General features: G+C 37.4%; 1 protein-coding gene across 1 annotated transcript; it reads right to left on the minus strand.

Moving 5' to 3' along the window:
- Positions 1 to 24,583: 24,583 nt before the first annotated feature.
- On the minus strand, positions 24,584 to 56,306 carry HDAC2 (histone deacetylase 2). Its single transcript, XM_008994937.5, is given in 15 exon segments — positions 24,584 to 24,958; positions 25,647 to 25,704; positions 27,278 to 27,433; positions 28,198 to 28,328; positions 29,275 to 29,383; positions 29,931 to 30,071; positions 33,455 to 33,563; positions 33,644 to 33,736; positions 37,634 to 37,775; positions 40,150 to 40,288; positions 40,735 to 40,809; positions 42,748 to 42,865; positions 44,475 to 44,587; positions 55,828 to 56,113; positions 56,116 to 56,306. Coding segments are annotated over 15 exon segments (1,758 nt in total). The 5' UTR covers positions 56,173 to 56,306; the 3' UTR covers positions 24,584 to 24,927.
- Positions 56,307 to 72,089: the final 15,783 nt, after the last annotated feature.

A 72,089-nucleotide genomic window follows, 5' to 3' on the forward strand; every position in this document is an offset into this window, starting at 1 on the left:
CTCTATCTTCATGAGATCCACTTTTTTACTTCCCTCATATGAGTGAGAACATGCAATATTTGTCTTTCTATGCTTGGCTTATTTTATTAACATAATAACCTCCAGTTCCATCCATGTTACTGCAAATGACAGGATTTCATTGTTTTTTATGGCTGAATAGTATTCCATATTGTATATATACCACATTTTCTTTATCCAATCATCTACTGATGGGCACTTAGGTTGATCATACTTTGGTTATTGTGAATAGTGCTGCAATGAACAGGGGAGTGCAGATATCTCTTTGAAAACTGACTTCTTTCCTTTTGGATGTATACCCAGTGATGGAATTGCTGGATCACATGGTAATTCTATTTTTAGTATTTTGAGGAACTTCCATACTGCTCTCCATAGTGGCTATACTAATTTGCATTCCCACCACCAGTGCACAAGGACTCCCCTTTCTTCACATCCTCCTAGATTCTATCATTGTCCTTTTGATACAAACCATTTTGACTGAGGTGAGATATCTTAGTATGATTTTGATTTCCATTTCTCTGATGATTAGTGATGTTGAGCATTTTAAATATACCTGTTAGCCATTTGTGTGTCTTCTTTTGAGAAATGTCTGTTGAGATCTTTTGCCCATGTTTAAATCCAATTTTTTGTTGCTATTAAGTTGTTTGAGCTCCATATATATTCTACTTATTATTCTTCTGACAGATGGATAGTTTGCAAATATTTTCCCCATTCTGTGGATAGTCTCTTCAAATTATTGAAGACTTTTCCTTTACTGTACAGAAGCTTTTTAGCTTGCTATAATCTCATTTGTCTATTTTTTCTTTTGTTGTTTGTGCTTTTGAGGTCTTACATAAAAAAGATTTACCCACACCAATGTTCTGGAGTGTTATCCTAGTGTTTTCTTTTAGTATTTTCATAATTTCAGGTCTTAGATTTAATTTTTTAATCTATTTTGATTTGATTTTTGTAAATGGTAAGAGACAGGAGTCCAGTTTCATTTTCTGCATATGGTTATCCAGTTTTCCCAGCACAATTTATTAAAGAGACTGTTCTTTCACCATAGTATGTTCTTAGTGCTTTTGTTGAAAATTATTTGACTATAAATGGTGGGTTTATATCTGGATTTTCTATTCTGTTCTATTGGTCTGTGTTTGTTTTCATGCCCAGTACCATGCTGATTTGATTACTTTAGTTTTGTAATATATTTTGACATCAGGTAGTGTGATGCTCCCAGCTTTGTTTTTTGGCTAAGGATTACTTTGGCTATTTGGGATCTTTTATGGTTCCATATACATTTCAGATTTTTTTTATTTCTGTGAAGAGTATCATTGGTATTTTACAAGAAATTGCACTAAATTTGTAAATTGCTTTGGGAAGTATTTTAAACTTCCTTCTTAGTGTTGCTTTTGCTGCATCCTATACATTTGGTTATGTCGTATTTCCATTTTCACTTGTTTCAAGAAATTTTTAAATTTTTTTCTTAATATCTTTATTTACCCTTTGGTTATTCTAGAGTATATAATTTAATTTCCATGTGTTTGTGTATTTTCCATGGTTTCTCTGGTTATTGATTTCTAATTTTAGTCCACCGTGGTCAGAAAAAATATTGAGATGATTTCTACTTTTTTTGAATTTGTTAAGACTTGTTGTATGGTCTAAGTTTATTCTGCAGAATTTTCCATGTGCTGATAAAACAAAATGTGTATTCTGCAGCAGTTGGGTGAAATGTTCTATAAAAGTCAGTGAGGTCTATTCATTTTGGTGTAGTTTAACTCCAGTGTTTCTTTGCTGATTTTCTGTCTGGATGATCTGTCCATTACTGAGAGTAGGATTTTAAAGTTCCCTACTATTATCGTATTGCAGTCTATCTCTCCCTTTAGATCTATTGCTCACTTATAAATACTTGGGAGTTCTGGTGTTGGGCACATAGATACTTAGAATTGTTATATCCTCTTTCTGAATTTATCCCTTTATTGTTATATAGCAAAATTTGTCTCTTTTTGTAGTCTTGCATTTGTAGTCTTTTTTATCTTACATACATGTAGCTACTCCTCTTCTTTCTTAGTTTCAAGTTGCATGGAATATCTTTTCCACCCATTTACTTGCAGTCGGTGCCTTTACAGGTAAGGTGGGTTTCTTGTAGTCAGCATATAGTTAGATCTTGTTTCTTTGTCCATTGAGCCACTCTGTGCCTTTTATTTGGAGAGCTGAGTCCATTTACACTTAACATTATTGTTAATAAGTAAGGATTACTACTGCCATTTAGTTACTTGTTTTCTAGTTGTTTTGTAACTCCTCTTTTCCTTTCTTTTTTTTCTTACTATTTTCCTTTGTGGTTAAGGGATTTTTCTCTGATAGTCTGTTCTAATTTTTTGTCTTCATTTTTAGTGATTACATTATATTGTGATTACATGATACTTATAAGAAACAACTTATAGATATACAAAGTTATTTTTTAAAGATGACAACTTATCATAGATCACAAATAAAATAAAAATAAAGAAAAATTTTTTTAACTCTAAATTTAAACTTCATCCCTGCTAGAAGGAAGGTTGTGGCATGACCTGCTTATCTGGTGCAGAAAGAAAGAGCTTATGGAACACCATGCTCCATGCTCAAGGGAAGAACACCTCTTTGAAGCACAAGAATGCAACCAGATTTGCTGGCTCCTATCTACCACCCCTTTAACTTAGTTAATGATTAAATCTAGAATAGAATTTGTTCTATATGCCTCAAAGGAAATGCCAAACCACCCTAGCATCACCTGCCTGATGACTATTCTCTTATCTCCCCCCAACACCCCTACCACATTCTTGCTTTGTGTTGTGCACCAATAAATGACATGGGTCTCCAGAGCTTGTGGCCTTTGCAGCCTCCATACTCATTTTGGCCCCCGATCCCCACTTCATGCACTCTTGTCTTCTCTCATTTCTTTGTCTCTGCTATCCCTTGCAACCCCCACAGTCCACATCAGGGCTGGTCCCTGACAATCTCCCACCAAATGTTGACTTTAAGTTGTCTCAATTTACATATTTTTATATTGCATATCTCTTAATAAGTTGCTGTAGTCATTTTTATTTGTGAAAGATTTGTCCTTTAGGCTTATACTAGAGTTATGAGTGGATTGCACACCATAAAGTATTAAAGTATTCTGGGTTTGTCAATATATTCCATCAGTGGGTTTTGTATCTTCAATTGTTTTATTTTTGAATGTTAGTTTTTTTTTGTTTATTTTTTTCCTTTCAGATTGAAGAACTTCCTTTAGTATTTCTTGTAAGATAAGTCTGGTGGTGATAAATTCTCTCAGTTTTGGTTTATCTAGGAAAGACTTTAGCTCTTCTTCATATTTCAAGGACAGCTTTGCTGGATACAGTATTCTTGGATGAGTTTTTTCTTTCAGTACTTTGAAAATGTCACCCTACTCCCTGTTAGCCTGTATGGTTGCTGGTGAGAAGCCTGTTGCCAGGTGAATTGGAGCTGTTAGTTATTTGTTTCTTTTCTCTTGCTCTTCCTCTTTTTGTCCTTGACCTTTGAGAGTTTGATTATTATATGCCTTGGGCAATCTTATTGTGCCAAATTTGTTTGTTCTCTGACCTTCCTGTACCTAGATATGTATCTCTTCCTCAGTGATGGTTAATACTGAGTGTCAATTTAATTGAAGAGTGCAAAGTATTGTTCCTGGTTGTGTCTGTGAAGATATTACCAAAGGAGATTAGCACTTGAGTCAGTGGACTGGGGAAGGCAGACCCACCCTTAATCTGGTGGGCACAATTTAATCAGCTGCCAGTGAATATAAACTAGGCAGAAAAAATGAAAATGCTCAACTGGCGGGCCGGGCGCGGTGGCTCACGCCTGTAATCCCAGCACTTTGGGAGGCCGAGGCGGGTGGATCACAAGTTCAGGAGATTGAGACCATCCTGGTCAACACGGTGAAACCCCGTCTCTACTAAAAATACAAAAAATTAGCTGGGCACAGTGGTGCGTGCCTGTAATCCCAGCTACTCAGGAGGCTGAGGCAGGAGAATTGCCTGAACCCAGGAGGCAGAGGTTGAGGTGAGCCAAGATTGCGCCATTGCACTCCAGCCTGGGTAACAAGAGGAAAACTCCGTCTCAAAAAAAAAAAAAAAAGAAAGAAAAGAAAAAGAAAAAGAAAATGCTCAACTGGCCTAGCCTTCCAGCCTACATCTTCCTCCCATGCTGGATGACTCCTGTCCTCAAACATCAGACTCTAAGTTCTTCAGTTTTGAGACTCAGACTGGCTGTTCTTTCTCCTCAAGCCTGCAGACAGCCTATTGTGGGATCTTGTGATCATGTAAGTTAGGTTTTGAAGTTTTCTGTTATTATTCCTTTGAATAAGATTTACACCTCTTGTTCTTGTTCAATTCACTCTTGAACACTAATACATCTTAGATTTGGTCTTTTGAGGTAATTTCCTATATCTTGAAGGTGGTCTTTTTTTCTTCTTTTCTTCTCTGACTGTGTATTTTCAAATTGCCTGTCTTTAAGCTCATTGATTCTTTCCTCTGCTTGATCCGGTCTGCTCTTGAGACTCTATAATAAATTTTTCAGTTCAGCAAATACATTTTTCAGTTCCAAGATTTCTGGTTGTTTAAAATTATTTTAATCTCTGTTAAATTTCTCTCATAAATTTCTCAAATGCTTGTCTGTGTTATCTTGGAGATCACTGAGTTTCCTCAAAACCACTACTTTAAATTGTTGGTTAGAGAGCTCACGTATCACCATCTCCTTAGGGTCAATCACTGGTTACTTGCTTTTTCTTTGTGGGAATGTCATAGTTCCCTTTTTGCCGTTGTTTCTTGTGGGTGTACATCTATGTCTTTGCATTGAAGGGTTAATTATTTATTTCAGTCTCCATCATCTGGCTCGTTTTGTTCTTTACTGGATATGTTTACTTAGAGATTCTTTCTAATTTACCTGTTGATTTTCTTTCTTCCTTTCCTTTCCTTTCATTTCTTTTCTATATTAGTCCATTCTCATGCTGCTATGAAGAAATACACAAAACTGGGCAACTTATAAAGAAAAGAGAACTCAGTTCTGCATGGCTGGAGAGGCCTCAGAAAACTTAGTCATAGCAGAAGGCACCTCTTCATGGGGCAGCAGGAGAGAGAATGAGTGCCAGAAGGGGAAATGTCAGACACTTACAGACCTCAAGAGACTCACTCATTATCATGAGAACAGCACAGAGGAAACCACCCCCATAATCAAATTACTTTCACCTGGTCCCAACCTTGACACATGGGGATTATTACAATTCAAGGTGAAATTTGGGTGGGGACACAGAGCTAAACCATATCTCTTTCTTCATTTCTTTCTCTCTTCCTTTCGCTTTCTCTCTCATTTCTTTTTCTTTCTTTCCTTTCTTCTCTCTCTCTCTCTCTCTCTCTCTCTCTCTCTCTCTCTCTCTCTCTCTCTCATTTTCTAGGTTGCTGCCTCCTTTTAGGGACTAGATAGGACTTAAGCTCAAGTTTGCCTTGGTTTTAGTAAACAGAGTGCCACCTGTCCCAAACTGAAGCAGTCCCAAAGGGGATGTCCTAACAGTGTGGAAAGGCTAGCTAGGGATTTGTGCCTAAGGGACCTGTGGAATGAACCTCCTGCAGTGTGGTGCTGCTGAGCCACCCTGATTTGGCATTTCCTTTGGCTGAGGTACACAGCAGAGTTTCCAGGGCTGGTGATGGAAGTTCTGTCTCTCCTTTTTGTTTCTGCTGTCCTCTGGCATATTTCTCTTTCCTAGCACGGTGCTTTCTATGGGTTGAGGCAGGGACAGGTCTCCTGCCAAGAAAACCACAGTGGGGTGGAGGGAAGCTGGTTATCTACCTGAGTCTTACTTTTTCAAGTATAGAAATTCTGAGATTTAGGGAAATTTTCCCTGTGCTTGGTGACAGGCAAAATGAGAAGAGAGGCATTGTAGGTATGGAAGTCTAATTCTGTTACCATGTGCTCAGAATTTTTCACTTCTCAGTGACCTCAAGAACTAGTTTATCCTCAGAGTACTGGGATATTGCTGGTGATAATCAAAGCGCTGTATATTTGTCTTTGTTTTTCTGTAGGTCATGGGGAGTGAAGCCAGGTTGCTAATACCCCACCATTCTGGTTAAAGAAATTTTTGAGAGTAAATATCTAGAATGTTATTGTAAACAACAATAAAATAAACACCTTAAAATTAGTTTTTTGTGTGTGTCAACAATTTTTAAAGTTAGACTTAGGCTTAAATAGGCTTATAAAATGTACAGTTCTATACATCCTCCACATTTACAAACACCGTTACTTTTCTCTGAGGAAGCATGGAGAAGAGAGAAGCAATAGTCCATCTTCACACGTGTGATCAGAGGGAAAAGAGACAGGTCTTTTTCCTTTATTTAAGCTCTGTTTTCCATGTATATTTACGTTATCCTAAAGCCAGTATCCTTGGGGGAAATGATAATTACTAAAATGTTGTCATCAAAACTTTTCAGTTGCTTTCAAAATAATGCCCATATTCTCATTCACTAAATAATTAAAGTTAACTTCTGAGTAATGACTCAGGTTGAAATCATTCATTACCTGACTGGGTGCACTAAGAACACAGCATCATTCCTTGATATTTTTGCCCAAAACATGCAGCCTACATCTAACCATGAAGAAATACCAGACACATCCAAACTGAGTGATATTCTACAAGGCCAGGGGGTTAAGTGACTTTCCAAATACCACAGGAATTGTTAATGGCAGAACTAGAATAGAATTCAGTTATTCTGACTCCTGGACCTGAGATCTGATCCTATCCCATCCCATCTTATCCTATCCCTTTCTATCCTCTTCAATCCCCTTCCACTCCCCTTCTCACTCTATTCTATTCTCATTCCATTTCACTCAAATTCCAATCCATTCCACAAATAATAATTGAGGCTTTATGTGTTAGGCACTGTTCTAGACACTGGAGATTAATCCCCAATGGAAAGTAAGACAAACACAACCCTTGCCCTTATAAAACTCTTAATCCAGTGGAGGTAAGCAGACATTCCACAAGTACAGAAATAAGCTAATTTTAAAACTTGAAAAATGCCACAAAGTAAACAAAAGCGAAGCATTGGCTAAGCCTTAGTAATATGATTTTATATTACTTACTATCAGTGGTGGTTTAAAAATATGCCTGAAAATGTTTTGACACTTTTTCCATGGAGGGGTGAAACCTATGTCCCCTCCCTTAAAACCTGGGTGGGCTTTTGAGGATCCTTCCCCAAATAGAATGTGATGGAATCTACATGCCTTTTGAAGCTAGGCTTCATGCAGTTTCCTCCTGGGTCTCTCTGTTGGGATGCTTGCTCTTGGAACCCAGACACCTATGTCTAAGCTATGAGGAAAGCCAGGCCATATAAAAAGGCCATATTTAGGTGTTCTGGCCAGCAACCCAGCTACAGGCATAGTCATCAGCCAGACACCATCTGCTTGTGAGTGAGGAAGCCTTCAGTGTGAATCCAGATCCAGCCACCCTCAGGCTAAAAAGACTTGAGACTCAGAATCAGACTACCTGACTGAATCCTGTCAACATGCAGAACCATAAAAAATAATAATAAAGTGATTACTGTCATTTTAAGCCATTAAGTTTTGGAGTGATTCATTATGTAGCAATAGACAACTAGGATACTATCATCTTCAATGGCAGAATGATCAGTTTGAATATAGAGGACAGAATTATTAGTAGGGTACAAACAGAAATGTAGAGGGAATTAAGGGGAGAGTAAAGCATAAAGAGTGACCCTATTCCATAATTTTCCCCTAAGCTTTGATTTTTACAATATTGCAGAAAAATTCTTTTCTCAGGGCCTTTGAACAACTGAATAAAAAGCATCATTTCCCTCCATCCCAGTCACTCTCTGCAGGACTAATGATTGTCCACACCTGTTCCATGTCTCCTTTCTAAGCTTGTCTTAGCAGGAGCTTGCAAAGTAAATTTAGCAAAAAGGCAAAACATAGAAATGCATGCTCTTTACCTTTTGATTTGCTATACATAATACATGTTTATTGTTAAAAGTTTGAAAAATATGTATAAATATACAGGGTAAAATGAAAAGTATTCATAATCTCATTGACATGAACATTTAGGTGTATTCTCTTCAAACCTTATATATACATATTTTTCCTACTACACACTTCATGTGTGAAGTTGTATCTCATTGTGGTTTTTGATTTGCATTTTCCTAAGGACTAATAATGTTGACCATCATTTCATGGTATTTGATGTTTTGGCTATTCAGGATTCCTTGCAATTTCCATATGAATTTGAGGGTTGGCTTTTCCATTTCTGCAAATACTATAGTATTCTTTATAATTTTTATTTCAGCAATGTTAGTAGTAATATCTCCACTTCCATTTCTGATATTGAAATTCTGACAGGGGTTGGAATGAATCTGTAGATTGCTTTGGGTAGTATTGCCATTTTAATTATAAGTCTTCTGATTTATGAGTCTGGTGTTATCTAGGTTTTATTTATTTTTTTAGGTCTTTTTTTCAGCAGTGCTTTGTAGTTTTCAGTGTATTAAGTCTTTCACCTCCTTGGTTAAATTTATTTCTAGATATCTTTTTCTTTTGGGTACTATTATACATGAAATTGTTTTCTTAATTTCCTTTCAAATTGCTTGACATATAGTAACCAATTGATTTTTGTGTGCTGATCTTGCACCCTGCAACACTGTGCTGAATTAATTAACTCTAGTAGTTTTCTTGTGGATTCCTTGAAGTTTTCTACATATAAGATCATGTAATCTGCAAATTAAGAACATTTCACTTGTTTTTTCCCAATTTGGATGGCTTTTTATTTCTTTTTCTTATCTAATTGCTCTGCTAGAATTCTAATACAATGTTGGATAGTGATGATAAAAGCTAACTTCCTTCTCTTTTCTTAATCTAAGGGAAATTGTGCAGTTTTTCATCATTGAGAATGTTAATTATGGGGTTTTCCTAAATGTTCCTTATTATGTTGAAGTTCCCTTTTTTAGTTTTCTAAGCATTTAAAAAAATATCATGAAAGGGTACTGGATTTTATGAAATGTCTTTTCTCTGTCACTTGAAATCGTCATGTATTTTTTTTCTTTGGTCTAATAATGCTATATATTACATTGATTGACTATCTTACATTTAACTTCTCCTGCATTCCTGAGATAAATCTTACTTGGTTGTGATTTATAATCCTTCTAACATGCTGTTGGGTTCAGTTTGCTAGTATTTTATTGGATGCTTACATCTATATTCATAACAGATATTGGTCTGTAGTTTCTTTTTTTCTCGTGGTGCTCTTGACTGGCTTTGGTATCAGGAAAGCTTCATAGAATGAGTTAGAAAATATTCCTTTCTGTTTTTCAGAAGTTTGAAAAAGACTGGTATTAATTCTTTAAATATTTGGTAGAAATCATCAGTGAAGCCATTTGGTCCCAGACTTTCCTTTGTTCAGAGGTTTGTGGTTACTGATTCAATCTCATTATTTGTTATAGGTCCATAAAGATTTTCCATTTTCTCTTGAGCCAGTTTTGGTAATTTCTGTGTTTCTAGGAATTTCTCCATTTCATCTAGGCTACCGAATTGTTGGTGTACAATTCTTCATAGTATTCTTTATAATCTTTATTTCAGTAATGTTGGTAGTAATATCTCCACTTCCATTTCTGATTTTAGTTATTTACATAGTCTTTTTCCTAGCCTAGTGGTTTGTCAGCTTTTTGGGATCTTTACCAAGAATTTCTGAAATCTGATGAAATACATGAATCTACAAATCTAAGAAGCAACACAATCCAAGGATAAACACAAAGAGATCCACATTGAGATTAAATGAGGTCTCACAATTCAACATAAAGACTGTATTTTTCTGTGTGTAGCCTCACTTCCTATGTCTCTGAGCCCAGAGCCAATCGGATTTAACTTCAGCAAAGGGCACACCTTTTCTATTAGGGTGAAGGAATGTGCCTGTTAGGCTTCTCAAGGTAGGGGAGGGTATCCAGGGGTCTAAATACTCCTCTTGAGGACATGAGTCAGTCTTCCTATTATCAACTCCAATCTGCACTGCAGTTTTCTATGATGCCTCACATTTCTAGACCTTTCTGGAGTTGTGGCCTGGGAATTGATTGCTCCCTGGCTCTTTCGCTTGCAGGTGGATTCAGTCACCACTTGCTTGTTAACTTTCCTAAATGATCATTTCCCCTTTCTGCTGTGGTTTCCTCTGCTATTTTCCTTCTGGATTTTTTACCTCCTTTTTAATATATTAGTGAGGCATTAGGAAGGACCAGAAATAAACTCATATCTCATTTAACTTGATAGCTATCTGAAGTTAATATTATCACCATTTTATAGATGAGGAATCTGAGGTATAGGAAACTTGTCCAAGATCACAAATGAGTGCTGGGGCCTAGTTTCAATGGCCTTTATATTACTGTATATTGCCTCCCTGAGCATAAGTACACAAAATTTGCTTTAATATCCTCTGGCTTCACTAACTGTTCAAAATCTTTTGTTTTAGAGTTCCCTCTGTTCTCGATGGTAAAAAGCAACACTTCACCTTCTTAGAATAGTGATGATAATGGCTGGGAGAGATGTTGATAATGGCTGGGAAAGATGTGCAGGAAGGGAGAATAGATTCACTTTTAGGGAATAGAGGGCAAAGCAAGAGGCTCAGGTCTAGCTAAGCTGAAACCAGAGATAATAGCCGATAATACTTCATTGCACACAAAAGCTAACATAAAAGAGTCCTTTGGAAAGGGGTATAGGTCAGTTAACACTTCATTGTCTCTCAACTTCAAGTATCTTCTTTATTGCTTGCACTGTAATATTGGAGTTGAACCCCTTAAATATTTCTATTTTGCCAGCTGGCATGATGTCAAGCTTTGCTAGTGGAGGAAGCTTCTTTGCAGTTTCAGGTGTGCTCTTCTCATCAGGTCCCTGAAACACACATGGCTTCTTTAGCTCCTTACTCCTACATCTCCAGCCAGTTCTCTAGGATCTGGCCTCTGCTGTGTTTGATGGTCAACAGCACACAGTAGCTTCCTCTGCACCAGCTCAGGGAGTGTCATGGTAGATTCCTCCTGTGAGACACCTTTCCATGAACAGCTTTCCCTAGCACTCTAGAGGGCAGATATCCAGCAAGAGGTGGAGAGTGAATTTTCAACAAGTTACACTCATGCAATGCCCTAAGGACTTCTCTGCCACCCAGTGACTGACTCATGAATGTGCCTTCTCTAGAGTTTCTATCTCAGTGCTGGACAGGGGAGGTAGGCTCTTCCTGGGGTACCCAACCTCAGTCTTGGGAATGGTGGCTGCTCCTTGTGTCTGTTACTCGTGTGTGTGTGTACACAGAGGGAGAGAGTTCTTTTTGTTTCTTTTATCCCTTATTCCAATCCTGTTATTATTAAGGATTATATTAAGTTTACATGTTCAAATTAGTATGGTTCCCATCTCGTGACTGGATGCTGATGCAGGGAAACTCTGGTCTCTGACTTTGGTATTTTTAAAAATAGCAATGCTTGGTATAATTAACTGATTTAAAACTTTTAAAAATAAATTTCTATTGGTAACTGTTTAAATATGAGGAAAAAGTTGACATTAAAAATTTTTTAATGTGTTTCCTATTCAATAACCAAGAAATAGATTTCATACCTATTATACACATGAAGACATAAAGGCATATGGTTGTTATTGGACTTTAAAGAGTTTGTAGGACAGGAAAGGCAAAAACATTTTATCCTTAATGCCAACTATAACTAACTATCTGGGTTAGTGGCTGTCTGGTTGATATGGGTCTCAAGGCCAGAAAGGAATGATCTGAGGCGTCAGATACAGGTAAAAGACTAGGACTGGTAAAAAAAGCACATCAGCTGTTACCTAGTCAGTTTCACAGATTTAGAAAACTGAAGCACAGAACATTTAAGTGACCTGCCTAAAGCAAAGCTGTATAACGTAAAGGCTGGTGCTAGACCCGTATTTTTGACTTCCAATGCATTGTTCTTTACATGTTGCTGCTCTAGATGATGATGGTGTTTTGAGGTCATGTCAGAAGCACAAATGATTTAAGACGAGGCTTGTTTACCTTACCTATTAGGGCCCAGATGTGTTTCTCTGGGAAATCAGATTCATTGCCCACCATAGTCACAGACTGGAAATAAGATAGATTTATAGAATTTTCTGCCTAACTCTAGAAATAGGATGGCGGAAGAGTCATTACATTAAGAAAGCCCAATGCTTTGTCATTTACTTTAAGCCATATTAATTTGGATTTCAAACAAAACAGATTACAAGAGTGTTTGGCATCAAAAGGAAATTGCACAAAAATTATACCTAAGCCTATTACATATAAACACTGGACTACACAATTAAATATGTTTGACAATTACAATGCTTATTTGATTGTTGGGGAAAATGACAGCTAGCAGTAATTTGGACTTTGGATAATAGAGATTCTTTTCCTGGAAAATGGTATTTAAATTTTTTGCACCTACTTGCCCAACCTTTCTTAACAGATGCTGAGTTTTCTGAAAAGAACATACCTAGATTCTATGGAAATTAGAAATCTAGCCTTTTTAAGAATATAACTTCTGGCCAGAAGCAGTGGCTCACACCTGTAATCTCAGCACTTTGGGAGGCCGAGGCGGGCAGATCACTAAGTCGGAATTTGAGACCAACCTGACCAACATGGAGAAACCCCCATTTCTACCAAAAATACAAAATTAGCCAGGCGTGGTAGTGCATGCCTGTAATCCCAGCTACTCTGGAGGCTGAAACAGGAGAATTGCTTGAACCTCGGAGGCAGAGGTTGCAGTGAGCTGAGATTACAACATTGTACTCCAGCCTTGGTAACAAGAGTGAAACTTGGTCTCGAAAAGAAAAAAATGTAACTTCTGAAATACTGGTGAAAAGTAGATTTCCCATCCTCATACTTGGAGGGCTACTATCTAACACAAGAACACAAGGCTACACAACAGTGTCCTCTTGAGCACCTTAATCTCACCTAGTCTAGTCAAAGGCAACATAAGTTCAAACTTTCCTGCTAGACTTCAGAATAAAAAATTTTTTGAAGTGCATTTCTCACTTAAGGACATAGTATATAAAAAAACAAGAGCAAAAAGGGAAATCCTTGTCTCTTTAGATAAAATATTATTTGTTGCCAGAAGTGTAGTGACTTTTTCTTATTATTTGTTAAGTAGAACCAGTTTTGATAATGTGTTCTCTTTTCCTTTAGGAATTGCCTGTCTGTACTTTCCTTTAAAAGTTTTACCTGTACATCATCCTGTTAAGGATATGGCTAGTACAAGTGCATGGAAGTGACCCTCGATGTTTATTTCTGAAGAAACAAAAAAGATGACTACTAGATGATACAGAGAAGCTGGAAGCTGCTGATTTGTTAATAAAATCTAAAATCCACAACATAAAAACAGATTAGTCTTCTTCATCAACTCACTCCTAAATATAAACCACTGATTGCAAAATGGGCCTGGCCAAAAAAATTTCCTATTCAGAATCCTGCTACTCATTTTACTTTAGAAATAATTATACATTTATTTAATATTTAGAGTAAAACAACCTTAAATAATTAAATAAAAAGAGCAAATAACAGGATTTAATCAAGGTGTCCACTTTCCCTAAGCATTTATTCTACTAAAAAAGAATTTTTCCTTAATAATCTTAATCACAACTCTCTAGTGTTCAAAGAGCAAAGGGGGTTAGGTACTTAGTTTAGTAAACAGAAGTTGTGGGACAAGCATCCAATGTCCCTGAATATTAACTTCACTATTTTAAGCTACAATTCCTAGAAATAAATTTCAATTCTTTCCATTCTGTACACTGATTCTTACCTCTAGTCAAAACAGAAAATTATTCTGGCTCTAATATTCAGTTCCATTTTGTCTGACTAGCATGGTCACAATTAGCCAATGACTACCAGATACACTCTACTGTGTTTTGCAGATGTAAAACTTAGGAATTAGTGTTATAATTCTTACAGAAAAACCTAAATAAGTACACTTAATTGTAGTTTAATTCAAATAGTTCTTAATCCAATATTGCATTTAAAAAGAACCTGTTAATATATGTTGCTCTGCTTATACATGGGCCACCAAGTGACTATCAGTGGAAACACACTAACAGAGAAACAATTAAAAATGCAGTATCTGCCATCTTGTGGTACAGTGAGGAAATGCAGTAATTGAGAAGCTTCTAAATGCTGTAATCCTCCTGAGCATTTCTCCACATTCCTCGTGTAAATAGCCAATGATAACAATATGATAGTTCTATTTTTCTGTAATCCACTTAATACTATTTTCTTGATATTATCCTTTAGTAAATAACAGAGGCACTAAGATGCCCCTAAAGTTATCAAATACTATTCTTATCCTTGCTAAAATCAGGTCTCAAAAGGACTGCTTCTCTATCTACCATAACCTAGTAGTCTGACACTAGTAGGCATCAAACTGCAACAAAAGGCTCATATACAACCCATCTGGCATCTAACGTAACACTCGAAAATTTCAAACTTTTCCCTGCATCACTCTGACCCATCTACTTATCTTTACCTCATAACAATAGCAAGCCAGGCTCAGTGGCTCATGCCTATAATCCCACCCTTTGGGAGGCCAAGGTGGGTGGATCATTTGAGGTCAGGAGTTTAAGACCAGCCTGGCCTATGTGGTGAGAACCCGTCTCTACTAAAAATACAAAAATTAGGCAGGTGTGGTAGTACACACCTGTAATCCCAGCTGCTTGGGAGGGTGAGGCACGAGAATCACTGGAACCCTGGAAGCAGAGGTTGCAGTGAGCAGAGATTGTGCCACTGTACTCCAACCTGGACAACAGAGCGAGACTGTCTCAAGAAAGAAAAAAAAAAAAAAAGGAAAACATAACAGCCAACCCTTACTGAGCATTAACTGTGTTATTTACTCAATCCTCATCACAAACCTATGAGGTAGGGACTACTATTTTCTTCATTTTAAATTATGAAGCAATTGAGGCACAGAGATAATCTGCATAAAAGCCCCTAAGCTATTGAAATTACTACTTGCTTTATAAAGCTCCTATCATTTTTATCACAATATGAATAACAAATGTTATGAATCCCAGTTATCAGAAAAACTTCAGCGCTATTTCTATATCAAAACCATAAGAAACAGAAGATGCAGGTGAATAACTTCAATGTAAGAACTTCAAATAATTGCCCATCGATAAAATGCTAGTAGCTCTGGTAGAAGCGCAAACCTTAGAAATGATGTTAACTAGCTTAGAGTACCAATACTGACTTGGAACAGCATTCACCCATACCATAGAGAACTGAGACAACATGGCACCTTCATTAAATGAATTAAAGAACTTTACTTTTGAATTAAGGTCTTAGTTTACCAAACCTGACAGGAGTTTCCTCAAACACTTCTAAATCTGTAACATAACAGGTTTAGGTCATGTACAGTGGCTCATGCCTGAGGCAGAATTGCTTGAGCCTAGGAGTTTTTGACCAGTCTGGGCAACACAGAGGGACATTATCTCTCCAAAATAAAAATTTTAAATCAGCTAGGTGTGATGGTGCACACTTGTAGTCCCAGCTACTTGAGAGGCTGAGGTGGGAGAATATCCTGAGCCCAGCAGTTCCAGGATGCAGAGATATGATCCTGCTACCACACTCCATCTTGGGTGACCCAGATCCTTTCTCTAAAAAAATAAATAAATATAATTGGTTTAAAAAATTAGGTCAAAAAATAAGTCTCTCTATAGCTTTTACTGAAGCTAAAGATCTTTTCATATTTACAAACTATTTATATGTATTTATTTCCCAGTTGATATTCTCATGCATTTTGCTCCTCTACTATCTTTAGATATCAGCCTTTTGACCTGGGATTAGTTACAAATCTGCCTCCCACTCTGTCTTTTTTGTCATTTTTCTTGACTTGGCTTCTAAGTTTTTGTTGGTCCACTGAACTAATTGTTTTTGCTATCAAATATACCATTTCTTTCATAGTTGACTTTGGTGTCACACTTAGGCCTTTTCCAGTCCATTTGCTTTAAGAATCTCTTCAGGTTTTTCATAGTGACAGTTTAATCTTTTCCTATTTAAATCTTCTAGTGAAAGGAAGGAAACTACTGAGTTTTTTCCATTGACTTACCAGTTGTTATCCCAATACCACTTACAAAATAATATCTTTCCTTGCCGATTTCACATATCATTTTTATCCTATATGAATTTTTAAAAGTATTGGGGTATTTTGACATCCTAAGTTACACGGACCTTACTTGACACCAGAACCACAGCTTCTTTACATATTTTTCTAGAAATGTTTGTTATTTTTATTATAAATGGGGGTCTTCATTCTTCCAACAGACCTGGTCACTGAGTATTACTGATTTCTGTACATTAATGCTGTACCAAACCACCTTGCTGAAATTGCTTTAGATAATTCTCTTGAGGCTTAGTTTTATGTAATAAACTACTCAGAAAAACAAAACCTCTTAAATACACCCAAGGAGATGCACTGTGGTACTGAAGTATATAATTTCAGTATGCTCATATAATGAAACGTAATACATAATAGTAAAAATGAATCACACTTAACACGTCAACAGGGGTAGATCAGAATGTTAAACAAAAGAAAACACAAGGCCTTTATCTCCTAGCACCCAGGCACTGAGCTCAGTTCCCGCCTTTACTGTTCCATCTCCTCCATCCACTCCAGGATCCCAGGATCTACCACAGGCCCTGTTGTCCTGTGAGCTGCAAGTACTGGGAGATCCATAGGGAGGATGCCAGAACATCTGGTAGCTGGGAAATGGTTATTTTCTTATTTAAAACTAAGTAAGGATTATCATGGTGGACGGGAGGCAGAACTAGATCGCAGTTCCAGATCGAACAGACAGAGCAGCGTGTGGAGGCTCACATTAAGAATTTTAGCTCCAGAACCACTGCAGGAATAAATCAGGAATCCCAAGAGGACCAGAGACCCTCTGAAGGAAGCGGACTGTTCCTGTAGGACCCAGGAGACACCTCAAATATTGTCAGTGCCCAAGCGGCAAAAGTGGGAAAAGGAGATCCTCCACCCTCAAACATACACTCCCACTGGGGAAACTGAAGGTCTACTTCGCAGGAGAGGATTCCAACCTTACCTGGAAGTGAGTCAATTTAGAGAGTCCACCAACATACAGGGGTAGAGGAAACAGCAGTAAAGGCCCTGGGAGCTTGCTGGGTCTCCAAGCAGGCCATTCCTCCCTGGGATCACAGGGATCCTTCAAGAGGGTGGCCAGAGGCACGAGGGTAATGCCACAGGAAGAAGGAAGTCTCCAGCTGAACTCTGTAACAATTTGAACCAGTGGAGAAGCCTCCTAGCCAGAACTTGTCATAGCACATGAATCCTGCATTCAGACTCCACAGGCAGGGGAAGAGCTAAAGCCCTTTGCTTTCGCAACTGGGAGGCAGGTAGGCTGGGCTAAGTTCTCAGCCCTATTTGCCCACTGCATGGAAACAGGCTTCATGTTGCTGGGGGTGGTGGGAAACGGTGGGAGTGAGACCCGCCTGTCAGATTGCGTGGGAGCTGTGTGAGGCCTCTGACTGCTTGCTGGCTTTCCCCCACTTCTCTGACAACCTGCATAACTCAGCAGAGGCAGCCATAAACCTCCTAAGGAACTCCATTGACCTGGGAACCTTACCCCCATCCTCCGCAGCAGCCACATCAAACTCTGCCCAAGGAGAGTCTGAGCTCAGACACATCTAGCCCTTCCCCAACCTGGTGGTCCTTCCCTACCCACCCAGGTAGCTGAAGACAAAGGGCATATACCCTTGGGAGTTCTAGCGCCCTTCCCACCACGGGGTCCTCTGCACACTACTACAGCTGATGCTTTATAGAAAGCGCCACCTCCCAGCAGGAGGCCAATCAGTACAAAAATAGAGCATTAAACCACCAAAGCAAAGAACCCTCACAGAGTCCATTTCATTCCCCTGCCACCTCCACCGGAACAGGTGCTAGTATCCATGGTTGAGAGACCCACAGACAGTTCACATCAGAGGACTCTGTGTGAACAATACCCAATACCACCAGCCTGGAGCCTGGTAGACTTGCTGGGTGGGTAGACCCAGAAGAGAGAGAATAATGACTACAGCTTGGCTCTCAGGAAACCACATCCATTGGAAAATGGGGAGAGTACTAACTACATCAAGGGAATCTGACAGTCTTTAGTCCCAGACCTTCCTTCTGACAGAGCCTATCCAAATGAGAAGGAACCAGAAAAGCAACTCTGGTAATATGATAAAACAAGGCTCTTTAATGCCTCCAAAACAATCACACTAGCTCACCAGCAATGCATCCAAACCAATCCCTGAATTACCTGAAAAAGAATTCAGGTTAGTTACTAAGCTGATCAGGAAGGCACCACAGAAAGACGAAGCCCAATGCAAGAAAATCCAAAAAATGATACAAGAAGTGAAGGGAGAAAATATGCAAGGAAATAGAATAAAGAAAAAACAATTGGCTGGGCATGGTGGCTCAGGCCTGTAATCCCAGCACTTTGGGAAGCTGAGGCAGGTGGATCACGAGGTCAGGAGTTTGAGACCAGCCTGACCAACATGGTGAAACCCTGTCTCTACTAAAAATACAAAAATTAGCCAGGCGTGGTGGCACATGCCTATAATCCCAGGTACTCAGGAGGCTGAGGCAGCAGAATCGCTTGAACCTGGGAGGCGGAGTTTGCAGTCAGCTGAGGTCACTCCATTGCCCTCCTGCCTGGGCAACAGAGCAAGACTCTGTCTTAAAAAAAAGAAAAGAAAAAACAATCAAAACTTCAGAAAATATTGGACACACTTACAGAAATGCTAAATGCTCTGGAAAGACTCAGCAATAGAACTGAACATGTAGAAGAAAGAAATTCAGAGCTCAAAGACAAGGTCCTTCGAATTAACCCAATCCAACAAAGACAATGGGATTCTGTTAAACAACCAAACCTCAGAATAATCAGTGTTCCTAAGGAAGAAGACAATTCTAAAAGTTTGGAAAACATAATTAGGGAAATAATCAAGGAAAACTTCCCTGGCCTTGCTAGAGACCTAGACATCTAAATACCAAGAAGCACAAAGAACGCCTGACAAATATATTGCAAAGATCACTGCCCAGACACACTGTCATCAGGTTATCTAAAGTTATGACAAAGGAAACAATCTTAAGAGCTGTGAGACAAAAACACCAGGTAACCTATAAAGGAAAACCTACCAGATTAATGACAGATTTCTCAGCAGACACCCTACAAGCTAGACGGGATTGGGGCCGTATCTTCAGTCTTCTTAAAACAATTATCAACCAAGAATTTTTATCCAGAGAAACTAAGTATTATATATGAAGACAAGATAATTCTTTTTCAGACAAATGTTGAGAGAATTTGCCACTACCATCCCGACAAGAACTGCTAAAAGGAGCTCTAAATCTTGAAACAAATCCTGGAAACACATCAAAACAGAACCTCTTTAAAGCATAAATCTCACAGAACCTATAAAACACAAATAGAATTTTTTAAAAAAAAGCCAACAGACAATAGCATGATGAATGGAATGGTGTCTCATATCTCAATACTAACATTGAATATAAATGGCCTAAATGCTCCACTTAAAAGATACAGAACTAAACTGGTTATTCTAGTTAGAAAAAGAAAAAAGAAAAAGATACAGAACTGCAGAATGGGTAACTCACCAACCAACTACCTGCTGCCTTCAAGAGACTCACCTAACACATAAGGACTCACGTAAACGTAAAGGGATGGAAAAAGGAATTTCATGCAAATGGACACCAAAAGTGCACAGAAGTAGCTATTCTTTTTTTTTTTTTTGAGACAGAGTTTCACTCTTGTTACCCAGGCTGGAGTGCAATGGCGCGATCTCGGCTCACCGCAACCTCCGCCTCCTGGGTTCAGGCAATTCTCCTGCCTCAGCCTCCTGAGTAGCTGGGACTACAGGCACGCGCCACCATGCCCAGCTAATTTTTTTTGTATCTTTAGTAGAGATGGGGTTTCACCATGTTGACCAGGATGGTCTCAATCTCTTGACCTTGTGATCCACCCGCCTCAGCCTCCCAAAGTACTAGGATTACAGGCTTGAGCCACCACGCCAGGCCCCCCAGGAGTAGCTATTCTTATATCAGACAAAACAAATTTTAAGGCAACAGCAGTTAAAAAAGACAAAGACATTATATACTGGTAAAAGGCCTTGCCGAACAAGAAAATATCACAGTCCTAAACATATATGCACCTAAGACTGGAACTCCCAAATTTATAAAACAATTACTACTAGACCTAAGAAATTAGATAGACAGCAACACAGTAATAGTGGGGGACTTCAATACTCCACTGACATCACTAGACAAGTCATCAAGACAGGAAGTCAACAAAGAAACAATGGATTTAAATTAAACCTTGGAACAAATGTGCTTAAACAGATATATACAGAACATTTCATCCAACAACCATAGAATACACATTCTATTCAACAGCGCATGGAACTTTTTCCAAGAAAGACCATATGACAGGCCACAAAACGAGTGTCAATAATTTTAAGAAAACTGAAATTATATCAAGCCTTCTCTCAGACCACAGTGGAGTAAAACTGGAAATCAACTCCAAAAGAAACCTTCAAAACCATGCAAATACATGGAAATTAAGTAACCTGCTCCTGAATGATCACTGTGTCAAAAAGAAAAATCAAGACGGAAATATAAAAATTCTTCGAACTGAATGGCAACAGTGACACAACCTATCAAAACCTCTGGGATCCAGCAAAGGCAGTGCCAACAGGAAAGTTCACAGCCCTAAATGCCCATATGAAAAAGTCTGAAAGAGCACCAACAATCTAAGGTCACACCTCAAGGAACTAGAGAAACAAGAACAAACCAAACCCAAACCCAGCAGAAGAGAGGAAATAAGATCAGAGCAGAAATGAAATTGAAATAAAAAGAAAAATGTACAAAAAACAAATGAAACAAAATTCTGGTTCTTTGAAAAAGTAAAATTGATAGACCATTAGCAAGATTAACCAAGAAGAGAGAAAAATCTAACCTCATTAAGAAACAAAACAGGAGATAATACAACTGATATCACAGAAATGCAAAAGATCATTCAAGGCTACTATGAACACCTTTACACACATAAACTAGAAAAGCTAGAAGAAATAGATAAATTCCTGGAAAAATATAACCCTTCTCAATAGATGCAGAAAAAGCATTAGACAAAATCCAGCCTCCCTTTATGATTAAACCTCAGCAAAATCAGCATACAAGGGACATACCTCAATGTAATAAAAGCCATCTATGACAAACCCACAGCTGACATAATACTAAATGGGGAAAAGTTAAGCAAACCCTCTGAGAACTGGAATAAAACAAGTATGCCCATTCTTATCACTCCTCAACATAGCACTGGAAGTCCTAGCCAGAGAAATAAGGTAAGAGAAAGATATAAAGGGCATCTAAATCAGTAAAGAGGAAGTCAAACTGTCACTGTTTGCTAACAACATGATGATCATTTACCTCACTCCTACAGAAAACTCCTAAAACTGATAAAAGAGTTCAGCAAAATTTCCAGATCCAAGAGTAATGTGAATGAACCAGTAGCTCTTCTATACACCAACAGCGAGCAAGTGGAGAATCAAATAAAAACTCAATACTTTTTATAACAGCTGTTTAAAAAAAAAAACCCCAGAATTTAGGAATATACCTAACCAAGGAGGCAAAAGACCTGCACAAGGAAAACTACAAAACACTGCCGAAAGAAATCACGGATGACACACACAAATCTAAACACATCCCCTGCTCATGATGGGTAGAATCAATATTGTGACAATGACGGTATTGCCAAAGCAATCTACAAATTCAACTCAATCCCCATCAAAATACCACCATATTCTTCACAGAATTAGAAAAAACAATTCTAAAAGTCATATGAAATAAAAAAGAGGCCGTATAACCCAAACAAGACTAAGCAAAAAGAACAAATCTACAGGCATCACACTACCTGATTTCAAACTATACTATAAGGTCACAGTCACCAAAACAGCATGGTACTGGTATAAAAATAGGCACAAAGACCAATGAAACAGAATACAGAACACAGAAATAAACCCAAATACCTAACAACCAATTGATCTTTAACAAAGCAAACAAAAACACAAAGTGGGAAAGAACACCCTTTTCCACAAATGGTGCTGGGATAATCGGCTAGCCACATGTAGAAAAATGAAACTGGATCCTCATCTCTCATCTTACAAAAAAATCATGATGGATTAAGGACTAAATCTAAGACTTGAAACTGTAAAAATTCTAGAAGACAACATTGAAAAAACCCTTCTAGACATTGGCTTAGGCAAGGACTTTAAGACTAAGAACCCAAAAGCAAATGCAATAAAAACAAAGATAAAAAGCTAGGACTTAATTAAACTAAAGAGCTTTTCAATGGCAAAAGGAACAGTCAGTAAACAGACAACCCACAGAGTGGGAGAAAATCCTCACAATGTATACATCTGACAAAGGACTAACATCCAGAATCTACAACAAACTCAAATCAGCAAGAAAAAAACAATCCAATCAACAAGTGGGGTAAGGACATGAATAGACAATTCCCAAAGAAGATATACAAATGGAAAACATGAAAAAAATGCTCAACATCACTAATGATCAGGGAAATACAAATCAAAATCATAATGCGATACCATCTGACTCCTGCAAGTAATGGATGATCATGACCAAAAAGCAAAAAAACAGATGTTGGAGTGGATGGGGTGATCAGGGAACACTTCTACACTGCTGTTGAGAATGTAAACCAGTACAACCCTATGGAAAACAGTGTGAAGATTCCATAAAGAACTGTAAGTAGAACTACCATTTGATCCAGCAATCCCACTACTGGATATCTATCCAGAGGAAAAGTCATACAAAAAAGATACTTGCACATTCATGTTTCTAGCAGAACAATTTGCAATTCCAAAATCTTGGAACCCAAATGCCCACCAACCAACGAATTGATAAAGAAACTGTGGTATTATATAATGGAATACTACTCAGCCATAAAAAGAATGAATTAACGGCATTCACAGCAACCTGGATAAGACTGGAGACTATTATTCTAAGTAATTCAAGAATGAAAATCTCACTGATATGTGGTAGCTAAGCCATGAGGACACAAAGGCTAAGAATACTACAGTGGACTTTGGTGACAAATGGGGGTGGTGAGTGACAAAAGACTACAAATAGGGTACAGGGTATACTGTTCGGGTGAGGGGTGCACCAAAATCCCACAAATCACCACTAAAGAACTTATTCGTGTAACCAAACACCACCTATACCCCAATAACTTACAGAAAAGTAATAAAAAATTTGAAAAGCAAACTTACAGAATTGTCCATATGTAATTCCATCTATATGTTTCACAAACACTAAATACATTTCATTATCCCCCTAATGAAGAAACTAAGTTCCTTAGTTCCTAATGTCATAAAGTTTTGTAGATTGCTAGCTAAATATGTAGCAAAAGTACAAAAACATGGATAAAATATTCACAAACTTCAGAACAAGTGATTACTTCTTAAGACTAGTAGGGAGGATTACAAATGACAAAGTACACAAAAAGAGCTTCAATTTCGGTATATTTTAAGAAAAAACAGTGAAGTAAATAGAGCAAAAGGTATGTGTTAAATCTGGGCGGGTGCACAGCTGTTCATTACAAAAGTCTAGATGCTATTGTAAATGTCTGAAATATTTAACAGAAGCTGTAAAGAAATAGTTTTTAATTTTAATATTTTATTCCACTGAAGAGAAAGATTTTTGACCGAATTGCCTTCCAGCATTCTGCAATCTTTAATCTCAAAAGTATCAGTTTGGGCCTGACAAAAAGAGAGATTTCACTGATTTTGGCAAGTTCTTAAAATGTTTTTTCTTCTTTGCACATCTTAGTAGCAGGAATTACCCCCATTTATCTGCTTCCTGGCACTAGAATGTAAGCCGTCAGTGAAAGCATTTTTCCATCATATTCAGTTACACTCCCACAGTCTTAAAATGGGCAGACGCTCAATAAGTAGTTGTTGAATGATAAATCACTTGTTTATTTCCTTGACTTAGAAACCTGGATGTCATGTAAATAATAATGGAACCTGGATGCCACGTAAATGCAGTAAAAGAAACAGGTTTTGTCTGAATAGCAGGTTTCATTTTAAACCAACAATATAACACGGGCAAGTCTGGTCAACACCAGTTCTGGTAGTTTCTTCTTTCAATTCAGAACTTCCATTTCAATTTTTGAGACTCTTTGGGTCAGCTCAAAGAACTCCTATATCTCAATTGCACAGCCTGTATTATTAATTTCATACATTATAATGGGATATTAATCTTCACTGATACTAACTGGCTAAGCTACAGAGGGCAAGGTGGTAGAATTTCTATGGCAAAAATACGTAATTACTATAAATACTCTTCCTAAACAAACAGCAAATAGGTATCTTTCAAGCTGTAATCATCTTTCACCTACAGTATACTTAAGTCTACACAAATGATGTCACTAGCCTTTGAAACAAGATTTCATATTGTAATAATAAACAGACAAAAGACAATCCAAGTACAATTTTTTAATAAAGATAATTACAAAAGATGGAAAAATCAGCTCAGAAAGGCCAATTACTTCTTTAATAGATCAGTTTTTTTTTGACATAATAACTCACATCAATTTTAAATACTATCACATAAAGCATGGTGGAGAAAAGAAATTTTGCTTCATAATTAGAAAAACTCACAATAAAACTTGCCAAGAAAAACAAGAACAAAAAGCCATTTGAAAATAAATACAGTCCATGCCAAAGTAGTATAAAATGAAGCCAGAAGTCTTCAAAAAGAAAACATTTTCCTTTCAGTATTTTCTTTTTTTAATAATTTTCTGAAATTGGTGAGACTGTCAAATTCAGGGGTTGCTGAGCTGTTCTGATTTGGTTCTGTTAAAAGAGGCAATGTGAAATATTAAAAATGGCAATCTTGGTTAAAATGCACTGACCTATTCTGTTGATCAGGTCCTTTAGGCTCATGCCAAGAAATACAACAGCTGATAATGTCTTTAGTGTTTCTGGAGTAATTAATGCCTTAATCTTTCTAGTGATTTTATAATCTATTCCAAGATAACCTGTAGAGGCTGGAACAAAATTGTGTGGCCAAACATTTACATACTTACAATAAAATCCTCAACTGTTTTTACTTAAAAATTGTGCTTGATGTCAGCTCAGTGTTTCTTAAATTTACCTATCTGACAACACTAAAAAATCATGTACACAGAAATCAGAACACCACAAAAACCATTAAGTGCACGTATAAAAGATAATAGCAAAAAATGGTCTCAGATAAACTGTGTACAAAAACAAACTGATGGATTTAGTTATACTGATTAATACCAGTCTTTTGGTAGGTTTTAAAGGCAATAGATAAGGAGTCAAACAGATACATACAAACCAATAGGTAAGATGGCATATGTCTTATATACCAATACAGACTAAAATTCAGAGCATCACATAATGATATTCTGAGGTTCAGTCTAGTATTTCTAAAGTGTGTACACAAACACACAGACACCCCAACATGTTTAGTATTTTTATAATATGTAAAAAGTATTTGATAAGAAATATCATTTACCCTTTGGTATCTGTTTTTTCACCACTGTTGTCCTTGGATTTATCTTCTTCTTTAACATCTAAAAATAAAGATTGGAAAAAGATTAAAACCTATTTTGAAATATAAAATATATATACATATTATTTTAAAATATACTTTATTTTTAAAATATAAAAAGCCATCATTCAATCTTATTATTCAATCTAAATACGCTTTGTGTTGGATGTTTCCTAAACAATGGCAGAACAAGCTTTCAATAGTCATAGGACTGGGGAGGGAAGAGAAAACGTGGCCCTAACTCTAGATTTTGACCTATAATTTTTTAAAAAATGCTTTTTGTGGTAGTATTTCATTTTTCTGTAGGATGAAGAATTTTAACAATTGCAAGGCCGTATCAGAAGAGCCTCATCACCAAATAGAGGGTTTATTTCTTAAGCACAGGAAAGATTAAGATTTTAAAAATAAGATCACAAAAAAAAAAAAAAAAGACAAGATATATTGACAATGAAAGAAAAGGAAAAAAGCTAGAAAAATCCTACAGCTAAAGTTAAGTCCTTCTTAACCTCAGTCATGGCTCAACTTTGGATGTCAATCAGTATTCAAATACAGACTGAAGCTATCATTGTAACACATTGGGAAGTTAAAACTATAAAATGGTAGATAAAGAACTATATGCAGCCTACTGACAAGTGAATCCATAAGTAAAAGAACAGAACTAGATATGTCAGATGTTATAGATTCCCAACTTTCTAGTTAAAAGTTAAAAAAAAAGAGCCACCTTAACTCACATAACTCCAATTTGATAGATACAGGAAAAGTTGGATCAGTATCTCTAAATCATTTTTTTTCACATGCTACAGGATCAAAATTAACAGATTAAATGTGTGCTCATCACCATTATTTGCATTAGGAAATGCATCAAGTGCTGAGAATACATATATTTAAGATACTGTGTTCCCTAGCCATGAGCAGCTCTATCTAGCAGGGAGACAAAATCCTATAGTATGATGTGTCAAATAAAATGGCAGAGGCATGTGTAAGTTTTCTGGGAATTCATATGAAAGGTAACAGATTCCAGTGGCAAATTCAATTGCATAAAGCTGACACAGCGTTTTAAAGTAAGGCAATGTATCAAAGTATTATCTTCTCCCTAACCCAGGTTCCCAAATCCCCTATCTTTCCTCAGAGTTTTTAATGTTTTCTTCAATTTTTGAACAAAATCCATTGTTTCGACCTTTTTCAAAATGGCAAAATTGGTCTAAGGATAATGTAACTCTTCTTTGTGGTTTCTCCCATTAAATAAGGTTTAGGTAATTAAAATTTACCTTATAAGTTCAGTTCTGACCATAGATTCATCATTAATTATTTTGTCCTCTTTCTTACCCAATCTATATTCACAGTGCAATTTCACTATTTTAAATCTGTATTATCAAGAAGATAACAAGGTTTAAGCAAATAGAAACAATAACATGTATATTAAAGCTTTTAAGAGCTAAGTACCATTTATATGTAAGAAAATAAAGTGTCATCTACCTAGCACACTTCCTCCTTTGATACTTGTGAAACTGACCTCAAAATCTCATAAAAATTACACTGTAGCTCAATTTTAAAAATTTACAATTAAAACACAATTACCAAGAAACAAATCTGACCTGCTTTTTTGTCCTCTGTTTCTTTCTTATCTTCTTCAATTCTAGCCTTTTTAGCTCCTTTCTTATGATCAGCCACATTTCTTCGACCTCCTTCTCCTTCATCCTCAGAATCTGAGAATTCTTCATCACAAGCTATCCGCTTGTCTGATGCTCGAACTGCACAAAAGATTTTAATAAATTTTGACAAAAACAGTCACAGGCTTTATAATCATTACAGCACACTCATACAAATGCACTAACAAGTTACCACATTTAAAGGTAAAGGATAACAGATGCCTAGTGATTTTAAGATTTGAACAGAATGAATGGTTTGCTTAATACTGAAAATTCTGCTTTCACATACGAAAAAATGGTTCAAAAACACATAATAAGACTTGGGGGAATCTCATTTTTTTTTTTTTTCTTTTAAAATGCTTTTAAAAATTTCAGAAGGAAAAAAAGTGTGTTTTTCTAATAGGGGATGGGAATAATGTCATTACTTAAAAAGTAGTATTTTATTACAGAGCTGAGAGGTAAAGCAGACCAAAGAGATAATACTAATACCAAATACACTAGTTTATACCATTAAACATACCATTATGCTACAATCTTAACAATCATATTAAGTGTAATGAGAAGTTATAAAATCAAACAGATGTTTAGATATTTAGTTCATCCTACTTTAGATAAATACGTCTTCTCATTAAGTTCCAAATATAGTAAAGCGGACAATTTTTGAAAACTTTCAATCATATATATATATCCAGTCATATAAACCGAAACTGCTGACTCTCAAATCAGGTTTTGAGACATCACATCAGAAAGCTAAATCTCTAAAAATTAAGTCATTAACATGACTTATAGTGAAGTTCTTAGGCCACTAAAACCTTCAATTTGAAGTATCATTTTGACAAACCAGTAAAGTCAAGGCATTATCTTACTAGAAATTCTCTTGTCTGGATCTTCTCCATCTTCATCGCCACTGTCTTCATGAACAGCATCTTCTGGGATAGCTTGCATCTGGACACCAGGTGCGTGAGGTAACATGCGCAAATTTTCAAATAAACGCTGCCTAATTTACACATGCAAAGTTTATTAGACAAAATGCAGTTTTTTGCAATTCTTCTTATATGCAAGAGAAAATACTTGGCAAAAAATTTAATCTTTGATCTAGCTAAACCTATAAATTAAAAGGAAGGTCTCTCTCTCTTGCCCAGACTAGAGGCCAGTGGGAATATAACAGCTCACTGCGGCCTTGAACTCCTGGCAACCCACCAGCCTCAGCCTCTGCACTAGGACTACAACCATGCCCGGCTAATTTTTAAGTTTTTTGCAAACAAGGTCTTACTATTTTGCCCAGGCTGGTCAAAAATTCCTTATCTAAAACTAACTGTCCTCCTGCCCTGGACTTCCAAAGCATTAGGATTACAAGCATGGGCCACCTTGGCTGGCCAAGGAGACACTATTTTAGTCCCACATTTCAATGATGAGAAAACATAAGCACAAGGGCAAGTGAACTTATCAAATGTCATACAGCTTGTTTGTGGTACAGAGGTGACTCAAACCCATGCTATGTACTATAATGTCTCTACTTGGCTTGTGGACATAAAGCTTTAAAACAGTATTTCAGACAATGAAAATAACTTACAGTGCCCCTTGCAATTTTAAAATACATTTCAACTAATAAAAAAAATGCTGTCCATTAACTGAAGAAATTAAATGGTTGAACATGGTGGCTCATGCCTGTAATCTCAGCACTTTTGAGAGGCAAGGTGAGAGGATCATTTGAAGCCAGGAGTTTGAGACCAGCCTGGGCAACAAAGCAATACCAGATCCTTACAAAAAATTTAAAAATTAAAAAATATATATATATCAGTAACTTATGTTTCAAATCCTTTAGAAAAAGACAAGAAAAATATCTAATAATGTTTAAAGGACACATCATACTTGACCCTCTAAAACATCCTAAATCTTTGTTAAGACAAAATGTTTATCTAAACAATTCAATAATTTCTTACTTTATCTTTTCCATATATTCTGGAGTGTTCTGGTTTGTCATATTTGAAGGACTAATATGCAGTTTGAAGTCTGGTCCAAAATACTCAAAGTAATCATTATATGGCAACTCTAATGAAAACAACAAAATTAAGTTACATATTACAAAAGCTTAGTTTTCACAAAAATCCATGCACAGAATCCAGATTTAGGTAGTAAAATATTTCCAAAGAAACTGTTTAAAGGAAATGTGAACACAAAGTGAATGTTCTCCTATTTATAAAGAATGGCACTTAATTTAACCGTTCATCCATCTATTTCTATATACAGACAGCCTCTGACTTTCAACAGCTTGACTTACAGGTTTCTGGCTTTCTTGTTACAACTTCAATGTCATGTATTCAATAAATTACATGAGATAGTCAACACTTTATTTTTATAAAACAAGCTCAATATTAGATTATTTTGTCCAATTGTAGGTTAACCTAAGTGTTCTGATCACGTTTAAAGTAGGCTGTGTTAAGTCATGATGTGTGCTAGGTTAGGTGTATTATATCAATTTTCTACTTATCATACTTTCATCTTATGATGGGTTTATCAAGACCTAATTGTAACATAAGTGGGGGAGAATCTGTATTGACAGTTCATACTATAAAGATATCATAATAAGAACACTTACCATTGGGAATCTCACAATCAAGGGCAACTGCAGTCTCATATGTCCAACATCGAGCAACATTACGGATTGTGTATCCACCTCCTCCAAGCATCAGTAACGGTAAGTTAAAAGTTTTTACAACTTCTACACATTTAGCATGACCTAAGACAAGAAGATGTGGGTAACAACAAAATCTACATACTGTAACAGCTTGAAAAATAAATTTTAAAAGATAATAAATGCAAAGAAAATGTTATTCAACCAAAATGGGTTTTCTAAATATTTAAAAAATAAAAATGTAAAAAGTTTCAAGTCTAAAACTCCTTTCCAAACCTGTTTCACACAGTATCACATATTAAAAAATTAAGACATAACTAGCTATTTTTGCAAGTGTCCATGATGGAAGAGTCAAGTACGCAACTATATTAAGATTATGACACAAATATACACTTATTTTATTAACACAGAAAGATGTTCATGTAGGGAAACATGGTGAAAACAATCAGATTACATTAAATCATTATATATAATCTAAATTTTATTACCATTTCTTTCCCTATGGACATCTATAAAATTATTATGGAAAGTTATACAAGATAGTTTAACCCTGAATTAACTTTAGGTAGTGGTATTATGAGTAATTTTCATAACCTACTTAAGAGTTAAAAATATCTATTACTAGGGAGGCCGAGGCGGGTGGATCATGAGGTCAAGAGATTGAGACCATCCTGGTCAACATGGTGAAATCCCATCTCTACTAAAAATACAAAAAATTAGCTGGGCATGGTGGCGCATGCCTGTAATCCCAGCTACTCAGGAGACTGAGGCAGGAGAATTGCCTGAACCCAGGAGGCAGAGGTCACGTGAGCCGGGTAACAAGAGTGAAACTCCGTCTCAAAAAAAAAAAATCTATTACTATTTTTGAAAACTACAATCAACTTCTATGTGTAAAAATTTAAATACAATATTAATAGTAAACCTAACATAAAAGCGAGTATTTTCTCTGGATAAATGTCATATAATTCAATAATCATTTATAAGTTACCAGTAAGTTCCCTTCCCAGAATATTACAGTTAGGCACATAACTCAATCTTTAAAGAAAATCCTTCAATTACAAAAGACATTCATGCATACTGAAGATTATTCAGAAAAAAATTAAAAAGAGACAACAAAAAAAATAATCACCTAAAAACCACATTATTAAAAAATTGTTTTTCTATATTTCCTTCTAATTCAGAGTTAATTTTACCAAGTTTATCTGTTCTCTTCATGTAACTGTATACTGTGGGAATTTTCATTAAACATTTTTCAATAGTTGCATTATGTGATTCACATAATTGCAGCAACCAATTTTTAATACTGCTACTAGAAAAGTTTCTCACAATAGATAAAAAGCATTTCAATATTTTTAAAGACAAAACAAACATACAAAAAGTTAACTTACAGGCTTCCAAGTAAAGATAGCTAGTTAAACAAAGATGTTTACTTTTCCTTCATCCCAAAACTTGACAAAAATGACTGGAAAGGAATTTTTTTAAAAGGCCAAAATTCATAAAAATGAAGAATGGGAGAGAACACAAGAGCAAGAATGTAACTGAAGGCAACAAGGAGATGGACAAGAGATAACTAACTTCAGCAGATCTGAAAAAATTGAATCAATGCTGGCAGTAGAGACACTCATAATGAAGTTTTAAGACTTGGAATTACAAATATCCTTATATGCTTTATACAACTGAAACTCTATTAACTAAAATACAATGTGAACTTTTTTCTAAGAGTGAACTGCTGCAGTTTATAATTACAAAACCTACTAAGTACAAAAACATTAAGGACTTTCAAGTCAAACAGGAAAACTGACAGTTAATACATATTTTTTTTTTTTGAGATGGGAGTTTCGCTCTTGTTACCCAGGCTAGAGTGCAATGGTGCGATCTCGGCTCACCGCAACCTCCGCCTCCTGGGTTCAGGCAATTCTCCTGCCTCAGCCTCCTGAGTAGCTGGGATTACAGGCACGCGCCACCATGCCCAGCTAATTTTTTGTATTTTTAGTAGAGACGGGGTTTCACCATGTTGACCAGGATGGTCTCGATCTGTTGACCTCGCGATCCACCCGCCTCGGCCTCCCAAAGTGCTGGGACTACAAGCTTGAGCCACTGCGCCCGGCCATATACATATTTTTAAGACTACATTAGGTAGACCATTTTAGAAAGTTTATAGACATTTTGAGGCAAAAGATGGTTACAATATGAAACTGCTGCTGTTCAACCACTGTTAACCTTCAAAGGGACAAATAACTTAGTATCATTCAACTTAAGAATAATATTATACCATAACTCTAATACTAGCTAGTATAGTAGCAATCATAACCTTAAAAAAGCTTTTAATATCTCTATTTAGTTGTCCAATTCAATTTAGACCAGCAACTGTTCTAGAGAAAGTTCTGAGAATTCTCCACATCTTAGAGAAAACAAGGTGAATATCAACTTGCTACCTAAAAGTTCACATAGAAAAAAAAAAATCTCCAAAATCATACACAAACACTCATGATAAAAATCATTTCTAACCTATATATAAATTTTCAACTCTTATTAAGTAAAATTTCAGATTTATTCTTACACCCTAGAAGTCCATTCCATGATGCTGATATTTTGCTTTGGCCTAGATTGCAATCATATGCTGATTTCAACATATGATCAAAATTTAGTATGTAGTACAGCCCTCCTAATCTCCCACACGGTTTTTATCAGCAAGCTACATGAGAAGGTGCTCCACCAAAATGTGAGAAAAAATTAAAGACAGAAAACAGAGCCACCATGGGCATCCAATACAACAGAAAAGCAAAGAATAGCTGTATGTCCCTCCAGGTCTGCCGAAAATAGTCATCCAAGCATGAACAGATGAGAGGCTGTTTTTCAAGAAGCTCAAAGTGACAGAATACTCAGCGAATCTGCTAAAAGTGACAGAATACTCAGTGAATCTGAACACATGAAGATACTCAGACACCAGTTGTTTAGCAATAAGTGGAGAGAAAACTAAGCAAATGAGAAACACAGGAACAATTATGAGGCAAAGAAAAATTAGATAAGATGGAAAGTGTTTAAAGATGCTGCTGTGAACACTAAATACCACAACCAAATTCTGATTTGTAAAAAGAAAGATATGGGTACAAGCATACTGTGGGCAAAGTGGTGAGGAGAGCTTTATAAACTCTCTTATTCCTTAATGAGAAATGAATAATCCAATTAAGTAACCAAGTATGCATGTTATTTACACTAAAACTGCAAAAACATTCAAAAACAGCTGCCTTGGGTTGAAACTACAATAAACGTAAGAAAACTAGTAATACATAAATGTACATATAAATCTGACACAATGAAACAAGAATAATTCTAGTCATACATACAACACACAAAACTCCAAGAAAAATGCACAGAGTATAGTGTTAAAACAGCAGGCAAGAAACTACAATGAGAACTTTTATGGAAGTTCCTGGGTGGAAGAAAACCCAATTTTTTATTGGGAACACCACCCTTAAATTGCTTACCTTTGACTGTTAGATTGAAACAACCCAGTCTATCACCAGATAATGAGTCTGCACCACACTGTAATACCACAGCACTAGGTTGATACATCTCCATCACCTTTGAGATAATCTACACACAAGGCAACAAATGTTAGCATCTCTAATAACATTCTGAAATTCCATTCCAATTTTGAAAATAATAATACTTACAGGCTTAAATATCTGCCCATATGACTCATCATCTATACCATCTCTCATTGGAAAATTGACGGCATAGTATTTGCCTTTTCCAGCACCAATATCCTAAAATACATAATTAAAATAGATTTTAGAGAATAGTCGATTATAAAAAGTTTGACATTTGTTTACTACATTTTGAAAAGATTAAAAGACAATATTAAGGATCCAATTTTCAATTCATCTTAGAAGCTGAGACAGGAACAATCAAATTGAGAAAGAAAATAATAAAGAACAAATAAGTGTATGCTCCAATATTTATAAGACTGCTTGTAAAGCATACAAGAACCATTTCCAATTAATCTATAGTGATTATTTTTGGGAGAAAAGAAATTTAACACAAGCAGTTAAAGGCAACGAAATTACATTATTACATTAAACCAGAAAACCCATCATAAGCAGAATATATAAGATAACGAGGCAACTTTATGAGAAACCTGTGGAAAATAAATTAAGCCAAAAAGCCCTACAGGACAATCCTCTGCAGAATTCTTCTTGTGGTTCACAATCTCTTGGTTTGAGTTTACTTATGATGAAAGAATGACACAGACTTTCTTGAAGATTTAATGGCTACTGACTGAAGCACCAGATTTGTTCTTTTTTTTTGAGACAGAATTTCGCTCTTGTTGCCTAGGCTGGAGTGCAATGGCACGATCTTGGCTCACTGCAATCTCTGCCTCCCAGGTTCAAGTGATTCTCCTGCCTCAGCCTCCCAAGAAGCCGGGATTACAGGCTTGTGGCACCACACCTGGCTAATTTTGTATTTTTAGTAAAGACAGGGTTTCCCCACGTTGTTCAGGCTGGTCCCGAACTCCTGACCTCAGGTGATCCGCCCACCTTGGCCTCCCAAAGTGCTGGAATTACAGGCGTGAGCTACCACATCCAGCCTCGGATTTGTTCTTCAATGGGACTTCAAATAAATTTTGTTTCTACTTGTTGAATGAGCACCACTCCAGGCATGAATCTCTCTCAAAAGATGCAAAGGTTCCAGCTACCTGTACTCTTAAGTGATATATACATGTATTATATATACTTATTTTATTTATTTGCATCTGTCATGCATTTGTTTGTACGTATGTGTATGCATTTGTGTATATATATATGCATTCCTAGAAGACACTGTATAGTACAGACATTTCTACAAAATAGTATTTTAACTGCAGAACAAAGGATTGGGGGATGCCTAACTCTTTTCTTTTGTGATGGAATCCCACTCTGTTACCCAAGCTGGAATGCAGTGGCGCGATCTCAGCTCACTGCAACCTCCACCTCCTGGATTCAAGCAACTTTCCTGTCTCAGCCTCCCAAGTTGCTGAGACTCCAGGCAAATGCCACCATGCCCAGCTATTATATATTCTTAGTACAGACAGGGTTTCACCATATTGGTCAGACTGGTCTTGAATTCCTCACCTCAGGTAATCCACCTGCCTGGCTGGGGGCTAGGAGGGCACGGGGGAGTGGGGGGGTGGAGGGGAGCACCTAAGTCTTACATGTGTTAAATTAAAATGTCTTAAGATCCATTAATTTTTAGGATTACTAGCACTTGTGCAAGTTGTTTCTGAACCTCTCATGGAATAATCTTAGCTTCAGTCCAATTTTACAAAAGCAAAGTTTACCTGCAATATTAGAGTTACGAGACCCAACATCAAATGAGAAAAAAGCAAGCAGAATTATACACCTCCTCTCCCAATGTTTCTTAAAGAAGCCTAAATTTTTGTTAAGATTTACTAACTAAATAACAAGTCATACAAATGTGGAAAAGCCAAAGTATTGTGAATCCTTACACCCCTGCTGCACAGTTAAAATACAGATGAAACATATTTTGACCCTAATATTTGAGAACACAGAAAAGTTGGTCGGCACTTCTCATCCTAAATGCCGCCCATGTTAGACTAAGCTTTATCTTTTCTTCCAGGTCTCATTCTGCAAATGCTACTGCAAAAGTCATTTGTATAATTTGTATTTAGTTAATAAATCTTAAAAAAATTTAGGCTTCTTAAGAAACATTGAGAGAGGAGGTGTATAATTCCGCTTTACCACCTTTCTAATTCTTTTTTCCACTAAACTACTTGAATCAAAGCAGCGTTTAACAATGAGTTAAGCTCAGAGTAGCCTTCTTTTCAGCCTTAGAATGAATTAGCAGGCAGAAAAAGGAGTGCTGATTAAATTAGCATCCGAAGATACACTTGAATTACAGAGAAAGTCCAAATACAGCTGTACATACAATGTAATGATTTTAATTCTCTCTCAGTTATGGGGACATGCTTAAAATATTCAAATGTTATCCTTAGAACATCATTTTATACAGTGATTGTAAAATCTTAAGTGAGGAAAACATGTTGAAAGCCATTCTCAAGTCCTTCTAAAACATGCATTCTCTAATACTTTCAAAAACTTCAAACTCTAAGAATTATAAATAACTGAAGAGACCATCGGGATATCCACCTGCTGTCAGAAATTAAAAGAGGTTTCCATTTGCCACTTCTAAGATAAACTAGGATTATACTGCGAAGATATTATCTTATTTTTTTTTGAGACGGAGTCTCGCTGTTGTTACCCAGGCTGGATTGCAATAGCGCGATCTTGGCTCACGGCAACCTCCTCCTCCTGGGTTCAGGCTATTCTCCTGCCTCAGCCTCCTGAGTAGCTGGGATTACAGGCACGTGCCAGATATTATCTTATTCTTTAAGCTTAAATCAGAGAAGAGTTTTCCTTGACTTCTACTAGGACATAATGGTTGCTGACAAAAGTATTCTATCAGTTTAGAGCAGTGGTTCTCAAACTTTAAGGTGGAGAATCACCAAGAGTTTTTGAGCTCTAAGAATGAGTATTTCTAACAAGTTCCCAGGTGATGCTGGTCTGCTTTACTCAGTTAGGGGCCACTGCTGAGAACCACTGGTCTCTAAGATAAGACCAGGTGAGAAAAGAGAGAAATTGAAGGAGTTTACTGGCAAGGAAATGAAATGACACATCTGCAATTTTAAAAGCTAAATAATTTAAACTCAAACCAAACATCTGATCTCCCACCCATCTATAAGTACAGAAAAGTGTTACTAAGGTAACTCTTTTACTCAAAGGGTTTACTAAGAAAGTATCACATTATGATTTAACAAAGAAAAGCCACACAGCTGAAGAATACTTTAAGGCAACTCTTTAAACTCTGGTTGCTAAACTGTAATGACATAGCATAAATATGAAAAATAACCTTAATAAAATAGTTTAGAACTTCATTCAATCCCATTATAAGATACATCTCCCATATAATCCAGGCTGAACCAAAAACAGCTGTTTAAATTACTGCGTAAATTTCAACATGCATGTAGTTAGGTTCAAAAAAACTATAGTGAGACAAAACACCTTCAATGAGTTTAGAGAAACAGAATTTGACCAGTGGTTTTCAGATATAAAAGAAAAGAGCATCAAATGGAAAAAGACACCAGAAATAAAATAGAACTACACTTAATTTAACAGGCAGGCAGGGCAACACTACAGTACTCTTTACCTAAATACATTATCAATTTTAGAAGCTTAAGGGAAAAAAAAAGATTAAAATTAGACCTACTAAAACTCCAGACCAATCACAAAAGAGCAGAATCTAAAAAGACCTAGTCTATTTTATTCCACCGATCTTTACAATCAATAGCAACATAGGCTATTTGAACTACATAGGTAGTTTTAAAGATTCAACTCAAACATCCAGAGAAAGGCTTCATGCTTTTGGATAGTCGAAAATATTATTCAACCAAAGAAAAGAGATGAGGAAAAAAAATCCTTAAGTTCTCATTAAATTTTTGCTTATAGTCAGCAACAGTGAATTCTAGCAGACGTTACTGCATACAAAATAATTTAATTCTGCATACAAGTTTCAAATTATTAACTCAGGAACAATACCACTGCAAGTATAAGATTACTAATCTCCTAGGTTCATCTCACAATATTCATTCAGACAGAATTTAGTCTTACCCTCAAGTCTCCTGTGCCAGGAAAGTATTCCCCATATTTATGGAATGATACCGTCATTACACGATCTGTTGTATAAAAAGCTTCTTCAACACCATCACCATGATGAATATCTATATCAATATATAAGACTCTCTGATGATACCTGAAAACAAATCCATAAGTTTTTGTTTTTTTCTTCAAAGGTTCTAAGATGGGGAGAAGCACCATGAATTCAGGAAAACTATTTTTGAGCTCTTGCATTACAGAATGCTTAATCATCTTTTACTTTCAGCCTAAAAGACTATTCAGATATCTGAGGTTTGAGCCTTAGGCCTTTAAATATCCACTGGTAGCCCAATGTAAGTTAAAAAATATATATTTACTCTCTTTGTGAAATCTGTTTATTAAACATGCTTCAAAAATATAGCACATATTTCTAATATATTAAAAACTGAAGATTATACCATACTCAAGATTGTTACTTTAAAATACCTCTGTAGTAAATCTCCAATATTATAAAACAGGGATTGGCAAACTATGGCCCATGGCCCAAATTTAAACAATTGCCTCTTTTTTTACAGCTTTGAATAAGAATAGTTTTTACATTTTTTAATGGTTTAAAAACAAAACCAAGAGTATTTCCTGATATGTGACAATTATACAAAATTCAAATTTCAGTGTCCATAAAAAATGTTTTACTTAAAGATGGCCATGTTCAATTGTTTATTATCCGTGGCTTCGTTTGAACTGCAGAATTGAGTGGCTGTGACAGAGGCTATATGGGGTACTCTCATCACTTCAAACTAGTGCTTGGAGCACCACAGATTACAGTGACACAGTTGTAACTCAAACACATTTTAGGAGCTAAAAGAATCACCATATCATGATTTGTTACCAGCGCATACTCATGTCAAAATAAGGGAAAAATGGACGTCTAATGTTATCCTTTTGAAGTATAGTGAAGTGACATTTTGTTATTAAATTAGATGGCAAAGCATTGTATTTATTATGTAATGATGCCATAGCTGTGCTACATAAAACAATACAATGTAAACTGATTATTTCCAGACTAAGCACGCATAAGAATATTCTCATAAGAATATAAAGAGCAGGCCAGGTGTGGAGGAGCACACCTGTCATCCCAGCTCTTAGAGAGGCAGAGCAGGAGGACAGCTTGAGCCCAGGAGTTTGAGACCTGCCTGGGCAATATAAAAGACCCCGTTCTCCACAAAAAGCGGGGGAAAAAGACAGAAAATAAAAAAAAGAATATAAAAAGCTATCATAGAATAGCAAAATTTCTTCACAAGATTAAAAAACAGAAATGAGGCTGTGATCAATGTAAAGTTTCTGAGTGGCTCATGTGTTATCTAAGCAAGGAAAGCTGTGCACCAAGTCAATTATTAAATCTTGTTTGATTAGACCACCCAAAAAAAGTGTTCAGAGAAATTAAAGTTGTTTAAAACTATTAGCTGAGTGGGCAAGAACTTGCTCGAAGAGTTGAAGACAATGGAACCAACACCAATAGTCAATTAAAAAACGAGGCAAATGACTGCAAATGGTTTTCCTCTGCTCCTGAAGAGCTGACAAGATGTTACATTAATAATGCTAAATTACTGTTTATTTGAGGAGTCATTATCAATTTTAAGTACCTAAAAAACACTAGCTCAGTACAATATAAAGCAGAATTTACTGTGTTATAACTGATGATGGCAAAATCTAACATTGAAAATGTCCAAATTCTTAAGTACCTCTACAGATCTCTCTCTGCTCAAACTGCAGCTACACAGATAAGGAGAAATAACTCCTTCAGAGACACTTTTATATTCATCAGTAGAGAACAAAGCCTCATTCAGATACGGAAGATAGGCAGTTAGACTAACTTAACAGGTAAACAAATTTCCTTTAACACAGGTTTAAATTTTTGTCTTCAATTTAAAACTTACAAAACACTAGAATGTAAACTTCCAAGGTCATTATTAGTTGAAACTAACTAAAATCAAAATTGCCAAACTACTTTTTACAAGGGGTATTTAATGAAAGTTTTGACATTTGTATACACTTCAAATTTTTTTTTTTTTTTGGCAGGGTCTCACACTGCTGCCCAGACTAGAGTGTAGTGGCAGAAACATGACTCAACTTCCTGGGCTCAGGTCCTCCCACCTAAGCCTCCTGGGTAGTTGAGACTACAGATGCATGCTACCGCACCTGGCTAACTTTTTTTTGTAGAGATGGGGTTCTGCCATGTTACCCAGCCTGGTCTCAAACTCCCGGGCTCAAGAGATCTGCCCAGCTCAGACTCCCAAAGTGCTGGGATTGATTATAGGCCTGAGCCATAGTGCCTGGCCATACTTCTACTCTTAGTAATTGAAGAACTGGGCAAATTTCCTGCATTTCTTCAGTGTTTTGTAACAAATTCATAGAAAATTCACCATAAACTATTTCAACCTACGGTTTACTTGGTATTTTTAAAAGCCATAGACTTTTTTCGTGTTTTAATGAAAACATTTTATCACTGAAAAAAGCATAGATTAACTTACTTTAGTAATTCAAGGATGGCAAGGACAATATCATTAACATAACAGAATCCTGATGCTTCTGATTTCTTAGCATGATGTAATCCTCCAGCCCAATTAACAGCCATATCAGTCTGTTGTCGATTTAACTTCACCGCCCCAGCTGAGATAGAAACAAGATAGACATTTAACATAAAAAATTAGTACAATGAGACAAAAACCCTCTAAGAGTATGCCATGCCTAAGCAAGAGTTTAAAATCATAAAAGTAAACAAATCATCTATGACACAAAGAGCAGTTTCTCCTTAGAAAATTATTCTACCAGAGCTGTGACCTAAGATTAAATAATGGTATATGTGGAAAGTGGTAATAACAATGGTAGCTAGAAGACAAGGGGATGAAAGAAGTCTCTAAAAATGAAAGGTAAAAAAGTAAGTCACAATCACAAAACACAGAGGTTTGAAAGTAAATTGTACTTTACTAAAAACATACTGATTTCCTTTTGTTATCAAAATTCACAATCATTAAAATTTCTGCTTTATACAAATAACCCGAAAGATACGCACCAAATTTAGTTCAACTTTTAAATCTGATTGCAGTAGCACTTACCAACTGAACCACCAGTTGAGAGCTGACAAAACTCAAAGAGTCCATCAAACACAGGACAATCTTCTCCAACATTAACTGTGGAAGATGGATTTCATTAATTTCAACCTACTCTGCAAATTAATGAAAGCCTTTTCTCACAAAAACTATCTCCTACCAATACTTTTTTTGCTTGATGCGATTATCAAACACATACTTCATAATGTATGTTTACAACTTTAAAATATATTTATTGTTTTAGCCAAGGTAAAGTGTTTTCTGTGAAAGACCACCAGGATTATCTGTGGAATATCTCTGGTCTATTAACAAGAAGTCAACAGCTGTCTAAGTAAAACAGTTCTTATTTAATTAAAACATACTTAAATTTTCTAGACATTTCCCCTTAATATTGCAATAAGAAGTTAACATTCTAAAAGTAACTTCAATTGCTTTATGATTTACTTTCTTTACAACTCCTTAACTACACATATTATCTATCTGTAACTTTGAAATGCATGTCAGTAAGTTTCTAAACCAAAAAGATCTAACAGCTGGTTACCTATGCCCATGGGTAATCTTGATCTTCAAAGTTAGTAAGAATTAAGTAGGTTAATGGGAGCCAAAATATAGAAGGGATACTAAAGACAACAAGGAAAAAGCGTATACAGATAAACACCACAACGTGACACATTAAGTTTCATAGTACTAAAAGAATGAAGGGGATATGGTAGATGTATGTAACCCTTTCTTAGTCTTTCCCTATGTCCCGAATTGTAACCTCTTCAAGAACAAGGGTTATTATTTTATTTATTAATATCTTTGTACACCCTTAAGTCACAAGCACTGTAAGAAATACATTTTAGTTTCTTACTGCTCAGACGGATCATAATTTTTTTTTTTTTTTTTTTTGAGACAAGGGTCTCACTCTGTTGCCAAGGTAGGAGTGCAATGGCACGATCTCAGCTTACTGCACCCTCCACCGCCTGGGTTCAAGCAATTTTCAAGCAGCCTCCTAAGTAGCTGGGATTATAGGCACACACCACCACACCCAGCTAATTTTTTGTATTTCTTTTTATCAGAGACAGGGTTTCACCATGTTGGCCAGGCTGGTCTCGAACTCCTGATCTCAGGTAATCCTCTCGCCTCATCACCTCATCCCCCTAAAGTGCTGGGATTAGACGTGAGCCACTTTGCCAAACCAAAATCATAACTTTAATAGAACTAATTATTATGCAGGTTTTAATTCAATCCTGTTATTTCATTTGCCCAAGGGCTACCCATGCCTCTTTTTCAAAGTCAGAATCTTCATTGGAAAAAAATAATAATTAAATAATATCTGTTCTAGTTATCTTGTACCACTACAACAAATCAAACGAGATAATCTATGGTAGAAATGTGTACAAGGTTGTAAATATGAGATGCCTAGCACCTCCACTAATCAATCAATACAAACACCAATGAGAATGAACTTTAGTATCAAGTTTTAAAAGATACTGTTCCAATAATTTTAGGTTTACTTTTGCATTCTACCTTCAGGCCAATTTGTTACCAATCTCTAAAAATAAAATACTTTTAACCTGCACAAGAGAACACTATGTGGAATCAAAAGCTTTACTAATATCTCAACAAAGAAAAAAAATAGATGTGTATTACAGTCCAGGTTAACTGAAGTACACAAAGAGAAGACAAGAGGTATATGCCAAACTCAGGCAAATCAAAGTGTAATCTCTTTTTTTATGAACCAAGGGAGTAAGGGAGTGAGGTCTCCCCACCAATATGTATTAACCCAAAGATATCACGGGAGCAAATTAAGAGTAGAAGAATATCCAAACAACAGTTTCATGAACCAGTAAACTCCAGATAGGTTTGTTTTTTTCTTAAGTAGCTTTAGTAGTGTTACAATGATTTTTCAAATCAGTATATAATTGTTATGTATTAGTCCAGCAGGAAAAATATACAAATTTGGATCATTCTAAGCTCCTAAAAATACTCATTTACATTTATCAACGTGAAAATACTTTTTACTTAGAAACGTACATCTCTGCATCTGCTTACTATACTCAGACATGTTATCTGGTCTTATTGACCGCAGAAATTTGATATACTCATCACTGTGATATTTTGTCATTTCTTCGGCAGTGGCTTTATGGGGTCTCTGTGAAGAGAAATAAATGTCAGAACTGTGGGATTACAACTGGTTATATCAGTATTATCAAACAAATATACAAATTCCCTTATCAGTCTCCTCAAAAGAACTAAATCTACCAGAACAAAATATATAATACAAAACTAACCCAAACTTTTTTTTTTGTTTTGAGATGGAGCTTCGCTCTTGTTACCCAGGCTGGAGTGCAATGGCGCGATCTCGGCTCACTGCAACCTCCGCCTCCTGGGTTCAGGCAATTCTCCTGCCTCAGCCTCCTGAGTAGCTGGGATTTATGGGCAAGCACCACCATGCCCAGCTGATTTTTTGTATTTTTAGTAAAGACAGGGTTTCACCACGTTGACCAGGATGGTCTTGATCTCGACCTCGTGATCCACCCGCCTCGGCCTCCCAAAGTGCTGGGATTACAGGCTAGAGCCACCACGCCTGGCATCCAAATTTATACATGTGTTTTAGAGAACAGTAATCAATTCCAAAACAAATTCAAATTCCTTTAAAAGCATTAGACAGGCATATCAACCATGATTTAACTGCGCCTTATTTTAATAAAATAGGTCAACCAGTAAAAAGTCAAATCCATATGTTCACGAACTCTACTTTCTCTCCTTTTCCATGATAAAACATCCAGTGACTTCATCAATGACCTCCTAAAGAGAGTTTCAATTCTAAATCTTTGTTCATGACCTCTCATCTTTTTTTTCTATCCTAATCTTCCTTGTTCCAAAGAGCTCAATTTAATATATGACACGTCTTCCACAAAGCTTCCAGATTGAGTCTTATCTAACCTCCCCTCTTCTCTAAATGTCTACATGGGACTGAAAATAATTCACATATTCATATATATTGCCTAACATTATTAATTGCTTTAAATATTTCTCTTCTCCCCAAATAGCTAATGGTTGTATCTGTATTTGTTTATACATACCCTCATTTTTATCTACAAAAACATTAAGGCAGCTGTTGCACTTGTGTTATCTGTACTATACTTGGCCACTAACAGTGTTCTATATTTATTACATGCCCTGTAAATATCTGTGGGATTAATTCTATGTGTAATTATTTCATAATAGCCCCAGGGCAACTCTTTTCAGCAGCATAGGCAGATTAATAATTATGGCCAAAAAAATAAATATGCTATACTGACTGTTGCTATACTGAGTTGTTCTCCAGAAACATGAAAGCCTAAAGTAGGGGAATCTTTTTAAATGCTTAAAGGAATAGGGGGAAAAAAGAGCTACAGCTCCCATTCTTATGCATCTCTTAAGAATAAAATAAAAAGAGGAGTTTGTTTTCAGCAGCATAGGCAAGTTAACAATTATTGTAACAAAAATAGTATGCTATACTGAGTTGTTCTCTAGAAACACGAAAGCCTAAGGTAGAGGAAACTTTTAAAAATTGTTAAAAGGAAAAATAAAAAAAAGAGGCTATGGCTCTCATTCTTAATCATTTCTTAAGAATAAAACAAAAAAGGAGTTTGTTTTCTTCCACATCTTTTCATCTGCTGAATGCCTTCAGAAGGGGAATAACAAAGTTTCATAGTGGCTTAAATTAAAAAAAATAAATAAATAAGTGCTGAACAGGTACCAAAAGGAATACTCACATATATTTCCATTTTTCTGTATAAGCCATAATTTAACAGCAAGTTATGGGTCATGCGGATTCTATGAGGCTTCATGGGATGACCCTGTCCATAATAATAATTTCCAATATCACCTAAAATAGAAAAGACACAAACTAAACAATACAAAAAACAGACTCTCCATTAACTATTTGAATTTATATGTCTATCATTAAAGGCACTTACCACTTAATAAAATTTATTTAAAACCTTAATAATTTAGGTTTATTTCGCAACTTTCCAACTGTATCAGATGACCAGGACACTACACACACTTTTAACAGATGATGACGCCTTTATTACACACTACATTTATTTGTGGATTAAGGAAAGCAAGCTTTTCTAATTTTTAGTTACCCCTAATTTTTATATTTCTGTTCCTTTAAGTGATGCCTGCTTTCAGTATTCTTCGGCGAATTCAGATGCTTAAGGTAAGCACTATAAGTTTTATTGGTATGATTTAAAATTTTTTTCCAGCAAATACAGCTTCTTGGATGATTTGCTAGCATTCCAGAAATCCCATATAATTGGCATTTTGCATGTTAAAACAAACTGTGTCCGTATTACAGCCCATCAGGGAAGTTTTGGTAACTGAAATTTAGGTCCTACATGAGGTTTTGTGCCTTAAAGACACAGCATGACATTTTTCAATAAAAATACTGTCTCATTCTTTATGACTAAAAAGTTGTAATTCCTAGCTTGTCTTTTTAAATGGCATCTTACATCACAATATCTTTAAATTTACATAGGTGTAAATATATATATCTTTAAATTTATACATGTTTTATTTAAAAACCAGCAAGTAACACCAAAATCAGATATTCATCAACTAAATTTCAATAAAATTAATAATTTTAGGTAAAGCTCCAATGTTTCTTACAATACTGAACAACAAGAAGTCTCTTAAAAATATAAAATCAACCCTCTCTATCTGTGAATTCAACCAACCGCAGACTGAAAATATTTTTAAAAAACAGTGGCATCTGTTGTAAACACGTATAGACTTTTTGCTGTCATTTTTCTCTGTCATTTTCCCCTAAATCATACAGTGTAACAACTATTTTACACTGCATTTGCACTGTATTAGGTATTATGAGTAATCTGGAGATGATTTCAAGTTTAAGGGAGGATATATAAGTTAATATACAAATACTGTACCATTTTATTTGAAGAACTTGGAACATCCATGAATTTTGGTATCTGTGAAGGATCTTGAAAGTAATCCCCCACAGGGTCGGGACAGTCAAGCTATTTTAATGGTTTGAAGTCTGTAATTTCAACATTAAGCTTATATATTATAAGAAAAGCTAGAATAAAGAATGCCATTTATCCACTAAATCTTCCAAAGTCCTCCCTAAATACACTTCTTGTTTATTTAATGGAAAGAAAGAACCCAAAAACTTTTGTCCTCTCTCCCACGTATTTGATAACAGTCCAGGATAAATAATCACCTTTTACAAAATCCATGCTTCTAATATGAATACTTGATTTTGCTGGTATCACACTTCTAATTTTACTTAACTTCATTTTTAACACAGCTGTCTTCTGAAAACAATTCATATATACAAGGTCTTTTTTGCTTTGTTTTGAACCTTTTTATTTATTTATTTACTTATTTATTTTTATTGCATTTTAGGTTTTGGGGTACATGTGAAGAATGTGCAAGATTGTTGCATAGGTATACACGTGGCAGTGTGATTTGCTGCCTTCCTCCCCTTCACCTATATCTGGCATTTCTCCCCATGCTATCTCTCCCCAACTTCCCATCCCCCGGCTGTCCCTCCCCTATTTCCCCCCAACAGACCCGTGTGTGGTGCTCCCCTCCCTGTGTCCATGTGTTCTCACTGTTCAACACCCGCCTATGAGTGAGAACATGGGTGTTTGATTTTCTGTTCTACACAAGGTCTTTTAAAGAGAAAGCCACTTTTATAAACATAGGTGGCAATAAGGCTAAGAAAAAATATATAGACTTTAGCAAACTAGGGCCACGGCCCTTTGCAACATTCCTCTGCAATCATAATTAAGAGGCTATGAATGTAGAAAATAAACTACCTATTAAGAAAGAATCTGCCATAAAGCTCTACCTTACATCGTGGCAATACAAGGGATATAGTTACTTGAAAGTAGCCTGGTCTCATCAAATTCTTAAATATGGAAAACCCACTAGTATTATAAAGCATCATGTAATTAATACAAGGGAAGGCATTTATTAGTTATCACTACTAAAAAAATCATTAGAGTAAAAATAACAAAATTCTAGTCTTCACTAGAAATCCAGTTTCTATGAGGTTTCATGCGATGACCCTGTCCATAATAATTTCCAATGTGACCTAAAATGGAAAAGACACAAAACTACATAATAACTTCCATCTATCTGCCTCTGTTTAAGAATTACCCAAATGAATGTCTCTAACATCTACCACATTATAACATCAAATGCTCTAGTTATGGGCACACTGAAAATCAAGCAGAAAGCCCCGGGCCCTAATAACTGGAGACTGCAGTAGCAATTTCTGAGCAAGTGTGTTTGAAAAAAATGAAAAAGTAATTAACACTTGTTGAGTGCTTACTAGAAGGCACTATTCTAAGTACTTCACATATATTATCTTCTAATCTTGTCAATACCCTTATCATGTGGGTATTACTACATTATTCCTATTGTGTAATAGTGAAGAAGGATGAGAAATAGACAAGTCAGGTAATTCTGCCTAAATTACATAGCTAGCAAGTGGAGGAGCTAGATTCAAACTCTGGTAGGGCAGCTCACAGCTTATGTTCTTAGTAATAACAACTTGGAATGCCAAGAGCACTTATAGTCACTGTAAAAGGCAAGGTAAAGGCTGACAAAAAAGATAATATATGAACTATAAATAGTTTAAAGGTCTTGGTTAACTTAAAATGAACACAACAGACTATGTACCTAATATATCACAGTAATTTACTTTTTACTAATAAGGTCCTCAAATTTTATATGAATATGCATAGCTTTCAACAAGTTTCTCTGTTGAAATTTAGGGACCCCGGTCCCACAAAGAATACACAAAGAACCTAAATGATACAAGTCTACAGGGCAGCCAACCAACAGATAATTATTTGGTTTATCAAGAATTCTTCCAAAATATTCAGTTATAACCATCTCCAACTTTTTCCCACTTAATTCTGTATCTCAGTTCTCTAGATGGCTACCTTGTAGGCATCCACCTTTTCATAAAGTGTGAAAAGGCTAAGAAGTTTTAAGATCCTATAATTTTTATTCATCATTTAAACTGTCAACAATATATTAATTTGGGAATTTTAAATATTATTGATTTTCATTAAAATACAGATTGATTATCCCTAATCTGAACATTTGAAATCGAAATGTTCCAACATCTAAATTTTTTTGAGCACCAACTTAAAGGTCAAGGAAATACTACCAGGAGCATGTCAGATTCTTTATTTTTTTGAAATAGGGATGCTAACTGGTAAATAATTATAAATACTGCAAAATCTTTCCAAATCTGAAATACTTCTGGTCCCAAGAATTCAGATAAAGGATACTCAACCTGTACATAAAAATACTTTACCAATGAAATAAACATCGAGAAAACAGCTCAAGGTGGTTTCTTGAACACAACAAACTTCAATTGTCAATGCAAAGAAATTACCATAAAGAATTATTTATCTGCAAAATTTTACAAATTGCTCACTCTTCAAGAAGCTAACAGAATATAAGTGTCTACTAAGGTCCACGATCTCTTATCCATATTCCTTGAAATTAGATGTTTCAAATTTTAGACTTTCTCAGATTTGTAGAGATAATATGGTATACTTGCCATATATTATGCAATAGCCTAAAGTGTTTGAGTAGCATGATATAATCAAACAATATTTTTGCAGCAAAAATGTGTGAATATTCACAGTAAGTGGAATAAAGATCACAAATAGCCTCATATTGATTCAAGTTAAGATTCTGATTCCAAATGAGTTACCAAATTTTTTTTCATTTTTCAGATCATTTTGGATTTCAGGACTGTGAAATGTACCTTTAGCCCCAAAGGTAAGCTGACTATAAAAAAAGACTCAAGGAAAAATAAAACTGTATTATTTTTGTCTTCCAGACTACTTAGCCCACTAGCAATTTTTAACACACAGTAACACTTATTTCAACAAGGTCACTCCTCCTTGAGACATTCTGAGTCTTGGCTTCCATAATACCATTTTCTTGGATTTTACTCCTATCTCAAGGCCACTCCTCCACCAATCCTTAAAGATCAAAGGTTTTCAGTTCATTCATTTAATCAAGAGCCTACTATGGGCCAAGCAGGTACTGTTTTAAGTGTTTGGGTTCACCAGTGAACAATAGTTCTGCCCTGAATTCTCTTCTCTTGGGAGTAAGTCCTGGAACCAGTTGTCTATCAATGCTGTAGTCTCACCAGCTATAAACTGACAAATCCCAGATTTCTATGTCTAGGATCTCCTCTCTGGATTATAAACTCAGAGGTTAACTCTTAGTCTTTTCACTTGAATTCAGTAAGGATCTCAAATATAAGATGTTCAAAATAGAGCTCTTAATTAGTATTCCCAATCTTAGTGAGTAGTATCACACACCACCTAAGTGCTCAATCAAGAAACTTAGGAGTCATCCCTTATTCTCTACCACCACACCCCAGTTCCATCAAAAATTATATTGGTTTGAGGCCCAAATCTCTCTTAAATGTGTCTATTTCTATCTAAAATGCAACCATTACATTTTATATGGACCAATTCTTGCTTCCAGCCTATATTCTACAACTACTTACCAATTATTTTAAGAGAATGAATGCGCTCTACTTGAAAAACTTTTCAATGGCTTTCCACCTCTGGGTAAGGTAAAGTCAAATCTCTTACTATACAGTTTTGTGCGGTCCCACTTTTTACTGTCTAACATGTGACTCTACATTTTCCTCGTCTTCCTTCCCATTGAGTGCACCAAGTTCTATTAATAACTATCTGGTTTTCCTATTTGCAATACCTTAGGTAGTAAACTCTTTTTAAGGCTGGCCCATTCTTTTCCTTCAGGCCTCGCCTTTTCTGATTACCCTATCAAAGATCCCCCAACTTACTTTATACCTGCAGTCTTTTATTTCTTTCTCAGGACTTGAGCAATCTTTTGTCTATCTGGCACACAGTAGGAACTTGAAGCCTATTGATATTACTGAACCCAAAGCTGACTTAATGAACAGACTTAAAAAACAGACTGCTACTGAAATACAGAGGAATGAGGCTTACTATCCATTACAGAAAAAATCCTTAGACTTGAATTCTTCCAAGTTTGAATTTATTAACATTCCCTAAGAGATGCCTTCTCCAATCCCAAGTGTTTTCCTTTAAGGATTTGTAACAGAAGCAATTAAAATTTCTGTTAAGGGTTTTTGTTTGGCAGCAGAGAAAACTCTATGAAAAGGAGCAAAGAAAAAGATTCCGAGTGCTGACCTCTCCTTGGACATTAAAATTAGAGTCAGTGTGGAAAAGGAAAAGTGATAGACTGCACCAAGCAGAATTATCAATCTGATTTCATCTAAATACACAAAATGCTACCCATCCTACCTAAATGTAGCTCAGAGTAATTCTAAGAATTAGAACGTTATATGAAAGTGTTCTATCTGTAAGAATAAGGAATTGGCCGGGCAAGGTGGCTCACACCTATAATCCCAACACTTTGAGAGGCTGAGGTGGGTGGATCAACTGAGGTCAGGAGTTTGAGACCAGCCTGGCAACACTGTAAAATCTGGACTCTACTAAAAAAATATAAAAATTAGCTGGGTGTGATGGCACACACCTGTAATCCCAGCTACTTGGGAGACTGAGGCAGAATAATCACTTAAACGGGGGTTGGGGTGGGTTGGGGGTGGAAAGCAAAGGTTGCAGTGAGCTGGGATCACACCACCAAACTCCAGTTTGGGCAACAAGCGTGAAATTACTTCTCAAAAAAATTATATAAAGAATTAATCATTTACTCATCACTAATTTATTTAAAAAAGCTATGTTTTAAAATATAATTGGTGAAGATACCGACACAAAACAGTTTGTACTAATGAACTTTTATATTCTAATGAGGAGAGAGACAAAAGTTACATGGTCCAACTGAAAGGAAGAAAAATAAAGCAGCAAGGAATTTAGGTAATAGGAGAAATCCTCTCTGATAAGGTAAAATTTGAAAGAAATGAGAAGCAAATGATTTCTGGGGAAATACAAGTCAAGCAGAGGTAAATTTCAGTCTTATTTAGTCATGTTCTATTGTACAATTAGTATTATTGGTATTTATAAACTGCTGCTGTAATTAGCACTGATTTGCCTCCAATCTATTTCATGGATAATAAATATTTACAGTAGAGCTAAGAACCCATGCAGTTGTATTAAAAGTTATTCAGTGGAAGACTTTGGTACCACTCATTAATACAAGTCTAACAAAATCTGACAATTGCTGGCTGCCAAGTAAAATTCCTATAATTTGTTAAAGAAGGAGTATGTTGGGAGTTATGATCTTGGTGACATTTTTTTTTTGAGATGGAGTTTCGCTCTTGTTGCCCAGACTGGCATGCAATGGCACTATCTCGGCTCACTGCAATCTCTGCCTCCTGGGTTCAAGCGATTCTCCTGCCTCAGCCTCCTAAGTAGCTGAGATTACTGGTACCCAGCTCATTTTCATATTTTTAGTAGAGATGAGGTTTCACCATGTTGTCTTCTCAAACTGCTGACCTCAAGTGATTTGCCTGCCTCGGCCTCTCAAAGTGATGGGATTACAGGCATGAGCCTCCAAGCCTGGCCTGATCTTGACAACTTTTATGTTTATATAGTTTGATCTTTATACAGTCTTTGCGTGTTTTGTTCTGGACCACTTGTCTCCAAATCTGATTATGCATCCCTCTCAGAGGAGGAAAAAAATAGAGCACAGAGCAATCTGTGTATAGTTACACAGATTAGGTATATAAACCCTACTATACTGTATACATCATAAAACAGGAACTAAATATGTTTGGCCTCAAGATTAATTCAAAACAAAGTATAAACATGTCTAGATAAGTATTAAAAATGTGAGTATTATAACTAGAGCCTAACACAGCTTGGCTGCTATTTATATTTAAGCAGAGAAAAATCGCATCATTTTAAGGCCCAGAAGGGATCTTAGTGACCACCTAATTAGCTGTATCATTTTACAGATTGTTGATGATCTTCTAGTGTATAAAGAATGAACAAGATTTAGAAGTATGTTTTTGGGAATTTGGAAGAATAGGTCAATAGCTACAGTCAGAGACGTAGCTAACTTTTTCCTTAACTTAGAAGAAGTTTTAAGGATACCCTAATCCATCAACATCTGAAGGTTTCCTTGGGACCAGAATTTCAGTGACCTAAAGGGTTTCCTGAAGATTATATAAAGTGTGCAGAGAACAATATATAGATCTTCATAAGTTCCTTCATTAAGATGCATACAGCCTCAATGGCAGACATTCTGTGTGGCCAAGAGGCTCAGTGCACCTAACGGCCCCAGGACTAAAGACAGGACTTCCTCCTTTCCTTTTTCACTCACTTGCTTCCTTCTACCTCCTTTACTAAGAAGTTAAAACCATCTAAAATACGCTAGCAGACAATTCAGACCCTATTACTACAGATATAACCCATTCCCATTCCAAGTTATATACTTTAAAGACACAAATCTTTGGTAGGGAGCCTCCTTTCCTTGCATTCTATTCTCAATAAAAAGAATTACTACTGCTACTTTTTTTTTTTTTTAATTTTTTATTGGATTTTAGGTTTTGGGGTACATGAGCAGAGCATGCAAGACAGTTGCGTAGGAACACACATGGCAGTGTGCTTTTCTTTCCTTCTCCCCTTCACCCACATTTGGCATTTCTCCCCAGGCTATCCCTCCCCACCTCCCCCTCCCACTGGCCCTCCCCTTTTCCCCCCAATAGACCCCAGTGTTTAGTACTCCCCATCTGTGTCCATGTGTTCTCATTTTTCATCACCCACCTATGAGTGAGAATATGCAGTGTTTCATTTTCTGTTCTTGTGTCAGTTTGCTGAGGATGACGTTCTCCAGATTCATCCATGTCCCTACAAACGACACAAACTCATCATTTTTGATTGCTGCATAATATTCCATGGTGTATATGTGCCACATTTTTCCAATCCAGTCTATTATCAATGGGCATTTTGGTTGATTCCAGGTCTTTGCTATTGTAAACAGTGCTGCAATGAACATTCGTGTACATGTGTCCTTATAGTAGAACGATTTATAGTCTTTTGGATATATACCCAGTAATGGGATTGCTGGGTCAAATGGAATTTCTATTTCTAAGGCCTTGAGGAATCGTCACACTGTCTTCCACAATGGTTGAACTAATTTACACTCCCACCAACAGTGTAAAAGTGTTCCTTTTTCTCCACATCCTCTCCAGCATCTGTTGTCTCCAGATTTTTTAATGATCGCCATTCTAACTGGCGTGAGATGGTATCTCAATGTGGTTTTGATTTGCATCTCTCTGATGACCAGTGACGATGAGCATTTTTTCATATGATTGTTGGCCTCATATATGTCTTCTTTCGTAAAGTGTCTGTTCATATCCTTTGCCCACTTTTGAATGGGCTTGTTTTTTTTTTTTCCTGTAAATCTGTTTGAGTTCTTTGTAAATTCTGGATATCAGCCCTTTGTCAGATGGGTAAACTGCAAAAATTTTTTCCCATTCTGTTGGTTGCCGATCCACTCTAGTGACTCTTTCTTTTGCCGTGCAGAAGCTGTGGAGTTTCATTAGGTCCCATTTGTCTATTTTGGCTTTTGTTGCCAATGCTTTTGGTGTTTTGTTCATGAAGTCCTTGCCTACTCCTATGTCCTGGATAGTTTTGCCTAGATTTCCTTCTAGGGTTTTTATCGTGCCAAGTCTTATGTTTATAAGCTGACAAAACAGTGTTCTCCAGTAATAAAAACGTTAAGTTTTTGAATGAGGTCAGCATGCTATCACATATTAATAATTAGCATGATACCTATGAAATTTAAAGCTCTGCAAAATATTTTAAGTCCCTCCCACAAAAATTCCAAGAATATGTGAAATATAAGTAACTAAGAACTCCACTTTAAAAAACAAGTGAGAGTCACAGACAAAAGACAAAATAACCTGCCAGAGATTTCCAAACGATCAGGTATTCACTTGGTTGCTGGCCATCAGGTAAAGCAGGTGAATGGGCTACAAGTATTATATTAAGTCACAATCACAACACGAATATTTCCACCCTACATCCTTCCCCGGGGAACAGTGCCTGCTCCCACTCCCTCAACAAAGGTTATCATAAATAGGCCCAGGACTAGACAGACAGCCGTTAACAAACTGCTACTCAAGTGTACCCTCCTGGTTCCAGGGTTCCATTGCGGTGACAAGAAGTTACAAACAGCTTACTTCCTCAGAGCCCATCACTACCAACATCAACTGATAGCTTCCAGAAGAACCTGAGTACCACTTTCCCTAACCTGTTAAAGCTTTCCTCTTACTCCAAGCCCTGATGAGGATAAATCTCTAAACTTTAGAAATAATAGGATTTTACAAATTTACTTATACACAGGGTTATTCCCTTTCCAATTTGTTCAGGGAATGAAGGGCAAGAATAACCCAAAATATGCAATGTAAATCAGGTTGAAATTAAAATGTATTTCCAACTCCACCCCTCCACGATTGGCATAATTTCAAATCAATTTATATAACACATATATCTAGTCCTCTGAAAAATAATTTTTTAAAAGCAGGGCTGTTCTGTCCTAGCTATCGCAGATCACTTAGATTAATTCTTAAGATTTCAGATTTTCCCCAAATGATACAGGTGGTTATTTTATATAACAGTCATTGAAAGATTAATCCTTGTTAACTAAAAAGAGACAGTGGGCCATTTTCAAATTAAAGGTGGATTCTGAGCTGGTACTCTAGGGTCTTAACTCTCTACGACATTGTGATTTATACACCAAATGTAGAAAACACCTTCCAAAATTTGTATTACTTCATACAAATCAGACAGGATTTTCAGGTCAAGGAGCCTAGGATAGGTTCTCTCCGTTAAATTTTGGAATCCCTTCTCTCAAGAGCAACCTATTAGAAACTATTTTCTAAGACTGAAATCTGTGAAACAGGTTACTACTCCATTGAGCACAGGAAACAGGATTCGGAGATTTAATTTTACTCCTCATACTCCAAATTAGAGAATGCTTAAATTATCTAACTTTTATAATTCACGGTGAGCTCAAATTTACCTCATTAGAGTATTCAGTACTTTTGCACTTCTCAACGTTTTCCCACATCAGGATTCCCACCACCTAGGAACAGCCTTCGCAAGATACCAAAGCTCTCTAAATCCCCACAGCAGGGTATATTTCCTGATCGAACAAAGAGCAACAAAGAAGTGGGTGGTAACCACCTCTCTCGGAGGCAAGCCAGGACCCATCGAGTCTGATCTACAACACAAGCAAGGACCCATCGAGTCTGATGTACAACACAAGCAGTTTAACAGTTCCACATCTCCCTACCACCTCCTCTTACTTCCTGCGAAGGCTACCTGTCTCAAACTGGAAAACCCGAATTGCTGTTACTGAGAAAGTGAAGCCCTTCCATTTGAATCCGGAGAAAAGACCCCGCGAACAAAGGAGAGGATTGGAGCCCACGCAAAACATGGGTGTGATAAAGCCACAAACCGGACTTGGGCCACCACCCTCAGTAATTACTCTCCAGAGCCCACCCGGGAGGAGGGGTCCGGGGAAAGGGTGGAAGCCGAGGAAGAAGACGCTCAGCCAGACCGAACGCAGGGGAGGGGAGGCGAGCAGGCGAGGAGGGGGAAGGGGACCGGAGGGGCGGAGCTCTCGCGGCCGCGGGGCTTTGTGTAGAGTCAGAGCCGGGGTAGAAATTTTGCCTCGGGGAAGGCGGGCAGAGGAGGTAGGAAGCCGACGCAGGGCACCCCAAACCTGCGCTGCCACGAATGGTGGGCGGGAGAAGGGAGAGAATGGGCCGTCCCTTCGCCGCCGCCACTACCAAGGCGGGGTAGGCCGGCGCCGTCCCCGCAGCGGCTACCTTCGGGGATACAGACTGCACGGTCGAAGGGAAAGAGACAGGAAACAAGGTGGGCGACCCCGCGATTCCCGCCCGCAGGAGGCGCGGGGGCTGCGCGAGGAAAAGGGTCTAGCGCTAACCGTGCCGGGCCGGGAACGGGTTAAGATGCGGCCAAACGTCGGTCCCTCCTCCTTCCCACCCCTCAGCCCCGGCACCCACTCGCGACGGCGGCTGCGGAGCCCGGCGTTTCGGACCCGCGTGCCCACCCCGCCACCGACCCGGCTGCTCACCGTCGTAGTAGTAGCAGACTTTTTTTTTGCCGCCTCCTTGACTGTACGCCATGGGCTCCCCGGCCACCGCCGTCTCCCGGCTCCTCCTCCTGCTGCTGCTGCTGCTGCTGCTGCCGCCGCGACTCGGCCGGGAGAGGAAAGCGCTGAGGGAAAGGTGGGGGCGGCAGTCCCGCGGGGAAAGGCAGGTCTGAGGGAGGAGAGGAGGGGGCGCCGGGAAAGATCGATACCGCCCGGCTGAGGAGCCAAAAGCTCGGAGCGGGGGGTGGCAGCGGCACCAACTCGCGACGCTGGGTAGGGGAGGGGGCCGCCAAACCACCTCCGGAGGCCGCAGGGAGGTGGGCGCATCCACTGCGACCTCCACGGGGGAGGAAGAGGCACGGCTGGAGAAGGAACCTGCCTCAGGCTCGGGATTAGAGGCCCTATCAGGGTGAATAGCCTGCGCACGGTGGCGCCATATACATCCTTAAAATGAAGAAGACGACAAGCTTTCGCTGCGCAAGTATTATCTGGGGAGCGTGCTACCCGTTGGACGTTCTCCCCCTCGGGTCTGCGAGCAATGGTTGCGGCTGTCCCCGAGCCTGCGCAGTCGGCGCCTCGTAGCCTTGGCGGTCCGGACCCCTCCTCGGCGTCCCACGCTGCTCCCCTCCCCCACTGTCGCGAAGCTCCCGCCCAAGCCGACCACGTGCCGCAAGCCCGGCGGGGAGAGCCCACTCCCGCAACCCTTCCAGGCCCAAGAGGCCGCTGGGCTGCTGCCTATAGCCCCAGTGCCTGGTAGCCCAGTTTACTCGTTTGTCATTTGTTCATTTATTTATTTATTTATTGCTGGTAATGGATATGAGGTACTGATCTATTAAGGGGACCTATTACAGATGTTAAGGGTAGAGGATACCGCTCGGGTATTAATAAGCGTTTGTGGAGCTCATTTATAAGGTACAGTTCTAAGCACTTGCATATAAAATATATTTCATTGATAATCTGTAATACTTAATCTCATTTAAGGCTCTCACAACAACTCTAGGAGGTAAGTAGTAATTGTACTCCTTTAGAGATGGAGGCAGACTGAGGAGCTTGCTCTTACTGCTGATATGTCCAGAGGTTTGAACTCATTCTGAAAACTCCACACACCCTAGCTGTTCCACTCTACCAGCGATGCTACTGGCTAGACACTGGAAGATTGGAGCAGAGAGCTAAAAGAAAGACTTTTGAAACTCTTGAAAGTTGTGAATACATGTGTTCCTGTGTTCAATAAATCTGCATTTACCAAGCACCTACCTTAAGCCAGCCACCTTGCAGGTGAGGGCTAGAGGCTAACAGCCTGTATTATAGCACCCATCCCAATTATATCATTTACGATTACCCCGCCCAAAATGCGTGCTCTCTCTTATACCCCCATTAAAAAAAAAAAAATCTGTATTGATGCTGGAACCATTTGGAGTTACTACCAAAAGTACCCTTTAAATTTGCTGGTTAACTTCAAAATCCCGAAGGTGTTCATACTTAAAGCAGCAATTTTCCTCAACCTCACCCCCAAGAGATTTAGAAAAAGGAAGACTGTGGTGGCCCCTGCCCTCCCTCCACCCCCTCCTCTGTATTTTTTACAAGACCCCAGGTGACTGATGTAGTTGGTACAGAAATTAGGGGGAGTGAAACACTGGCCTAAATGTAAAGTTAATTGACCTTCTAAGTTGTGCTCTGTCAAGTTCAAAATCAACTTGGAAGATTCTGTTCTCAGAATAACTTCATTTAGTAGCAGTGAATGTTCTTCCCCACGGCCAACACATTGAAGTCTGAAATGAGATTTTGTTTCCTTTGGGAAGGCTTTCCTGACCCCTCTCCCCACAGGACTATTTTCCTTGCCATGTACCTTGTATGCTGTAGCTCAACACTTAACACTATTGCAGTTGCCCACAACTTGTCTGAATGTCCCACTATCAACAGTGTTGTAAGTGAAGGGACCAGGTTTGTCTTGCGTATAGTACTTTCTCTATTAAGAGACTTACGGCAAGTCACTTAAACTTTTTTTGAATTGCCTTTTCTGTAAAATGGGGCAGTATTACTTGGAGAGTAGTTTCTCATAATATTGAAAATCTCAAGAAAATATGGAATGCTTTTTAAAAATGAACTATATGAATAAGGGATTTTACAATTAATAACAGTGACAATTACTAAATTACTCTTTGCATCCACAGCACCTACCACTGAACTTGAGAAGAGCCTGGACGTAGCTTTTGATTGTCTGAGAGAAACTTATTTAATAATTTTAAACCAATAGGAGCAAGTTATATTACCTTTAGAAACTGGTGTTGGAGAAGGAGTTTTATCTAGTGATAGTAGTTAGCCAAGAGAATTCTGTCCCTAATCTCTATAATGAAATTTAGGTTAGCAGAGCTAAAAGTGATGTCAGTTATTGAAATCCATTGACAAGGTTCGAATTTCATTGACCACATTCTAACTCTTCTGTATCAAACCTTTTTAAATGAGTTTTAGACAGTATGCAATAAAAGGAAACAAGCTGAAAGCATGGATAATTCATAAGATGCATACATAGTTAAGGATTGCCTTTTTCCTTTAACTGGTTTTCTTTAGTTTCTGCTCCATCTATACATAGTTAATTTTTCAATCTTGAAGATATGTAGTGCTTTAAGATTGTTCAGTAAAATGATTTCTTAAAAATGATTATTTAAGAACAGGATTGTTAAGAAACTGATGGCCTCAGCTTATGCTAAAAACTAAACCCTGCTGACAACTGCAACAGATAGTTTAATTTGTGATTCCTGTTAAAGAATTATTCATATAAGCGTATTTCTAATCTAAGGAAATTTAGATTTCTTAGTGCTAATTTTGTGTAGCAGTTCCATTCTGTGATACAGAATATAGAAAAGTACAGTGGTACACTAAAGCGTTGTTATAAACTAAAACAGCCTCAAGCTGAATTCTGATCTTGTAAGCAAGTGCCTATCTTTACACAGTACTACAAGCTATAACTTATAAATCTGAATATCAACCTCTAACAATGAGAGATTATAGTACTTTCAAGCTGTGCATTTGTATAACAATATTTCAGATTATCCGTTTACATTACAAATATATTTTTGAACTATACCTTATCTACTAAATTACTGTTACATTAAACCTTTCAAGTTATTCCTGTCACCTTGTTAATTGATTAATGCTTTGCCCATGACCTTCAAAACACAGTATCACTTTGATCTAACCCACCTACTTGCTCAAATTTTCTAATTTTTATACCCACACTGCATCTGGGAAAATCATCTTGTTAATGTCTCCTGGTCACCTTACATGTGTATCTGAATTCCTGTTTCCTATCTTAACATTTTTAACATTCTTTAAAATCCAGTCATCATTCTTCTCCACCTAGCACCAGAACCATACAGATGGAGGTGGCGTATGTGTGTTGTGACTGTGGGATGGAACCCCACATGCCGAGAATAGTGGAGCAGAAGGATGGGACCTGGGTCCTTGATGACCTCATTTGTAGCTGTTTCAGACCTGGACAGTCCACCTCTGGACTCTGGTTACATGCAGGAAGAAAAATGAAACAAAAAAACACATTTAGGTAAACCACTATAATTGGGATTTTGTTATAAGTAGCTGAATATCATCCTACTCATGCAAAATCTGATTTAGAAGTTAGTGGTTTCTGGTAATTTCTACTAACTGTAGGCCTCCCTTGGGAGGCAATTCTCTGGGTTTCTGAATATCTTGAGAACAGAGGTACTGGCTTTGTCTGAAACTATCTTTTCAGTGATGTTCTTGTAGTGAATGGCATTCCAGGATACAGAAAATGACTCCCTCTGGAACAAAGAACAAGCATGATTACTACCCATTATAAAAGAGTCAGATTCTCTTAAGTTTAGGGTTCCTATACTATAATGCAGTTCATTGCCAGTTCAAGTATTATGTGGCATCTTCATGTTGGCATATTGCCATGAGTAATAAATTATCCCTTAACACAGGAGTCCTGGGTCTAATACTAGGATGGCAAAACTGTGGCTAGCTAGCTTGTTAGCTTGCAAATAGGGTAAAATTTCAGAATTTACATTCCTTAGCAGTTTTTGGTGATGATGAAAGGATGCTGACAGAGACATAGCTGTCTGAAAAAGGAAGCATAAGGGCTTTGTTAGCCAACTAGCAGAATCTGAGGAAAGTACGCAGGATTTGGTAGTAAACATGTTGAACAAATCGTATGGACAACTGGAAAATAAATGGTCCTCCAGTTTATTACCTGCTAATAAGAAGGAACTGGGTTGGGGGAATGACTTTGAAAGCTAAATACCAGGAAGTAGGCTTAAATACAGCATCCTGATTGGTGTAACTTTTTTCCAAATGGGGAGACTTTCTCATCATGTTGGAGGCACTGAACCTGTGCTCTTGGACTTATGTTGATTCCACCAGGGAGCCCCCAACTATTGTAATCAACACTTTTTTTGGAGACGGAGTTTTGCTCTTGTTGCCCAGGCTGGAGTGTAGTGGAGCAATCTTGGCTCACCACAACCTCTGCCTCCCAGGTTCAAGCGATTCTCCTTCCTCAGTCTCCAGGGTAGCTGGGATTACAGGCATGCACCATCACGCCTGGCTAATTTTGTATATTTAGAAGAGACGGGGTTTCTCCATGTTGGTCCGGCTGATCTCGAACTCCTAACCTCAGGTGATCCACTCACCTTGGCCTCCCAAAGTGCTGGGATTACAGGCATGAGCCACCATGCCCAGCCATTTTTCAACACTTTCCACATCTTTTCACCCCCAGAACTGTACATCTTGTATGGAAACGAAGCACTGATTTCTCTTCTTCCAAGATCATAGTAACTTGTACCCTAGGTATGGTCATATAAGGTTTTTAATTGCTTACGGAACCCAGAATAGATTACATAGTCCTCAGATGACTGTGGGGATCTCTCTGAAATAGGGCCACCTTTAGTTACTTGGAGGAACTTTCCAGAGGGAAAGCAGACTCATATATATGTACTTTGTGGTTGGTTGTCCCAATGATGGGAGTCAGATAATTAGAAAAGGTGGTAAGAATTTGTTCCTGAGGCTGGGCGTCGTGACTCATGCCTGTCATTCCAGCACTTTGGGAAGCTGAGGTGGGTGGATCACAAGGTCAGGAGATGGAGACCATCCTGGCCAATATGGTGAAGCACCATCTGTAATAAAATGCAAAAAATTAGCCAGGCATAGTGGTGCGTGCCTGTAGTCCCACGTACTTGGGAGGCTGAGGCAGGAGAATCTCTTGAACCAGGGAGGCAGAGATTGCAGTGAGCCAAGATTGTGCCACTGCACTCCAGCCTGGCAACAGAGTGAGACTCTGTCTCAGAAAAAAAGTTGTTCCTGAGTTAAGGTGAAGTGATCGGTAATATTACTCGGGCTTTAGAAGGCAGTCAGCTCCGACTCAACTCACTGACCAGAATTGTTATAGATGATAGAACTGCAAGAGATGTCAGATTCCGAACCATCCCTAAAACATCCAGTAGATAAATGCCACAAACCAAATAGAAAGGTCAAATTAAAGCCTTAAGGAGAAAGCCACTGACTTTCCAAGGTAGACCCTGTTGGTTTATGATATTCGGAACTTGGGGGGTCGTGATTGAAGTCAGTACTCCGTCCTGCTGCTTGGGTATTGTTGATAGTACCTTAATTAAGTGCTATATAAGACAAATGGAATTAAGCCTCTATATGTCAGATTAATCACAGTGGTCAGTGGAGTCACATATTCATGTGAAATTTTGAATTCTGCCAAGAATGTATAAGGGTGGATGGTTAGAAGAGGAAGATCTGTCTTGGTCCTGAGTGTCCTTGCCAACTATGTCAGATTGCAAATCTTATCTGTCTCCTGAGACTGAAAAATTTTGTAGCTAGACACACAGACAACTAAGTGGGTCAGGGTAACTGTACAGTGACTTTAGTGTAACTGCTCACTATGAGGGTAAGGGAGATTGGCTTGTTTGCTGCTTATTCAAGAAGTTTGAACCCTTGGATCTGGGTTTCTCTTTTTGCAGTGCAACCCACTAAGTATGCAGGTGGCATTTAAGTCCATTACATTTTCCCTGTGGCATTGGGGGCAAGAGGAACTGACACATACACTGATGCTCATGCTGCTTTCTGTGCTATGAGCAATAAAGTACTTTGTCTCCTAACCGGGATTTTTGTGACTTCTGCCAGCATCCATGAAACCAGCAGATTAATTTAGTAGCTTCCAAGAAGGGGGAAATCTTAAATGCTTTACAGTTCATGGCAAAATGCAGTCATCTCTCCCTCAGTATACCTGAAGATTGGTTCTAGAACCTGCTGCATATATCAAAATCCATTCATACTCAAGTCCCACTGTTGGTCTTGCGGAACCTGAGTATAAAAAAGTTGGCCCGCCATATACATGGGTTTTATATCCGTGGAATGCTCCCTTTGGTTGAACCGGAATACAACATGGTTCAAACCTGTTTTGTTCAAGGGTCAGCTGTAATGCCAAAGCATTGTAAGCAATGAGATTTTTCCTATACTATAAACGCACAGAATCTAGGAGTCATACTAATTTGGATATTTTATTCATCCAAATAAGAATGATGCCTAGATTCATCTTTCTGATCATAGGTGGAAAACAGAAAATTCCTAGGAAACTTTATATAAGTTTTGGAGAGGTTTAATTGGAAACCTCCATTGGATTGATAGTTAGAAGAGAAAAATTGATACGCTGTTAACCTATTTGTGTTAATGTTAATATTAAAAAGTTATTAAAGGAAAGCATTTGAATAGAATCATATACCATTGAAGATTCATCTTTTTTATAGGAACATGAACAGGGAATGCTGATAATCTAGAAGTGATATTATTGAGCAGCAGTCATATTACCATGTTAGATTATACCAACTGACCTTTTCTTACCTTCTCCCTTTTCTAATTGACCTTGTTTTCCTTTTCACTCAAATTTTACATTACTATGTCCCAAGAAATCACTATACCTTCCTTAATAAAACAATAACTTCTGCCTGGGTGTGTACAATCATGGAGACTCTGTTTTCTTTGATGCTGCTAATTCTTTACTAAAATAAAATGTTCACATTTTCTAGGACATTAAACTTTTCACTATGGACTCTGGCCTTGGTTGTGCTGGTAACAATCTTTCTTCATAGGTTGTTCAGTGTGAGGGCCTAGGAGCATCATAATCTGACCACCTTGCTTTGTGAGGATAGTTTGATGGTAGTTTTATTTTCTATCTATCGACATAATAAGTGTTTATGTTTACATCTGTTAGTATATTAATATGTTAGAAAATGTCTTTCAAACACAACATTAAAAATAAGATGTTGAGGCTTTTTTCCTCCTTTAGTTGCTTGATAGTTTACTTTTATAATGTATGAAAACTTCCTTGTCTTTTTTAATTTTTGACACGGGCTCACTCCGTTGCCCAGGCTGGAGTGCAGTGGCGTGGCCTCGGCTCATTGTCACCTCAGCCTCCCGAGCAGCTGGGACTAAAGGTGTACACCACCAGGTTTGGCTAATTAAAAAAAAAAATGTTTGTAGAGACAATGTCTCACTATATTGGCCAGACTGGTGTTGAACTCCTGGACTCAAGCAATCCTCCCACCTCAGCCTCCCAAAAACCGCCTTTTCATTCATGATGGTAGATTAATTAGCCAAACACATTTTCATTTTTTCTTAAGCTTAAACAAGCAGTATTTATATTAGGTTCAAGAAAATGTCTTGCTTAAAATAAGACATAAACAATATCTAAATTATATAGCATTTTCTAACCTCTCCTAAATCTCTGCATTTGTCCTCTACTATCCTTTATGCAACTTATCATATTTGTTCACATATAAATATCTCCCTTTACAAAACTGTGAGATCCTTCAAGTCAGGTGTATTACTTTACTAGGGCTGCCATAACAAAATACCATAGATGGACGATTTAAACAATAGAAATTTTCCCACAATCCTGAAGGCTAGAAGTCCAATATCAAGGTGTCAGCAGGTTTTTTTTTGTGTTTTGTTTTCTGAGGCCTCTCCTTGGCTTACAGATTGCTGCTTTTTCACTGTATACTTGTGTAATCATCCCTCTCTCTGTGGTGTTTTGTCTTCATATCCTCTTCTTATAAAAACACTAGTCGTATTGGATTACAGCCCACTCTAATAACCCCATTTTAATGTAACTTTCTTTTTAAGGGCCCTATCTCCAAAGAGAGTCATGTTCTGATGTATTGGGGGTAAATACTTCAACATAAGAATTTTAAGGAGGGCACAATTTAGCCCATAGCATCAGGGAAACTTACTTGTCTTAACATTTGGGATGACTATAAATGTGTAGAAGTCAGTATATTCTGAGATTAATCCAGGCTATGTGACATATAATAGCTCCACTTATTCTATAATTACTTTATAAAATATGTCACAGTAACTTTTCTTGAACCTTTCTAGACATGAGTATTCCACTAGTCAGGATTTGTGGTTGTCAATTCTAGTTACCGTAAGTGAAAGGAATGGACTAGAAAGGTATAGGTAGCTCACAATACTGATAGGAAGGCCCAAGAAACAGGACTGGTTGGATAATTGATGGGAATCAAATGATGCAAGACAGGCAGAACCACAGCCAAATATCTTCATACAATGACGCTTCCACAGTGCGCACTGAAAACTGCCATTGATAACTACATCACCACCAGTGCCGGGCTCTGGAGTTAGCTGCCACTGTCATCACCAGGATAGGTTCTAAACTTCCTCCATTCTCTATGTCATTCACTTCAGAATAAAAGTTCTGTCAGGAATCAACTGGAGTGGGTGCCTGACTTTTTGGTGGGAGATGCAAACATAAGAGGGCCAAGATACTGGACTGCCCAAAAATGTCCAGTCTCTTGATTCAAATGGCTGATATTACTAACTCTAATGGTTTACTCTGTCATATTGAAAGACTCATCTTTCTTTTTATAAAATAACTTGAAAACCTTAATTCCTTTTATAAAATTTTCAACTGGAAAAGAAACTATTTATGCATAAAGTAAAAAAAAATATGGTAGCTATTGGATCCAATTTATTGTGATGGTTAATTGTATAAGTCAACTTGATTGGGCCACAATGCCTAGATATGTAGTCAGACATTATTTTGGATGTTTCTGTGTGATCAGTGGTTTTGTGTGTGAACTTAACTGGGCCATGGGGTGCCCAGATATTTGGTGAAAGATTATTTTGGGTGTGTCCATGAGGCTGTTTCTGGATGTGCATTTGTAGACTGAGTAAAGGAGACTGTCCTTCATAATGTAAAAGGGCCTCGTCCAATCAGTTGAAGTCTTGACTAGAACAAAAGATTTACCCCCTCCTGCTTAGAGGAAATTGCCAGCAGATGGCTTTTGGACCGGAAACTGCACCATTGGCTCTTTCCTGGGTCTCTACCTTGCCAGTTCACCCCATAGATTTTGGATGTACCAGCCTCCATAATCACAACAGTCAATTCCTTAAAATAATCTCTTTCTCTCTCACTATATTTATATAGTGAGAATATACAAATATATATAGTGAGAATAGAATATATGTATTCTATTGGTCCTGTTTCTCTGGAGAACTCTACTAATGCAATCATAGTAAAAGAATTGGTACGTCACTTAAGAATAAACTGTGTGATGCATAATTGTAATCTGGTACACTGCAGTTCTCCTACCTTAAAAATTTTCTTTATTAGGACACCATAGAAACTAAAGAAGGAAATAACTGAAAAGTTCACGTAATTTTTGTATTTTGCTGAGTTTTCCTTTAATATATTTCCAAGTATGTTAAAAGTACTTACAGCAGGCAAGAAAGATTTTTGCTCTTTCCAACAGAAAATTATTCAGTATCTTTATAATAAAGATTTACCAGAATTTACCTTAACTCATTTTACTCTATTAAACAAAAATTTTCCATTTAATTGTTTCCTTTATTTCTCACTGCTTTCCATTACAATATACTTGCAAATGCACATTGGCTAGGTAAAGGGTTGAAGCAAGGTTAATTGGATAATTTTATTATTTCTTCATTTTATTATCTTAAAATGTTAGGATAATAGGTATTCTTTAAAATTGTAGAGTCCTCATAAGTAATTTATAAATTAACTTTGGTATATTATAATTATATTTTGAATCATTTAGAGACTACCCTTGATGGAATTTTATCACTGTAAAAATACTTGCCCTAAGTTCTTTTTTGGTGCCTAGCAAAATTCTGACAAGTTTTTCTTTCTTTCCTCCTTTCTTTCTTACATTCCTTTTTTTTTTTTCAAGAACTGTATATATTTTAAAGACTGTTTTGTTAACAACATAGATTTGATCCTAGGATGGTTACTTTAGTAAGAATTTTATGATTTTTATGAATTTTAATCCCTAAAAATTTGAAGTATATTTTACTGGAAAAAAAATGTTGAGACCTATATGTAATAAAATTGCTGTATTTTTCAAATGTTTAATGACAACTTTATACTTTTCTGATTAATGTTTCATAGTCAAAATGTTATACAAAAGAACTGTGCTATTAATAACAATTGTAACATAAATGTTGTAGGGAAGTCTGTCTTGGCAGACTGATCACTTCCCTTTAATACTGTTCCTACCTTATCATTTCTGAAACAGGAGTTTTCATGCTTCAGTGTATATAAAAATCCCCTGGGAATGGATTAAAAATGCCACTTCCTTGGCCTACCTTCTGTATTTCTGAATTAGAAGATCTGGACTGAGACCCAGGGAGTCTCTTTTTTTTTTTTTTTTTTTGGAGACAGAGTGTTGGTCTTGTTGCCCAGCCTGGAGTGCAATGGCATGATCTGGGCTCACTGCAACCTCCACTTCCTAGGTACAAGTGATTCTCCTGCCTCAGCCTCCCAAGTAGCAGGGATTACAGTCATGCGCCACGATGCCTGGCTAATTTTGTATTTTTAGCAGAGATGGAGTTTCTCTGTGTTGGTCAGGCTGGTCTCGAACTCCCACCCTCAGGTGATCTGCCCACCTTGGCCTCCCAAAGTGCTGGGATTACAGGTGTGAGCCACCATGCCCAGCTGTGTCTGTATTTTAACAAGCTTCTCAAAGTGATTCTGATATAGATGAGCCAAGATCCACTTACTGACAAATGTATGGTATCTAAACATTACTAATGCTTGGTATCCAAACATTTTCTGCAGGTCAGTGCAGTCCACTTAGGTTTTTAGCCAAAGTTTTCTTATAAATTGAATCATTTAGCTTATGTTAACTGGGTAAATTAGCGGGACCCGACTTCTGATTTTTGCCACTAGGCACCATGATAGTTTGGAATGGATTAGTGTTTGCTTTTTGCTTTTTGTTTTTATTATTTATTATTATTATTTTTTGAGATGGAGTCTTATGCTATCACCCACGTTGGAGTGCAGTGGCGCAGTCTTAGCTCACCACAACCCCTGCCTCCCATATTCAAACAACTCTCCTGCCTTAGCCTCGTAAGTAGCTGGGATTACAGGCGTGTGCCACCATGCCCAGCTAATTTTTGTATTTTTAGTAGAGACAGGTTTTTACCGTGTTGGCCAGGCTGGTCCCAAACTCCTGACCTCAGGTGATCCACCTGCCTCAGCCTCCCAAAGTGCTGGGACTACAGGCATGAGCCACTATACTTGACCACGAATGGATTAGTATTTGTAACTAGGGTTGAATGCATAGAACTTTGAGTTATATAGAATTTGAGTTTTGTTTTATATGTTATTTAATAGAAAATAAGAAGATACAAAAAAGAAACATCTATCATGCATCTCTTCCCAGCCCTTAATATCATTTTGCTGCACGTACTTCCTTACTTTTGAAATGCATGTCTATGTAAGCAGGTGAGGATATATGTTGTGAAACAAAAATTGGGACTTAATGTTTATATACTGTCGTATAAATACCTAATGTATTAAATTTGCCTTTCTCAGTAATACATTTCTATATAAATACATGCAAAAACATTTCAAGAATGAATTAAGATTTAACTAAACCCTATTAGATTAAAACATTTTTGGACAGGCGCGGTGGCTCACACCTGTAATCCCAGCACTTTGGGAGGCCGAGGCAGATGGATCACGAGGTCAAGAGATCGAGACCATCCTGGTCAACATGGTGAAACCCTGTCTCTACTAAAAATACAAAAATTTGCTGGGCATGGTGGCGTGCGCCTGTAGTCCCAGCTACTCAGCAGGCTGAAGCAGGAGAATTGCTCAAACCCAGGAGGCGGAGATTGCGGTGAGCCGAGATTGCACCATTGCACTTCAGCCTGAGTAACAAGAGTGAAACTCCATGTCAAAAAAAAAATGTTGGCTCTTACAAATAGTACTTTCTTTGAATCTGTTAAAATACATCTTCATGCATTTGTCCAATATTTAGCTTAAAAAGCTTTTGATACATAGTTATCTATACTTATGTCCATTAGAATTATAAAAGTGTATATTAATGAAGTGTAGGGGACAGTTGTAACTATAGTTTTTGTTTACTACCTTTCTTTTTTAATCATCTTTACTTTTTTTTTTTTTTTCACGCTGCTGTTACCCAGGCCAGAGTGCAATGGCGTGATCTCGGCTCACCGCAACCTTTGCCTCCTGGATCCAGGCAATTCTCCTGCCTCAGCCTCCCGAGTAGCTGGGGTTACAGGCATGCGCCACCATGCCCAGCTAATTTTTTGTATTTTTAGTAGAGACGGGGTTTCACCATGTTGACCAGGATGGTCTCGATCTGTTGACCTCGTGATCCACCCGCCTCAGCCTCCCAAAGTGCTGGGATTACAGGTTTGACCCACCGCGCCCGGCCTCTTTATGGTTCTTATAGGTGAACCATAACTTATAACATCCTGCTCTGCCACCCATCCTGGGCCAGGATCCTGGTAGGGTTGTAATGTACATGGACTCCTCCTCACAGCCCAGGCATGTGCTTGTGATCCAAATTGGGCCAGAATATATTCCCCAGACATTGGTGATAGAGCAGACTGGAGAAGCTTACTCTATTTGCTTTTGGCTGCCTTCCCTTACCTTAAGGAGAAGCCTGTTTGTACAAAGAGGAACTGAGAAAAATACAGAGGGAAGCAAAGAGATATAAATGATAGATAAAAGAAGAGGTAGCCAGTTAGCTAGCTAGAAAGAAAACACCGGAGCCTCAGGATCAAGCCATGCCTGAAAAGTAGCGCTACCTCTAAACTCCCCAGTTATATGGGCCAATAAGTTTCCATTTTTGGCTTTAACCAGTTGTTGTGGATCTCTCTTATTTATAACCAAGACAGCTTTCATTAACATATAATGCAAATTCAAAATAAAATACAAAAATTTACCCTTCTTATCAAATTAATAACTATACAAGCTAATTTCCTAGTATGTGGTCCACAGTTATAAAACATGTAAGTTTTATAAGTTTTATAACATGTAAGTGTTTAAGCTTACGTGATTTATCACTGGCTTCTAACTATGTAAATATCTAACTTTGTATGAATACTGCACTTTAGCAAAACATATTTTCAAAGACTGAGTATTTAGATAAATAAGTTTCTATGGCTTTACATTTCAAAATGTTATTCTATACTATTATTTTAAATTCTGAAGGTGTAGTGAAGATATGGTTGCAGTTATAAAAGTTCAGTTTACTCAGCTTTTCAAGAACACATTAAAATGCAAAGGACACTATTATGTAACTTTGCTTTGCAGTTGTACTTTTCCCATTTGAGAGAACTGTTCAATTATACTTTTGTCATTTCTCTTAGTACTTGCATGTTTTTTGACACAATTGTTGTACAGGAGCATATAAAGCTATGGAAGTGTGATTAGCATTATTTATAAACTAAGGACGCAAACACTGTTACATCTCTTATTTTTCCCATGTCTAGTTTGAAGTTTCACATGCCATATACAAACTGAAAGCATTGTATCTCTTCCTAAACATCTTTCCTCTCAAACTGTGGGAGAACTCTAAATGACAGAATTAAAAAGAGGTCAGTCCTGGTGAACAGATGGCACTAAAGTCCGCAATACCTCTTTATTGCCACAAGGTGTCACAGAAGGAAGAGCTTCTGCAGAGTGGCCACCCTCTGCTGTAGGGAGACCCTTGTTGGTCTAAACCCCAGTCTAAATATCCATGACATCACTGTCTAGTCTATTCCTATTCCCTGAGGATCATCTGTTATTTTCTAAAACACAGCCAGCCGGTGAGCATTGCTGGATCCAGGGAAGCATCTAGGAGGAAGTATTGCCCATGTCCAAACTAGCCCTATCCCATGAATGCTTAAGTCCTTACCTTCTTTTCGAGGGTTGGGGAGAGCTTTCAATTTTGATATAATTTTAAACTTTCAGAATAATTGCAAGAATAGTATGAGAAACTTCTGTATACCATTTCCTCGGATTCAGCAATTATTCACACACACATTTTTTTTCTAAACCACTTAAAAGCAGGTTGGAAACATTTATGTGTGTATTTCCTAAGAACTTAAATATTCCCTTACATAATCAGATACTCATCAAAATTAGGAAATCTATATACAACTGTTATCTAATTCAGGGTTTGTATTAAAATTTCTATGAACTATCCAAATAGTTTTTTTACTGCTATTTTTTTTCTGCTAATTTCACATCCAATCCAAGATCATGTATTACATTTAGCTGTGATATCTGCAGAAATATCACAGGAGTGATGTTGTGTCCTTAGTGATCGTGACAGGAGACACATTAATCTATTTTCCTTATCAATTGGTCTTGTTAACTTTGATAACTAGGTCAAGGTGGTGTCTACCAGGTTTCTCCCCTGTGTAGTTTTCATTTTTCCCTTTGTAAAGTTATTTGTGGGAATAGACTTTAAGACTCCCCATGTGGTTCCTCGCTGTAACTAAGAATGGATGTATCAGTAAAGTTGAAGAAGATGGCATTTTTATGATCTTGCTTCAGAAGTCACATAACTTCACCTCTACAGCGCTTTCTTGGATGAAGCAGTCACAAAGGTGCACCCGAATTTAAGGTGGGGTGACATAGAGCCCACTACTCCAATGTCAAGGCCACATTTCAGAAAAACATTATGGATTGAAAGGATTATTGCAGCCATCTTTGAAATACTCTGTTGGCCACACTGCGCAGTATCATACCTACTGAATCATAGCCACTTACTCCCAGCAGTACCACCCCTCCCACTTTGTGTGTCCAGTCTGTTTAAATTTAGACCTCTCTGAATCCTCTTGAGATAGTCATTTTCAAGAGAGCCCTGGGATTAACAGCGAATTCGTTGGTGCCCAGTCATCTCATGTGCCTCTTGCTGCCACCATGCAGTGGTAGCACCCTCCTGTGAGTCATGTTAGAAAAGAAAACAAAGGCAAATAAAAAAGACCTTATTGTTGCTCTTTAACCCAGAGCCACTTAAAAACAGCAGTCGACTTTTTTTCTTTTTCTTTTTTTGAGACAGAGTCTTGCACAGTCGCCCCAGGCTGGAGTGCAGTGGCATGATCTCAGCTCACTGCAACCTCTGCCTCCCAGGTTCAAGCAATTCTCTAGCCTCAGCCTCTCTAGTAGCTGGGATTACAGGCATCCTCAACCATGCCCAGCTAATTTTTTGTATTTTTAGTAGAGACAGGGTTTCACCATGTTGGCCAGGCTAGTATTGAGCTCCTGACCTGACCTTATGATTCACCCACTTCTGCCTCCCAGAGTGCTGGGATTACAGGCATGAGCCACCATGCCCAGTCCAGCAGTTGACTTTCTAACCTCCTTGATTTTCAGTTCTCTTTGGATGCCACTTGTACACACTGGTCCTAGGATCTATGCACAACTCACAATTGACTTTTCCCACCCTCTGCCCCAAGACCATCTAAATTCCCGTTATGTATATGATCACTAAGGCAGTGGAAACTTTTGGAAATCTGTGTTCCAAACATAGAACAGAATTCTATGTTCTACTCCTTGAATGGGATGAGACTTTGCAAATTTTCTACTTATAAAGTGGATTTAGCAGCTGTGAGGATGGGAAGTTGGTAAAGGTAGTAATTTGCTTCATCCTATTGATCTAGTATGAGGTAGCCAAAAATAAATGTTTTTATGAAAGAATATTGTAAATATATGTACACTACAAATTGGCAAAAAATGTGAAAGGACACTTCACCAAAGATTTACAGATGTCAAGTTTTTTAAGTGGTGCTCAATCTCAGTCACTGGGGAAGTGCACATCAAAACCACAATAAGATGCCACTATACACCTGTTACAGTGACCAGAGTTAGAACCCTCAAGTAATCACCTCAAGTGTTAACAAAGACAAAAAAAAAATTTTGAACT

Source organism: Callithrix jacchus, chromosome 4, assembly GCF_049354715.1.
Source record: "Callithrix jacchus isolate 240 chromosome 4, calJac240_pri, whole genome shotgun sequence".
NCBI lineage: Eukaryota > Metazoa > Chordata > Mammalia > Primates > Cebidae > Callithrix > Callithrix jacchus.